This window comes from Myripristis murdjan, chromosome 2 (genome assembly GCF_902150065.1).
Source record: "Myripristis murdjan chromosome 2, fMyrMur1.1, whole genome shotgun sequence".
NCBI classification, from domain to species: Eukaryota; Metazoa; Chordata; class Actinopteri; order Holocentriformes; family Holocentridae; genus Myripristis; species Myripristis murdjan.
Window position 1 is genome coordinate 10,942,648 of NC_043981.1, and position 59,194 is coordinate 11,001,841.

Genomic DNA, 59,194 nt, shown 5'->3' on the forward strand with positions numbered 1-59,194 from the left:
CAAATCATTATTACAGCCTGGGGCTTTCTTTTCTGCTGCTGTTTTAAATAGCAAAGCTAACAAAATAGAAACGACATTCTTTTGAAAAACAGGGGAAAAAAAACACTCATTGCTCTGTTATAAAGTAGTTCCACCCTCTATTATTTCACAGCCCAGCACCTTGATGAAGGATTTCTGCAGTGTCTGTAGCTGTCTCCCTCGCCATCCCTCCCTCCCACCCCACCCCCCCCTCCTTAAATGGGAGTGAGTTTGAAAGAGGGCTGGTCCTTCCTTCATTTACTCTGCTCTAGGATGGCTTGAATTTGAGCTAAGTCAGGGAGTCTAATGTGAGCTGGAATACTGAATAAACTTCTGGAAACAAGCTGCTGCTCATATTGCCATTGCCATTGTCCTTGAATGATACCAACTTGGCCTGAAGACTCAACACTAGAACCCAGCACTGGAGGAGAACACAGTTTGATGCTCAGGACCTGGATACCTAATCTGAACCTTTATCAAGTCTGAAAAGAGAAACTCTCCCTTCTACATTTTTTTTCCCTGAATCTTATTACTGCACAAAGAGCTATCCAGACCTAAGCACATTGGAGACCTGAGTCAGCACTGCTGCATTGTAAGTTATGCATGTCTGACAGCCAAGTTTCAATCATGCATGCTTATTAAAGCTTGTGATATGAGAGTGTGAGTGTTTTAAGGTATTTTAATGCTGTAACCACTCTGTGACTCTTCCTCTTTTCCTTCTTTCCCCCTGTCTTAGGCCAGTGGTGGTGGTGATGTCCCCCTCACTGCAATGGTTGTTGCTCCTTTGTGGACTTCAGGGTCTCTGGGCACAGGACTATGATGATGACTATGAGGAAGAGGCGGTGAGCACCAGAAGGAAGAGCAAAGTGTATTCAGGAAATGCCATTCCAAACAATGGCAGATGTAAGTCTAAATACACTGCACTAAACTGATATTTCACAATACCGATTTATACTGTTCACATTCTCCAATGTGTGCACATCAGAGACTTGGTTTATTGGTGCTGTTGAAAATAATACATTTATCCTGATATTTTTTGTGAGGTAAAGCTGTGTGGAATCTGTGCATGTGATTAATACACTGGGGGGAAAAAAGGTGCAAAAATGCACCTTGATACTCAACAAGGACATTGCTTGAGGATGTAAACCACTTACACTGATCATATCTCGCCGGGTTTTCAGAGCCATCCATCTCCTGTGTGGCCGTTTTGCGCTCTGTTACCCACATGTTTCATTCGCTGAGAATTCTGTTTTTCCCGGGCACATTCTCTCTATGACATATTTCTGCGAAGATTAATGTGATTTATCCTCAGCGTATATTAGATCTGTGCCCTCCCTCTATTGCTGAAGGTTGATGCAGCAGGTCATGTTTCTTTTATTCCTGTGGCAAAATTAGATGTCAAGATATATGAAGTTATAACTCAGCTTAGGCTTCATGAAATGGTGTCAGTCCAACTTCCCCTGCCTGGTGGTTCAATCTGTATATTATTTTAATCTTTCTTGAACACTATAAACATTTACTTCCTCCAAAACCGTTTTCCTTATTTTTCACCCAAGATGCACCATGTACCTGATTGTTGGGAAAACCCTCTGAGCTTTAATCAGTTGTATAGCAAGTCTTCATATTTTGCTGCATGTGAAAACAATGAGTGATAATCAGTGCTTGGGAAAGGCCTTGACATCCTGGCAACAGCGAAGGGCAAATATATTGTATGTCGTTAATTTTTTGTAGTGTGTCATCTAGTGCAGTGAAACATCTGTATCTCAGCTTTGCTACTTGGCCACCACCTAGTAACAGCTAATATCTAGTGGTTAAATGCCAGCTGTTGTTGTATAGTTTTTATAGGAAGCAGTTGTTTATTCTTTTTGATCTGAGCAGTTATTGACGATGAATTTAGTAGTCTGAACCTGAGCCAGTCTGAGATGTGCACTTGTTTTCCAGTTTTTGGACCCTATAAACCTGACCATGACCCTTATTGACACCAGCTTGGCCATGGTTAACAGCTCATTTTAATGGCTAACCCCTCTTTCTCCTCAGCGCTCATCGATGAAGACTGCAGTCTGGAGTTAGCCTTTCTGATCGACAGCTCCGAGAGCGCCAAGGACAACCATGAACAGGAAAAGCGTTTCGCCTCAGATGTGATGGATCGTCTGCAGGGTCTCCGTCTGCAGACTGGCCGCGGCCTCAGCTCGCGTGCAGCCCTCCTCCAGTACAGCAGCCATGTTATCACTGAGCAGACGTTCAAACAGTGGAAGGGCACTGAAGACTTCAAGGCCCGAATTGCTCCCATCGTGTACATCGGTCACGGCACCTACGCCACCTATGCCATCACCAACCTGACCCGCATCTACCTGGAGGAGTCAGGTCCCAGCACTATTAAGGTGGCCATTCTGCTCTACGATGGCATATCCCATCCCAGGAACCCAGATATCTTTTCGGCTGTGGCGGATGCCAAGAACCAAGGTGTCCGTTTCTTCACTATCGGCATCACACCTGAAGCCAATGAGCCCTCCAACATAGCCCAGCTGCGGCTGATTGCTAGCTCACCAGCCTCTCGCTTCCTTCATAATCTGCAGGACAGAGGAATAGTGGACAAAGTCATCAAAGAGATTGTGAGTAAAAAATAAACTTTCTTGAATTTGCATCAGGTTCAATGCATGTAAAAAAAAAAAACTGCGATGGTGCCACGCGTGCCTTCAGAGATAGCTCTCTGGTTCCTCCAAGCTCTGTGTGATGAACAGCCTTCACATAGAAACTGAAATGGGAACGTGCCTGGTGTAGTGTATTTCAAATGGGATTAGACTCCTCCCTTTTCATGAAAGCTTTATTTATTTGACAAATCAGGTTGTTTTATACATTAATTAATTAATTTTTTGTCAGAGAGGCAATGCCGTCATCATCTGTGTCTCATTTGGAAAATCACTTTTAATCTGTGATCTGTGATTTTGGAAATCCTTGGAAATCATGTATAGACACTTAGACTGAAGAGTAATGATTATGCATTGTGCATGGTGGGGGCAAAATATATCTCCAGCTAACACTTGTATGATTTTTTTTTTTTTTTTTTTTTTTTTTTTTTTTTGCCTGTGCCTGTAACAATTTTTTGAAATTACTAGTTTGCTTAATAATTGCTATAATTGCTTATCACTGGCAGCCAATATTTATGATATGTGGAACCTTTAAAAATGCCCAAAAAAGCAGACATGGGCCAAAAGATTCAAATATTCATGACTTTGACTCCCATGCAACCCAAGAAGCACTTCCTTTGTGCTGTCGCTAACACCTCCCGCTGCTATGATGTCTTGGGTTATTGCATCCCTGATGTACACCTGCTACCTGCTGCCATAGTAACAAGCCTAGCCTCTTCTGTCACCATGCAAAAAATAACTTTCAAAATCAAGTCAATTTTCTCTGGCCTCTTTTGTCTCTTGTGCTGTTTTCAAGGGGTTACTGTTAACTACTTTTTTTCTGCAGAACTAATTTATCTTGCCTTGAATAATTGGGGTCATTTCCCTAAACCCTTGGTGCAAGTTAATTAGAACATGTGTTGCACAGCAACATCTTGGAGACACAACAAGGCATTTTAGATCTGCTGACTGAAACATCTGCTCCACATTAAAGCTCTTTGTGGAAAAATCGGGTGCAGTAGGAGAGGGAACCCGGCAAGATCATGCATGCACGCTACATAGTTCACCCAGCTCCATGCACACCACTGCAATCTGAGGCTGACTGTTGACACAGGTGGTGCACACCAACATATGATAAGGAAGATTTGCTGTGTAGATCTCACTCTAACACTCTAAAGCACTGACTGCTTTAGTCAGACTCCCATTGGATTTAACCTGACAACCTGCATTGTTCTGGCTTGCAAGTACCCAATTTCTACCAGTCTACAGTGAGACTTTCATCCCTCTCCGCCTTGGTATAGACAGCATCTGTATATGATAAGTGTGTACGTCTGTCCCAGCTGAGAGCCTTTAATCTCCGGTATGCCTCCGTCTCTGGGTTTGTATTATTCCCTACAACAAGAATGAACAGACTGTCTGTGGTGGCTTCAGACTGCCCCCCCAGCAATGTGCCTTGGACGCTCAGAGAGACTATTTCACTGACCAGTGCATGTGGTTTGTGTTTAATCTTGGTGGAATCTCGATCATTCTCCCATGTATAGAGAATGTGGCCGGCTTTCATGTTGAGAGAAAAGCAATCTGTTGGCTGAAAAACAGAGCTCTGGCAAGATGTGAGTGTCTGTTACATGAGGAAGTTCAGGATGTGAGTCCATCAAAGCCGCACTCACTGAAATCAGGTGGAGGAGGTTGAAGGCCGTCTGACAAATGGAGTCCTGGGCCCGCTAAGAGTGAGAGAGTTTAAATGGGTGTTTGAATAGAGGGTGTTTGTGGGTCCCGTGGGGTCTCTGACGGTAATGGTGCTGACTGAAAAGTATCTTCTCTGCATTGTACATTTCGATCCTTTAATACACCTCAACAGGCCCTTTTTGTGGCCAGTGAAAACAGATGAAATGTGATAGAATTGTGTTGCTTGTAGTTGCTTTTATCTCTTGGTGAAAAATAGCTGAGCTATGATGTATGGAAGTTTCAAATCTGCAAGACCTTCATCATGCAACACTTTGAGTAAGTTGTTAATCTTACATCATCTTGACTTTCTCATCTGTTTCTTGCTCCACAGACTGAGCTGGCAGATGAAGGGGTAAGTCTCGGCTCTGCAGCTTTTTCACACATCCTTTGATTTGTGTCTCTGAAAGGCCACTCTGATTCCGACTGTTACTTCCTTGTCTTTCAAGTGTCCCCTTGCCCTGAGCAAGTGCGCATGTGAGAAAGGCGAGAGGGGACCCAGCGGCCCGGCTGTAAGTATTCCTCCTCCCCAGTTTCAGGCCTCCTCAGCTGCACTCAATAACATTACGTCTCTTTTTTTAAAACCACATGTATTGCTCTGATGCAGTGACAGACAGTTACTCCCAAAAATGGCTAAATGGCTCTTTTGAACCACCATAGAGTACGGCACAACCAAACAAAAGCACCCTTGATGCTTACAGAGTAGATAATTGCAGGGTATTTCGGGGGGTTAGTAAATCGCACCGTTTGCGAAACTGTATTTCCCCGGAGCAGTGAGAGTACAACGGATGCTTCTCATTCCTCCTGCAGTTTATTGTGAACAGGCCTAAACAGATATTTACATGAGAAATCGGTAGAATCATGTTTCTAGAACAGAAGTCAGTTGTTTGGGATTGTCTGAGGACAAAAGCACGATGGTTGAGACGTTACATGCAGCATAGATCCCGTCTGCCAACACCACTTTATCACACGAACACTTCTTTTATTACATGGAAAAGGTCAGCCGCAATTGGCCACAGCGTTTTTGCTTTGATGTATTCGCGCAGGATGAAACGGAGTAATTATCCTCATAAACTTAATTCTCCAAACAAAAGCTGTTTCTCACATCAAGGCCAGCGGTAACACACCAACAATGATATGCGCAGACAGAGAGAGAGAGAGTTGAAAGAGGAAATACGTGCAAAGCCCAGAAAACACACGCACATGTAGAAAAATAGAGCACTTGCTAGAGTGAGCGCTCACACACACACACACACACACACACACACACACACACACAATTTGAAGACGCCTCTGATGTAATTGAAACATGTTGCTTCCATGATCTTCGCCGCAGGGCAAGAAGGGTCGTCCCGGAGAGGATGGAAGCCCCGGTTCAAAAGGACAGAAGGTAAATGCATATTCCTTGTAACCTTTACTTTTCTATGAAAAGTACATTACAAACCCACCACTGATGCTTGTTTTGGTGCTATCCTATGTTTTACAATTTTACTTTCTTCCCAGGGTGAGAGCGGGCTCAGTGGACTTCCAGGTCGAGAAGGGGCAGAGGTGAGAAAAGAGTCAATTGATTTTTTTTTTAGCCCTTGAAACCGCTAACGTCGACTGATGCTAATGGGCACAATTAGCAAGCCAAGGAATGTTTTCCAGTTTGTGTCAATTTGCGTGGGAGTCATGAATGAAAAGGGGAATAAAGCGAAGCCTTGTTCTCTGGTTTGTGTGTTAATGTTTTCATTGCGGTTGGTCTACTCCTGTCTTAACGAGACTTTGTTTTGCACACACAGGGAAAGCCGGGATACAAAGGAGAGAAGGTATTGTGTGGATCTATTTGTAGAGCCTGTCAATATTTCCCTGTGCTTTTCAAAGTACAGGTTTCTCACAGGCATGCTAAATGTGGAAAAGTATGAGAAATTTAGAGGATTATGCTTTCAGACCCCATAAAGAGCTGTTAAAGGATGCATATCCCAGAAAGACTGTGCAAATATCACGGCATTTTGTTCACTGTTTTCAGCTGGTAATGTGTTTAATGAGAAGCTTGTGTACAGCTATCTCTAGTTACCTGTGAGAGAGTATAACCCTTCTTGATTTCTTATTCATGGTGGTTGGATGCCAATGCAAAATGTAAATTACATTATTCAGTGTCAAATTATATTATATTTCAACATTTCTTGGAAAGTGCACCTTGGAAGTGGCTCTCTGTATTACGTAACAGTTCTTGAGAAAACATGGAATCTGATCAGTAAGATGTCCCTGAACACTAAACTATTATCTTGTTTTTTAACAGGGGGAGAGAGGGGAATGTGGCACACCTGGAATTAAGGGAGACAGAGTACGTTGCCCTTTCATGTTATAACTGAGTTCAGTTTCTATCTCCTGTTCCTGTAAAATTATCAAATTTCCAGTTGTTCTACTCATGGATTTAGTGCAGGAAAACTCAGTTTAGTGACATTTTTACTGGTGAAACAGAAGGTGCCCACCTTTACAGGCTTATACATTTGATTTCGCCTTTTGCTAATCTCCAGTTAGCAGTTAATATTCTTTGCTTTGTTTTATTAAACACACTGTCGCTAATTCAGCCACAGTAAGATGAAAGTGGTCAGTGTGGATGGCCAAGGACAGTCTTTGAAATTTAGGCCTTATTTGTGACCAAACCCTGTTCCTCTCCAGGGTCCTGAGGGTCCACTTGGGGGCAGAGGAAACCGAGGACCACAGGTGAATTTGATCAATACATTTGTCTGATTTTTTTTTTTTCTTTTTATCATCAATAAAACATTGCCATCCACTTTCCCAATCTTATCATGTTAAGAGTCTGTCTGATCTCTAACCTACAATAAATGACTTTATTGACATTTATTCACAATTCAGGGTTTGCCTGGTCCACCTGGTGATATCGGAACTGAAGGTCCTATGGGTAAAAAAGTAAGTATTCCTCAGTCTTGATCTTTTTGAAATAAATGCATACATAGTTCTTTTAAAAAAAATCAGAGACCTCTGCCAAGTGTTTAAGAACAAAAGGAAGCTAGAGAAGAAGTAAATTCAATTTTCTCTCCTGACTGCTCCCTCACTTATGTGCGAATGAATTCACAGTGCCATAGATTAGCCTTTCGCCTTCTCCAATCCAAATGCATTGATCAAAGGTGACCCTCGGTCCCAAATCCAGATGCATTACCGAGGGAAGCTGAGTTTTTGGTCAGATGCATCAAGTCCTTCTCCAGTGGATTGGGTCTGGTTCAAATTAAGTCTCTTTCATAGCTGTAGGAAAGGGCATCCATGTCCACGGATTTCTCGACACAAAGGAAAGGTATAACTTGTTTCCTGAGAAGTGGCAGAATTGAAAAATGAGATGGGTTTCTTTGGAAGGGTGGCGGTGTTAGAGCTCACATAACATATCCAAATGTTTTTATCCTTTTCAGAGGGAAAGGTCTTTTCTCTCAGACTGTGAAGCATTACCCTCACGAAGTTGACATTTGAAATGCATTTAGATTAAATCAATTTATCATGGGCATTAATAACTTCACAAATGTCAAGTAGCCCTGCAACTGACACATTGACCAACCATACGTTTGGGCCTTTACACATTAAATAAATACAGCATTTGTCCATACCGCCCTTGTGAAGTGCAGCGTCTGTTATTACCTTGTCAGCTTATTTGTCTATCCCCCTTTTCAAGCCCCCTCTCCCATGTTACAGGCTGCCAATTTTGCCATGAGCCCACACTCCCCGTCAAGTGTTCCCACCTTAATTATTTTGAAAGAATGTTCTTGTTGATTGTCTGACTGACTAACTATATCAACTGAATGGCAGACTAATGTCTGGCTTTAAACACTGTCCCAACTTGCCTGAGAGGGCAGAGAGGAAAAAAAAAAAAGAAAAAGTGCCGGTATGTACCTGCTCAAAAGTCCACGCCCTCTTCACACTTAACGTCCTCCTACTGCTCACCATGGCTATAAATTATGGCCTCTATGTGAATCAGTGCATTCTTTACCAATAAAACCTTCGAAAAGGGGACTTCTCATAAACTCCTCACCCCTCACCCAAGTGAACCGTAAAGTGTCAAAGAATAAAACAGAAACCAACAAAAACAAAGTGGCATAGGAGGAATCCTTATGAGGAAATCAAAAACAAGTTTTGGTCCTTGTCATCACAATGCCTGGGTGGCTCTAATGATGTCAGATCAGGTCCAAATGGGGCCTTGAACCCAGAATCCAACTAATGAAGGGTGTGTGTTTGTGTGTAACTGTGTGTCTATTTGTGCGTGTCTGTCCCTGCCTGTCTTTTATAGGGGGAACGGGGACTTCCTGGGCCACCTGGAATCCAAGGGGAAACAGGGATCGGCCTTCCGGGACCCAAGGTGCACTTTCCCACTCCACTGTTTTGGAAAATGAACTCATGAACACATTATTTTTCCACCTGTTGTGTCTCACCCTGTCTGCACATTCATCTCTCTCTCTCTCTCTCTGTAGGGAGATGTTGGTTTCCAGGGGCGACCAGGCCCACCGGGACCACCAGGCCTTGGGGAACCAGGATTACCAGTGAGTAGCTACTCAAGGGCTCCACCCACTCTGTTACTGTGACATAAAAAGTTACAGTACAGGTACAATTTTGTGGATCATTAACAGATTTTTATTTTACTTAGGGGCCTCAAGGGCCACAGGGGAGCCAAGGGGAGAAAGGGCCAATTGGCGAGGGTCTTCCAGGACCAAAGGTGAGCGTATTCTACGTCTCAGGGCTCACAGTTTTTCTGGGTAAGATCATACACCCCAGCCGGTTAAAAGCTTTGACCCTCTTGACCCCATTTCATGCATGCATTTTCAGTTTGCCTACCGACCCAGTGTCCTGCACAAAAGGCTCGGTCTGGGCTCCAGATTCCAGGATGTAATGACAGGAAATTGACAACATGTACCACTATAAGAGATGATAACACAACACAGAAGTTCCATAAATTCCCGTAGGGTAACGCGGCATGGCTCTGATTACCTCATCCCATGACCCGGTTCATTGATCGACTCCAGCTCAGAGCAGGAGAACATGCCGGCACAGAGTAGAGATAGAAAGCCTGATATAATAGAGGAAAATACCCAGGACACCCTGAGACATGACAGCGTGGGTCGCTCAGTGAAAGACGGCTAAGGAAAGAATGAGTCCATCCGTGCATCTGTGTCCTCTCAGGATGTATGCACACATTCCCTCTCTCTTACACACACACACACACACACACACACACGCACACACATGGTTACATACTCACACAGGTGCACACACACACACATGCAAATCTGTCTGCAGAGACTAGGCTTGTTCCCTGCTACAGCTTGTCCTCTTTAAGGTGCACTATGTAAAATTGCCTAGGGTTGATAGAAGTGGAAAAACATGGAATAAATGTGTAAGCTGATGGTTGAGTCTACATGGTTCTTTCTTATTCCATGTTTTTTTTTTTTTTTTGTCACTTTAGTTTCATTTAAATCAACCATAAGCAGTTTTGAATCGTGCATATTTAATATACTTATGAAGTGGTGATTGTTTTGGATAATCTAACATACATAATACATGACAGGATCATCAGTGTTACTTTAACTCTGAGTGTAAAAATCAGCGCCGTGCCAGAGTTTATTTAAGTCCACATCCATCAGAGTTAATTTAACACTTTTAATAGTTTTGAACAGCCACATCCACCAGAGTTCATTTAACACTTTTAGATATTTTTGAACAGCTGCCCCACAGCCATGTCAGCTCTATCAGTGGGCAAACGACTTTCTAATCAACACTTGTCAGGTCCAAATTGTCACCGAAAAATCAACCCTTACTAGCAGTGCTGGAAAATGTGCCGTGAAATACGGAATTGCTGCCTCTAAAAGTGAATCACATTGTTTTTATAAGCCCAGGTGAGCTCAGCGTTGCGACATCAACAGGGAAGCTTTACATGAGAGAGCTCGATAGCTGCAATTCGTTTGAAATTCTTTATTTTTCCACCTCATCCCATTTATCATTTGCTGCCTTTCCTCGGTAGAAGGTGCCAGCTAGTTTCCACCTCTGCACAGAAGGAGGTGTAACCCCGACCATTTAGGAATGGCCTCGAGGGCCGCTCGTTTTCCCTCCGCACAAGATTGACCTTGAACTCGCAGATGGCGTTCTCGTTCTAAGCAGCGTTCTTCGCGCGGCGTGTCCCGACAAGCTCCAGATTCACAGGAGCTCAGCCACAATATGATCTTTTTCCACATCATTAACACCTTGGCTTGTGGGCCAAAATTAGAGATCATGGTGTTATGATAAAGAATATATATATTTTTTGTGTACAGGTACAGTATTCTCTGCCAATGAGTCTACATCTGTATCTTCGAATCTATAGTGTTTTCTTATTGTCCTTGGATGACTTCTTGAATAGAGGAAATTTATTTTCTCAAGGGAAAGTTTACTTTTCTGCAAAATCACACCACAGGACATTGCGGCATACATCTCTCGTTGTACTTAGTGTCAACTTGGATTCCTGGTCTAATCCCTCACTGTTTTCTTTTCCCATTTTTGTGTTTCTTTAATGCTTCCAGTCAGATTTGAAGCCCCGCAATAGCATTATTGTGACTTTGAGAAACATTCTGGTGGTTTCTGTGGATTCTGAGCCTAACAATACTGATTTGCTCGGGCTCAGCGCCAAACCCACCCTGGAAAGCTGAATGAGTTGTTTCCCAGCATCTCAGCATCTGCCGGACCCATGTTGACCCTTTGATCTCACTTTGATCTCAGAGATACAAGTCTGAGACATATCAGAACCTCACAGCACTCATCACAGTTTGTTTTACATCCTTCCTGTTGTCCGTCACTGGTACCTGTCTCTGTAAACACGATTGTCTTTCGTCAACTCGAACATCTGCCTGGCAGCGTAAACAGAAATTAAAGCGGAATGTCTTGGAACGTCTACCCAAGCCACAATCAGAAATACCACAGTTTGTCTGCTTTCTGTCATGCTAGCTGGTTGATGGTCTGCCTGTTCTGCATTGTGCGTATTTCAGGCATATGATTTAGATATGAGATAATGTGATGGTAGTGAACAGAAAACATTTCCTATGGATGTGTCATGCCCTGAATAGGAATAGGCAGGTAGGGGAAAAAGGGGGTGAATGAATGGATGGATGTGTCACTGCCAAGAAAGTGAGATTGCATTCAATATGTAGGTGATTGTCAACTTGAATTTGTGAAATCGTGGTACTATAAAATCTTCCACAGACAATTAATGGGGCACTGACTTCTTGAGCCATAACATTTTTATGTGTATTCTTGCAACCAAATGAGGCTTGAATTTTGGTTCATACGCATTTGCAATGCTGCAAATCTAAACTTAGTTTTGGTGCAACAGCTCAATTTAGCATCTCCACAAAATCTGTGTCCCATTCACTGTCTGTGGAGCAGCCCATTTTACATCCCAGTGACATCACAAATTCAAGGATCCTCTCTTTGATTTCTAGCTTTAATCAAGGCTGGTTCAAGTTCACAAGTGTTGACTCAATCGTCACATGGAAACAACATAGCATGTGACTGATTTATAAAATATGGCCCTGTAAATTTATCCAAAATTGCAACTGAAGTGAGAATCAGTTTAACTGACAAATAACGTGGGATATGCATGTAATTTATCAGTGCTGTCCTTGTTTTTTGTCTGTTTAGTCTGAAGAGTTGCTTCACTTAACCCTCAGCAATTTTGCATAGTGCACCTTTAATGTTTCAAAGGGCGGTCACACTTGTCTTTCGCATTCTGTTGGTTTAAATTCAAACGCATGCAAAGGTGGGAAAATGTATTTGTCTCCATCTGCTGAGAAATTTCATCTCCTCGCTCCGAAATGAAGTTCAACCCTGGTGAACTCTGACTTAAGAATTTGCACGGCTGATCAATAGCAGTCAACTTCACAGTAACACCTGTGCTGGAGCAAGCTCTAATTTTAGCAATTTCCCACCATCCAGTTCTATACAACCATGCACATTTTTTTATTTTTTGGATGAATCAAACATAATGTAACCGCCCCCTCATGAGGCAAAGTTCACTAACTTCTCTGTGTGTCTTCTCAGGGAGAGCGAGGCTTGGAGGGGCCACGGGGGCCCAGAGGACAGCCAGGCGCTGGAATCAAAGGGGACAAGGTACAGTTCAGAGAGGCTGTAAATAAGGCGGCTGGCTGAATGGCCTTCACACAAGCATGCTGATGAACCCAGACTCCTGTTGAGAACAGGAGCAAAGAGTTGGCACAGTCACTGGTGACTGCATTCAGCGTGGTGTTATATAGGAGGCCTGTCTGCTCAGAGGTGATGAATCAGGCTGGGTTACTGCTTGCACAGAGAGTAGCAGCACTGAGACTCAAGGGTTTGTGTTTAGGACTGTGGGAAAGTTAGCTCTGCACTGGTGTCTGTTATTAGGCTCTTCTCCATTCTCTCTATCATCTGAAGATAAAAACTCATACAATGGCATACACAATGGCATACAGTTATTGATGTTGTTTTTTTTCTTCATAACAAGAGCTGACAGTGTTTTAGATCATGGACATTGACAGGAAGCTATAAGGAGACAAATACTATACCACCTGGACTTGAATTAAAATGCATCTTCAGTTGTGCACTTACGTTCTGTAGGAAAAACAGCATCTGCCATTTGTATGATATCACTGTAATGGGTGACGTTAACATTTTGGAATGAATGAAGTAATTTCCAAAGACAGCCTTAGTGCGCCTTTTAAAACGTAAAGCTAATCAGTAGTCCCAGCAGAAGAGAAATTAGCATTTTATAGAGGGGTTGTTGGCATGGATCGCTCTGGCACTTTTACTGTAGTCTTGTGGTGAAATCCATCCCAGAGATAATTACAGGGTTTCCTTGTGATAATGACAAATCAGTCAGCTGCAAGGCTCACTATGTGAAAAATTATTGCAAATTAAATCTTTCCCACAGTGTTTATGTACATTAATTTAATAAATTTGTTGATGTTATTGTTGCATATGGCAGATGAAAAGATAAGATAGTGAGTCAAATAAGAAAAAGTCACTGAGTGACAAATGTAAATAGAAGATTTTATTTCATGAAGGTACTCATGCAATGCACTCATGCATGCAAAGTATTTTATTTACAGTAAATGCACAGGAGCCTTGCAAAGAGTAATTTGCTGTTGGATGTGTTCCATATGATAAATCATGAAATGTGCTATTTGATATTTGAGTGTGATGTTCTTTAGCATTTAAATGGTTTCATCATCATTGGTTTGCGTTCTCATTTCCTTTAGGGGGAGTTTGGCCCTCCAGGCCTTCCAGGGCCTATTGGCCTACCTGGGGCAGGCATACAGGGGGAAAAGGTAAGTAAAAAAAATCACTGCAAAAAGTCTTCATCTCAACAAGTCATTTATTCTCATATTCAGTGTTAAAATGTTGTTTTTCTTTAAACAAGTGAAAACGTCCCACTTGTTTCCAGTGCAGTTTCATTTGTTTAAGGGTTTTTTTTCTAGGAACAATAAATATATTGAAACTAGGCAGAATAAGGCAGATCAGCCCACAAGGATCAAGAAACTGACACTTGATTCAAGAAAATTCTGGAAACAAGTTGATTAGGATTAGAAACAAGTGTCTTTAAGATCTTGTTTTAAGAAAAACAATCTTAGAATTGAATATGAGACTAACTGACTTAAGATGGATTTCTTTGCAGTGAATGAAACATTGTTTTTAATCACTGAGCATTGTGTGACAAATACAAAGCACTCCAGCATGGATCTCTTATTATCTCCATGTTTCCCTTTAGGGTATGGAGGGGCCAAGGGGGCCACCAGGAAGCAGAGGCCCTGTAGGAGAGGGTTTACCTGGACCCAAGGTTTGTATGCGTATGCTCATTATGCCATTTAGTTTGACATTGGTGCCAAATGCTGGTAAATGATTGGTTGTAACATGGTATAAGATCAAAAATAAATTCCTAAGAGGAAGGTCACTTTGTCTCACACAGGGAGACCAAGGGTTGCCGGGGGAGGTCGGCGCTACAGGAGAGAGGGGTGCTGGCGAACCTGGACCTAAGGTGGGTCAAAACCACATCAGCTGCTTCCATCCATACTTCTCAAATGCTATTACTGTTCAGTCCATACACTGACACAGAATCTGTTGCTAGGGTGAGCCAGGAGCATCAGGTTTGGGTGGGTTGCCAGGTCTGCCAGGAGAGGATGGAGCCCCAGGGCAGAAGGTAGATTAATTTATCACCTATCCATGCCCAGCTATCTACCTCCATATCAAAACCCTTAAAGTCCTCAGAGAGTATTCTAAGATTTATTGTGTGTGTATGCATGCATATGTGTGTTTGTGTGTATGTGTTTACATAGGGTGAACCAGGCGCCCCAGGTCTGAGGGGGCCAGAGGGTGCACCTGGAATTGGCAACCAGGGTGAGAAGGTAAGATTCCTCATCTTCAGCTCTTACCTCGTCTAATTTGTTTTTTATTCCCTGGTCCCCTTTTTACATATTGCCCACCAGGGTTCCCGTAATTGCTGTATCATTATAAATTCTATCACAGTCATGAGATTAGGAAATGTTTTCCTTATGATTTGAAAGGGCGACCAAGGCCAAAGGGGAATTAGAGGCTTGACTGGTCCACCTGGCATTGCTGGACCCTCGGGAGCAAAGGTTTGAAGCTTTTAAGCCATCGCTGACCATTAAATAATTCCAATGATGAAAAATGATGAGGACTGGTTAATTATGACGTACTGATTTTAACTCCTCTGACCTTAATCAGGGAGAACCAGGGTCTCCAGGCAGATTGGGTTTACCTGGTTTGCCAGGCCGCGGCATTATCGGACCCAAGGTAATTACACTCAGTTCTGATAACATTGTGACCACCTCCAGCTCTACATGAGTTTTATCCAGTCCAAGTGCTTTTCTCCTTTTCTTGATGCTTGTGAAGTGATCTGTCTATTTCCTCCCTCTTTCAAGAGTGACAACTTCCTTCTAATAAAAAAAAAAAGGAAGCAATTATCACATCCCGCTGGCATTAATTTTCACTTGCCAGACATTGTTGTCACTACAATGCTAGGAATATGAATATGAGATTATATGTAAATGTTGCAGCATTGTAGAAAATACATAAAATCATGCATGTGTCCTAGGGTGACCTCGGCCCACCTGGTCCTTCAGGTCCAATTGGGGAGACTGGCTATGGACTTCCTGGTCCAAAGGTATTACTCACTATAAACATTTATAAGAATAATACAAAAAGCCGATTACTCCTGACATAGCTTAATCCATGTTTGGGAAGCCTGCCTGCAGTATTGTAACACACACACTCTAAGTCAGATTTTCCCTGAAGCAATGCAAACATACGACATCTGTCTTGCAATGCACCCTGCTGTGTATGCACCCATTGCTGGCAAATCCATCATCAAACATATATATTTCACAGGCTATCTAGTGCTCCATGTGTACGCTTAGCTTTCTCATTTTAAGGACCTATTGCCAAACAATTTTACCAACATCATTGTCTACTCATTGTAAAAGATTTATTTGTGTAAATCAGGTTTTGTGCATTGCATTAGAAAGCAATTTGTTGGTGTCTAACAAGAGCAGAGACGGCGTAAAATGCAGAAAATCAACATCCTGTCAAAAAAAAAAAAAAATTAAACTTTTTACCTGATGGAATTGTATAGCATTCTTTGTGCGTTTGACGATCCTCTGTTTGGTTGTATGGCGTATCGCCAAGGGCACAGGAGCACATGAAACACATGTTTTCATTTCCATCCACATCCTACTTCCCCTTCCTTTGTAAACCTTTGTGTAAATCACTTTGTATTCTTTGTATGAGTGATTTATTGACATAAATGTATTTATGTGCTTTGTAGGGGGACCGTGGAGATCCAGGCCCTGCAGGTCCGTTTGGTCCCAAAGGAGATGGATACCCTGGGCCTGTGGTGAGGAAATGATTAAGATACTGCTATGCCCATCTGTCCATCCATCAACGTGCACATTCACTCTATTCATCTATGCATCTAGTATACATCTAGTCATCTGTCTTTTGTCTGCCCCGTTTAATCAATCAGCTCTTACCATCTATGTATCATTTTTACATTTATTACCAAAAGTTACAGTAGTTCACCAGCATTTATCTTAAAAGGCAGTGAGCAGTGCCTTTGAGCTTTTGTTTCTCTTATTTAGACCATGGGCAGTGTGAAAAGGAGACACAGTGGAGGGGATATTAGCAGATACTTAGGAAAACATGTTAATTTGTGTCTGGAGAGGTTTATTTGCTCTGAGTGTGTTTTACTGTGCCCTCATGTCCCGTGTTGTTTAGGGCCCTCCTGGTTTGCCCGGGCTTCCAGGAGAACCAGGGCTTGAAGGAGTGGGTATCCCCGGACCAAAGGTGAGCGCTTCTGTCAGACCAAGAAAAATATGTATAAAGTACATGCCTGTTAGTGGCAAATGAGAAAAAGAGAGAGCAAGTGTGTGTGCACATGTCAGATGCATAAATACATTATTATCTTGTACTCACCCTGCAAAAATATCCATCTAAACAAGTCATCTAGCCTGACAATCAATCCTAAAATGTGCCAGTGAAATAATTTCACTTGTTTCCAATTCAAATTTTACAGAATTTTCTTGAAATGTGTATCATAATCTTAATAGCAGTGTGGTGATCTACCTTATGTCAAGATGTTACGGATGTATGTGAATCTACATTCCTTTGTTGATTTGTTGACTTCTTTACGGACTTGTGTCCTTAAGGAATTTTAAGGATATTAAGAGTTAATAGTAAATTTGAATTGTTTGCGTGGTGCTATGTGAATGTATGCGTACACTCTTTCCATCTTTCCAGGGGGATATTGGTTTCCGTGGGTTGCCAGGTTTACCGGGACCTCCTGGAGAAGGCCTCCAAGGACCACCGGTACATCAAAACTTTTTGGAAGATTATTTCAGATTAAGTCCCCATTATCATGGCCTCTAATTTGTTTAAGATATCAAAGTTTTCATGAAACAAGTTTTTTTATCAATGCAATATTTAATTAATCACAGTTTAAACTGATGAAAGACTCATTTTTTGCACTCTGTTTTGCACATACCCGTCAAGGACAACATTATAATTTGTTTAGTTATGCAGGGAGACTTCTAATTTTATCTTGCATACAACCAGATGGTTGTGATTGAGTCATATCCTCAGAAGAATTGCATTTTAGCTCTTGTCAGACAGCCCCGGATTAAAAAATAGTGCTTCATCTTGTGTGTGAACATGCCCACCACAGAGGCCTTGTATTCAAAAGCTGCCAGTTATATGCATTTCATCTGTACAGGGCATTTATCACGATTTCCCCTCCAGTGCTTTGACACATCACTGCAGTGTGTGAATCTCCACAGACATATGTGTCTAATGAGAAGCACTGGCCCAGCACGCCCAACCAAAGCGACTCTCAGCACCCAGATGTCCTCAAATATCGCATCCCAATTCCCTGCAGGCCTCTGACTAGTGTTGCTACAGGTCTGAGGGCTTTCACAGTCATGCATCAGTGGGCATGATTTATTTAAGGACTCAACTAAAACAGTCCATGGGTAAAACTGAGAAAGCAGCTCACTGGCAGCATCGGATGGTTATTAGGTAGACTCAAGCCCTTATCTACTTTGAGAAAATGGTGACGCTAGGCTGTTGTGACTCAGTGTTTCAGAAATAAGGATAATCCTAACTTAGAAAATGATTCTTCCTAGACAAAACTCTCAAGATAGAAAATCAACGATGTTTCATATCATGTTCCACTTTCATATCCAGTCATTTCCATCTCTTATGCTTGACGTAGATGTAGCAGATCAATTACAGATTATTATACATGACTGCTCTGTTTTGATGATACTGAAACTAATATGCCTGGATTTTAGTCAATTTGATCTTATTCTTACAGTATTCATTTTGGACATACACCACACTATCTACTGCCATATGTATATATATATATATATATATATATATATATGGAGCTAAAGTGAGTCACCATGCTGTCTATGAGTTTGCGTGTGTCCATGCATGTATTATATATATACACATATATATATATATATAATGACTATTAAACATATTTAACACAGACTGAAGTTAGACATAACAGTTGGTAAAGGATAGATTCGGTATTTTCCACCCAGGCTGTAAATACATGATGCTGACACCTGTCATTTATAACCATACATAGCACAATGCCACCATTAGTTTAAGAGATGAGAAACTTGCCAGTTTGCTGCAGCCTTCAGCTCAATCCAACTGGGCACTCATTTGCAGGCTCACAAAACTTTATAAATATCCTTTTTGAGAGTGGGAAACTTGCCACACAGTCAAATACATCTTGTAATTGTCCACCCCAAAAAATAGTGGCACATGGTGCTTTTTAAGTTGTTTTATGTGTCATTTAAGATAATATATTCCCTTGTACACAGCTGCATTGTTCTGCGGCTGCTAACACTGCGTTCACGGGATCTCAGACCTCGGAATATCCGTCTTGCAAATTTCTGACACGGAAAACCTGGCGCTCACAGTCAGCTCAGGATAAATGAATGCTCACAACGAGAAGAAACTCTGAATTTTCCTCCACAAGGAACAACAAAGAAAAGAACATCCATTTTTACTGAGTTGACATTGTGAATGCCATGTTTCTTTTAAATTTACAAGACAGAAATTCCAATTTCTAAATTCAAGTGATGCAGCATTAGACTGTGGAGTTTAAAAAGTACCAAACATTTCAATTAAATTAGCCGCCGATCTCTATAACTACAGCAGTGGTTCCCAACCATGTCTTCGAGGACTTCCTGTCCTGCAGGTTTTTGCACCAGCTCTGCTCTTTCACACATGATCCAATTAAGGCCCAAGCACCGTCATGCATGTCCTGTTCAGGTAGATCTGTTTCAACCATTCAGCATGAAGCCCTTATTAGCCCATATATGAATTTAACAGGGAAGTTATTCCTGATGTTATTCCACATCTTGCCTTGAACAGTAGGACATAGCTGGGTTTATTGCAGTTCATGGCAGAGTTTCCAAAGTGTGATACAAGAGTAAAATAGTGATGGTGGAAATGAGCTCTATGCTAAGGCAATGCTTACTCAATCATCTGCAGGGCAATACTGGACGACCTGGCCCATCAGGGCCAACAGGGCCGCCAGGACAAGGCATTCAGGGGCCAAAGGTAGGTTTGATTCATTGTCCTCTATCTGTACTTTTAAAAGGAAACATCGTTAAATAAGTATAGAGATAACAATATAGAATTTATTCAAATTCTATTTAATTTAGTCAAGAGTATGTTTAGGGAGATAGTTCATACTGATTTACCCATCTGTTTCTCTGCATGCACTTAAGAGCCTTGATTGTGGTGCGGCACCCAGCTATCAATTGGGTCCTATTAACTGGAATCTGTGTTTGATGCAGGGTGAGCAGGGGGCCCAGGGCGTGACAGGGCCAAGGGGAGCACCTGGAGAGGGCTTTCCTGGAGCTAAAGTGAGTCACCATGCTGTCTCTGAGTTTGCGTGTGTCCATGCATGTATTATGCTGTCTTATGTCCTGATCAATGACCTTTTGCCATGCAATATGTGACAGGGTGACCGTGGATCCGTAGGGGAGAGGGGGTTGAAAGGAATCAAAGGAGATATGGGTGACCCTGGACTCCCTGGGCAAGCTGTGAGTCATGCTAATGACGCTTTTACGTGTCCATGAATTAAATACTGCTCTGTGGTGGCTTGAAAGCAAGGCTTCTAACTTCAGAGAAAACCTGGAAATGTGTTTCCGGGTCTATAAGGTTTATGGAAAATGGTCCATACTGTAACCAAACAATTATAGAAAATGTTGCAGAAAATGTCTTATAATCCTTCTCTGATTATGAGCTTATTTACAGGACATAAAAATCAGCTACTCAGCAGCAAAATTCAGCATTTCTGCCTAGACACTTGCACATCGGTCAGGGAAATGTGTGATGAAATAGTCATTCCACATGAAATGTAATTAGTAAAACCCTGTTGATGTGTAATATAATCCACTGTACCTGTGACTTCACACCTCATTAATCCCTTTTGACTCATTCATTTTCTCCTTTCAAATAAGATGAACATTTGGTATCAATTTCGCTATCTTTTGAAAAGACATCTCTGTCGATCGCATTATACACACGAATCAGCAGACACTTTGTTCTTGTTTAACACCTCAGGGTCAACCTGGGATCAAAGGTGAAGCAGGCCTTACTGTAAGTCCACACACTTTTACATTGACTCCCACCTCAATTACAGCACTTGTTCTTTTGTTTGTGCTCACACTTTGTGAATTTTTTTCATTTCAGAGAGAGGACATCATTCGCATGATCAAGGAGATTTGTGGTAAAACATCTTGATGTCCTTGAAATACTCAGTTAATTTCAATATACTTTAAACTTATATGCTCTTATACAACAGAAGATTTAGTGAAGCTTCTGAATGTAAGCCACTTTCTTATCCTCACATTATCTGTAAGTCATTAGGAGAAATTCCTGACACAGTAAAGCATGATCGCACATATTGATGTGATTTTATTCCAGGATGTGGTATCAAATGTAAGGAGAGGCCCATGGAGCTGGTGTTTGTCATCGACAGCTCAGAGAGCGTGGGCCCGGAGAACTTTGAAATCATCAAGGACTTTGTAATGGCTCTGGTGGACCGCGTCACCGTGGGCCGCAACGCCACTAGGATCGGCCTGGTGCTGTACAGCTTGGAGGTGAAGCTGGAGTTCAACCTGGCCCGCTACATGACCAAACAGGACGTCAAGCAGGCCATCAGGAACATCCCCTACATGGGAGAGGGCACTTACACCGGCACGGCCATCCGGAAAGCCACCCAGGAGGCTTTCTACAGCTCCCGCACAGGAGTCAGCAAAGTGGCCATCGTGATTACCGACGGACAGACAGACAAACGAGAGCCGGTGAAGCTGGACATAGCGGTGCGGGAAGCGCACGCGGCCAACATTGAGATGTTTGCTCTGGGGATCGTGAATACCTCCGACCCGACGCAGGCCGAGTTCCTGAGAGAGCTGAATCTGATCGCCTCTGACCCAGATAGCGAGCACATGTTCCTCATTGATGATTTCAACACCCTGCCAGGTTTGAGAGACGGGCCAACTTTATGTCTTCAATTGTGCTGAATGCTCTATTGTGTTACAGTGCATGCTGTTTTAGTTTGCCTCATTACATCTCCTGTAAATTCAGCTCATGTATGTTATTGGTTTCATACTTGTAGTTGTGGTAAATCTACAGAGCAGCAAAGCTTTATCAAGGCAATGTAAACTGTGAGGGTGTTCAGTATCTCATGTACACAATATCTCACCCAGGACAATAGAGCTTTTTCACAGCAGCCATTTGACATGAATACCAGGTAAACACAGGTGTTACTAATGGCATTAATTCATCTTTTGTTCCATTCAGGTGTAACAGAGCCAGGGTCTTAGTGTTTTTCATGCTGGTTCACTGGAAAGGCACTGCTACACTTAAAGGGAATGGAACCTTAATTAATACCTGCTATTTCATGTGAAAATGCTTTGCAAAAGGTCTTTTACCAGTTACCAGTTTATCTTTGCCCTCAGTTGGAAACTCTCCTCGGTCTATATCTATGGCTCAAACTTTCCCCTCTCTTCCTTTCTGCCTCAGCTCTCGAGTCCAAGCTGGTCAGTCAGTTCTGCGAGGACGAGAACGGAGCCCTGATTTACAACCGGGTCACCAACGGCTACAATGGCTATGGCAACAACGGCTACAACGGCAACAGGAATGCCATCAATGGGAACTACGCCATCGGTGGCTATGGTTACAGGCCTGCGACCAGTCGGGACACGCTGAACGGCCGTCAGACTGGCATCAGTGTTGGCACCAGCACTCACAGTCAGGGCCGAGGGGAAACCGCGCAGCACGGCAGCACAGGACAGGTATGCAACACATCTCATGCTCTTCTTCAGGCACCCGTACACAACACGAAATGCTGAGTAGCTGTAATGGACAGTATTGCTCTGGGCATTACACAGCAAGGCAATCACATAGGAACACCTTCCTGTCAAGAAAAAACAAATAGATATATTTTAAAATACATGTTGCGCTTGCAGACTGTTTGCAGTACTGCCCATCTGCATTGCCACAAAATACAGTGCCACCCATAAAGTATTAATAAGTAATATAAAGGATATGAATGTAATGTATGGCATTCATTTTAAAGTTTTTTTTTTTATTATTATATCATAGACCTTTTTCACAGCAGCCATTTTGACATCAAACAGCAGGTAAACACAGGTGTTACTAATGACATTAATTAGGCTTCTGTTCTGTTTATGTCTATGGAATAGAAGCCTAATTAATGTCACTGGTAACACCTGTGTGCTGTGAAAGAGGTCTGTTGTTATATTTTTATGCTGTGACATCATAAAATATCAAATGTCATAACATAGTGCCACAGATACATTCATATACACTTTAATAGTCAACAAAAGTAATGATTATCACTCTACTGAAAGCTACAATGATGCTGGATTCCTCTTTGAACACAAGTGCAAATGTACACAGAATTTAATTATGAAAAGAGCTTAGAGAGTTTCATTACAAAAAGAGAAGTTTCATAAAGGTATTATTTACTGTTTTTCATGTTTTTTTTATTCTGTTTAATTATAGTCATTTATTTGTTTTTGTGGAAGGATCACCGTCAGGGAGGAGGAGGGCAGAACGTCTATGTTGAGACGTCGTCAAATCAGGGAAGCGATCGTGGGGACACATTTAACCGCAACACGTCATCAATCAGACCCGTCCAACCTGGCAGGGAAAGTTCTACTTTCCACACAGGAGGCTCTTCTTCATCTTCATCTTCATCTTCATCATCTTCTACAAATATAACTACATCGTCTTCAGGTGGATCTGCACAAAGACCAGCTCTGCCCAAAGGTAGAGACAGTCCGCTATTCTATTCTATTCTAGTCTAGCCTAGTGTAGTCTATTCTAGTCTATTCTATTCTTCTATTCTTGCATGAGTCCAGTACATGAGGTAGGTAATTATATTTGACAAGGATAAATTCTTTTTCACAGCTAGCACAAATGCACTTCAGGCCAATCAATAACAATTTGTATAATCATTCCTAGCTTTTTCCATATCGGACCAGTGGGGTAATTATTACCTTTCAAATTATTTAAATTTTGACCTTTACTTATTTACTTATAGCAGCCCTCATCTGCATTTTTTTTTTTTTTTTTTTAAATGTCAGAGACAACAACAGACATCAACAGAAAATTAGCTGCTTGCCATAACTGGGGCAATACATTTATTGAGCATTGTGGCTGTCCAATAAATGGATCCAATCATTAAAATAAGTAAATAAAATGTTTAACATCCTCAGGAGGCAAGTGTGATTTGTATGTATAACTGAATACAGGTAGCAAGTTTTGTGTCAGTTCAGCTCACAGTGTGGATTTATGGCCTCGTTATGACTTTGGAGCTTCAATCATGGCGCCGCCGTCAAGCCTGTCAGAATTTTCTTTCTTCCAAATTTCGGCAAATACAACCAGTAGCATCTGAGATACCTCCTGAGATATCATATTTGGCAGTCCAGTGGACAGATGGAGGACAACAATGCCAGTATGGCAACAAGTTCCAGTCCACTTTGTTGAGAGTGCATATGGCAGAGGGAACAGAGCTTTTCTTGAACTTGGCCCTTCTATAAAAAACAGGACTGATGGGGATGGCATGGGCACTCTGGCTCATGGGTTATGATAAGTATGTGACTGAAGGCTTGGCTAATGAGGTAAGGTAGGTGAGGAGAAGGGGACCTGTTATATTTAATGGTGTGTGGATGATTTTGGGGAGTCATTGTTGGGTGGAAAGGTACTTGAAGTGTTTGGACAGATATGTTTTTCTTATCGTCTCCCCTCACAACAGCGTCTTTGTGTCTTCTTCCAGAGTTTGTACCCTTGGACCCTCGCTGTGCCTTGGTTCTGGACCAGGGCACATGTCGGGACTATAACATCCGCTGGTATTATGATAAGCAAGCCAACGCCTGTGCCCAGTTCTGGTATGGCGGCTGTAATGGAAACAAGAACCGCTTTGACACAGAGGAGGAGTGCAAGAGGACGTGTGTGCTTGCCAGATCAACCGGTACACTCTAATAAAAACATCACTCCTGTCATATTAATGCCACTCATGTCATTCGCACATAGTCTACCATCCAGCAACACGATTATTTTCTTTGATTTTTTTTTTCCAATCTCCTCAGCTGAAAAAAATGCCATAATAGTTTTATTGGTTGTGAATGTTGCTGGGTATTGACATTATCACATGTTTTCCCTTCTATAGGAGGCTGAGGGAAGGCATCTGCCGTGCATCTGCTGTAGATCTCATTTCAAGGAGGGGGCAGCTAATACTGGCAGTTTTTCATTGGGTTATGTAAAATTCTTTGCATAATTCCCAGGCATATACACTGATGCACCATGTCAGGATCTGCATTCAGAAGATAAACCACTGAATCTCAGTTCTATCTCAGGACACCACCCCAAAACGCACATACAGTACCCAACCGTCCCCTCCTATAGCACTTATTGTACTCATATATTGTCATTGTCCTGTTTTAATTGCAGTAACAGAAAATTTAGCTTTGAAAGATAGATACCTCTAATGTGTGTGTTACTTTTACACACTACAAACTAGATCAGCATCTAACCCAGAAGATATTCCACCACTCCCACTCAGGAATACAAATGAGCATTTGTACAACCTGTTTCCAGTTCCCCTGGGTTTTTCAAAAGCTGTGCGACATGGTAATCTGTGTGAAACTATTTTGGACTTACTTACTTACAAGTATGTAAGTGCTGCAAAGATTGTGAAAAAGGTGTGTTGCTCAACATGTTCAGTAATATCTTTGTTGCACTGGTATCAATCAGTCAAGCAATGTACCACAAAATCATATCAGTGGTTTAATCTGTTGAGGTCCTTTTTTTAAATATAATCACAAGAGCCAGTAACACACAGCAAAGATGATACCTTTCATCAAAGCTGTCACTTATATCAATAAAATATATTTTTGCTTATTTTTTGTTTAATCAAAATGACTGATGCTCTGTAACGTCAAGGAACAGTTTTGTGCGTATGAATGTGTTTTGTTTTTTTTTCTTCAGACTTCATGAATGAAAATGTGATGTTTTGTGTTTTATGACGCCTCATTTATTTTATTTTATTTTTTTAACCACTAACACTTGAAACTGTGTAAAGCTCAGCCTGTTTGTTCACACAATAATCTAATTATAATACAGAATATTGATGGACAGACTGTATACACACACACACACACACACACACACACACACACACACAGAGTTGTATACTGCCCTCTACTGGGAACATTAGTGCCATGATGATGGCATTTGACACCATGGGGAAACATTTCTTTAGATCACTATGTCATGTTACCCGCCTGTGCTGACTGTAAATCAGTGAGTCCTGTATGTTACATTGTCATTTGATGTCGAGCATTTTTAATAAATCTTCTCCAAACTGACAACTGTATCTGTGCAAAATTATCATTTGTGATAAAATATGCAAAAATGAATTAATTACTATAAATGAGTACTACTGCATTTGTAATCTATGACTTCAGAAAAAAAAAAACATGATTTAAAATTCAATTAATTATTTTACTGCGACATTAGGGAAGTGGCACTGCTTTCTTGTGCTGGATCCACTCTTGCCTTGTGCTTAAATTACATGTTAGACACTCCTTGACAAGTGGCATAGTCTGATCTATCTTTAGTGCTGCCCACAGGAGAGCTGTTACCTAACTCTACACACTCCTCCTCAACTTTATCAGGCCACAGAAATAAGTAGGATCCTACTGATGCAGACACATCAGCAATAGCCCCCTTTAATTGTCCTTTTATACATTTTATGTTAAAAACATTCACTTCTGTCAGCCTGTTAAGATCTTTTGTCTATGTATCTGAAAGGCATGGAGACATGTTTTGAGAGTTGAGACACCCTTATTTATTGAGAGTAGTGAAGTGTGTCTGAAGGCTTCATTTGAAACACATACACACACACACACATATAAGCAGCTGATCCTACTCTACTGACAATAAACCAAACTGAGAGCAAGACAGCCAGTGCTGATTGGTGCACCGAGCTGTCTGTCTCCCTGCCTTTCACCTGTTTTACACGCAGCTGCTGCCCCGACCCACCCAAACTTTTGTGATCCATTTTTAGCACACAGCTCCTTCACACTCCTCAATCTAACCAGTGCTGTGCCCACTGCCATGCACATTTAGTGACTTGTTTCATTATGAAGGGTGTTTACTAAAATTGGCTTAAATGGAAGACTTAAGAGAGGATAAGAGGAGAAAATAATATAAAACTTGATTAATCCGTGTGGGGAAACGTAACTTTCTTGTTGCAGCTGTAAAAATAATAAATTTCAGCACGGACAAATAAATCGAGTGTGAGTGCACAAATGGAATATAAAAAGCTATAAATAGAGCAGAATCAGTTTTGGGTTTATGTAAACAAGTCTTGCAGGCAAATGCAATTTCAAGCAATTGCAAGAGGACATTATGAGAAAGAAATGGACTATGGAATATTCATGGGTTTACTAAACAGTTGTTAATTACAGATGTTACCAATAGTCTCAACTGCTTGCCTCAATATGGATTCTTAATTTTGAAACATCTGACATATATTGAATGAATGAGTGAATGAATGAATGAATGAATGAATGAATGGATGGATGGATGAATGAATGAATGAATGAAGAGCACCAACACCAGCTGAAGGGATATTATGTCCAAAGCTGATGGGACAGACATTCTTTCAGATATGACACTGATTGCTCTAAATACACCCCCAGTAATGCGATTGGCTTGAGCCATGCTATTCAATAGCTTTGACAGCATTGTCTCCACTGCTAGCCAGCCACATGACACTCTGGGAGCTGAATCATGGTGGCATATCCCCAGCTTAAACAGCCAGTTGCCTCTTTCAGTCTGTGACAGCAGCTGTTTGAGCCAAGACTTGTGCTCTGATTTGGCCCGGCCAGATTCCACCATAACCGAAGCAGGCAGGGGGGGTAGAGGGAGCTAATTTTAGTGGGGGACAGGATTAAATTGCAGAGCCTTCAGACCGGGAACCTTTTCTCTGCTCTGCCTTTTCCAGCCAGGACTGACTGCCAAGAGGACCTGTGGCCACTGTCTCCTTCCTCTTTCCGCAAACCCCCTTGTTCGCCTTTTCCCCTCCTGACACACAATGGACCCTGATGCCATCAAGGAGGAGCTGCGCCTGTTCCAGAGCACCCTGCTCCAGGACGGGCTGAAAGAACTACTGAATGAAAACAAGTTTGTGGACTGTACCCTGAAGGTAGGCGACCGCAGCTTCCCCTGCCACCGGCTAATCATGGCTGCCTGCAGCCCTTACTTCAGGGAGATCTTCTTCACAGAGGACGGGAAGGAGGTGGAGGACACCAAGGAGGTGGTGCTGGACGATGTGAACCCCGCCATCCTGGATATGGTTGTCAAGTACCTGTACTCAGCCGAGATCGACCTGACTGATGACAACGTTCAGGACATATTTGCTGTGGCCAACCGATTCCAGATCCCCTCTGTCTTCACTGTGTGTGTCAACTACCTTCAGAAGAAGCTGTCCCTGGGAAACTGCCTGGCCATCTTCAGGATGGGCCTGGTGCTCAACTGCCCCAGGCTGGCTGTGGCTGCACGAAACTACATCGCCGACCGCTTTGAGTTCCTCTACAAGGGAGACGAGTTCCTCCAGCTTGCTCCCCATGAACTGTTTGCCATCATTGGAGGAGACGCACTGAATGTAGAGAGAGAGGAGCTGGTGTTTGAGGCCGTCATGGGTTGGGTCCGCCACGAGAAGGAGAAGCGTGTCAAGGTCCTGAAAGATGCCTTCAACTGCGTCCGCTTCCGCCTTCTGCCAGAGAAGTACTTCAATGAAAAAGTGGTGTCCGACGATCTCATCAAGGCTGACCCAGAGCTCCAGAAGAATATCCAGGTCATCAAAGATGCTTACAAGGGGAAACTTCCAGAGAAACCAAAGAAGAAGGAGGGGGAGGAGGGCGCAGACAACGAGGGAGAGGAACAAAGCCCTTTCCTCGGGTTCCTGAACGACAACCGCAGGCATGGCATGTACGTACGTGACCTCATCCTGATGATTAACGACACGGCGGCGGTGGCGTACGATGTCAATGAGAACGAGTGCTTCCTGGCGGCCATGTCCGAGCAGGTGCCGCGTAACCATGTGAGCCTGTCGTCGCAGAAGAACCAGCTCTACATCATCGGAGGACTGTTTGTGGATGAGGAAAACAAGGATGTGCCCCTGCAGTGTTACTTCTATACAGTAAGCCAGTTATCACACACGACCACAGCTTTTAACATAAAACTGGACAAAATTCCTTACTTTATAACTCTTTTGACACCAAATGCTTCTTAAAGCTGTTCCCAATTTTGAATTACTACCTTCAAACTGTGGACAGAGTGGTTCCCAATCATTAGACATGCACATTGTTGGTAAATATAATGGTGTTATCTCACTCTACTTTGCTTGCAAATTGTCCTTCATAGGAGGTATAATTCATTAAAGCTTCCTTTTTCGCCTTCATCCTAATGATTCGTGGCTTTAATGGAGATAAGGCCACACAGACATAGAATCATCTGAATTTTGATAATAGGTGTGGTTGGGTTCCTGAGAATATATTTTTCCTAATTCTCGCAAACAGCTGGCATGTTTCTCACATTGCTCATGTTGTCGAAACAGTGCTGATAAGCAACTCCAAGGAAAAAGGCCCTCAATAGTTAGATTTTACAGCATAATCAATATGTGAATGCTTTACAGTGCAATGGCTCATTCACGTCTTCACGGAAATAAAGACAGGGCGCTAATGGGTGCTAAGTGGGTGTTTCCTCTGCTCTCTGTTCTAATGTATTAGTCCGACATTTGTTTTTGTTTGTCCTCCTTGTAGTTGGATCCACTTACATCCAGCTGGGCAGCCCTGCCACCCATGCCTTCTCCAAGATGCCTCTTCAACATTGGGGAGAGCGAGAATTTGCTGTTCGCCGTCGCTGGAAAAGACCTCCAAACCAATGAGTCACTGGACAGTGTCATGTGCTACGATACTGAGTCAGTGTTACCACTTTCTTTCTTTTTATCCTGTCTCGGGCACTCTATTTCTCACACTTGCCAGGTTTTCAGCTGATAATCAGTTTGACAAATTTACAAATAACTGCCTTGAAAAGGAATATACCCGTTTAATATTTATTTCCTCATTTCCATGTGATCTCACCTAAGACGCTTAGATTGTTTTCTCACTCATTATGAAAGTGACTGTTTGATTACTTAGCTTCTTCAGATTCATCACAAATCTGATTTGGACCTCAGATGTGGGAAGTCACACATCTACCAATGGAACATATACACATATCAAGATCTCAGGCAAGACGGCTGCAGCTCATTTAGTGCCAAATAATAAACACATATAATTAGTAACAAGAAATCTAATAAATAAATAAATAAATACATATATAAAAATAGTGAGAGAAAGGATGAGAGAGAGAGGCACAGTCTTGTGGTCCTGTGGGATTCAAGGGGACAGAGATCATGGAGGTGTTACCAACTAATATTGAATTTTAGGTATCAGGAGATTTAAAGCTGACCAAAGTGTCACCCGTATCCCTTTCACAGGAGGATGAAGTGGACCGAGACCAAAAAACTTCCTCTGAAGATCCACGGTCATGCTGTGGTCTCCCACAAAGGACTGGTCTACTGCATCGGAGGAAAGACAGATGACAAGTGAGTGCATGTGTGTGTGTGTGTGTGTGTGTGTGTGTGTGTGTGTGTGTGTGTGTGTGTGTGTGTATGTGTGTGTGTGGCTGACCATATGCTGTGAGCTGCAGCTGTTTGTGGTCTATCACTCTGCTAGATTTCTGGGCTGTGCTGCACAGCTTAGCAGCAACTTTTGTGATCCAAGCCTGCCTAATATATCACAATAATGGGGAATTCGTATCTGCCAGCGTTCTCATCACTGCACGGGTGGTAATTGGTCTAAATTGCCACCTCAAATTACAGTGATTTGCATTGACTTGTCATGTTGCGTTTCCTGAATTTCACTTCCTTGATAATCTTGACAGACTGTTATTATCATCCCCCGCCCCACTGCAAAGTCTTTAACATGACATGCACTGTAATGACTGTAATAATATATTTGCATTGCATACAGTAATGATAGAATGTGCCGTAAAAACATGAGCACTTTTCTTATCAGTAAAACTTAAGCCTTATTTTGTCATAATAATAATGATTTATGGTGTCAACTAAGTGCAATTTTACATATAAAAAAATGTTTTCAGCTTTTTTTTTTTCTTCAGGGAAGCAGTTTATAAATCATATTTACAAAGCAAGATATTTCAAATGACCCAAACCACAAATGCTGGACTATCATCTGTGTCTAAATGCACTTTGTAATTTGTTCCATCAATATAATTTTTCATGTGGGGAAAAAGCAGCTGCTTTTATAGCATTTGGATGGGACTCCAAACACAAATGTTTATTATATCTAAAGCAAGATACTAATTGCCACCCAGACTCCGCTTAAAGCTGCAGGAAAAGCAGCTATTTTTTTGAGGCAAATGATCCACACATTGTGGCCCACATCAGACCCTCATCAGTCCTCCAATGTTAAATATATTTTGACATTAAAAACCCATGGATCGCATTCTTCTTCTCTTCTCCACAGCAAAGCCCTCAACAAGATGTTTGCGTACAACCACAAGCAGTCGGAGTGGAGGGAGCTGGCGGCCATGAAGACAGCCAGGGCCATGTTCGGGGCAGTCGTGCACAAAGGCAAGATTGTGGTGGCCGGCGGAGTCAACGAGGAGGGGCTCACCGCCACGTCTGAGGCCTACGACTTTGCAACAAACAAGTATGAACCCGATTTATCCTCGTTTTACCCTTCCGCTGGAGGATTTGTGTGTTGCGTAAGATTTCTAAAGGCTCGCGTTAAGTAAAATGATCCATCCTCCCTTAGGACTGGCTACATTTTGTGGCCAAACAGCCACAGCATTCAGCTTGTTTTTTTGATCTGAGCATCATTAGTGTGGGCAGAGGAGCTACTCAGCACCAAAACCAATTTGTTTATTTGTACAGAGGCTCAATCATTTTCACTGTTGGCTTGGAAACACTTAATGCTTTCAGGCTGACCCTCCAAAATTTGGCTGCACTGGAATACTAAAAGGACCGCATCCACCTGGTGTTTTGCTGTATCCCCTAATGCTGTGGTGGTGAATCTCCTCAGGTGGGAGCCCTTCACGGAGTTTCCCCAGGAGAGGAGCTCCGTGAACCTGGTGAGCAGCGGGGGCTTCCTGTACGCCGTGGGTGGTTTCGCGATCGTCCAGATGGAGAACAAAGAGGTGGCTCCGTCAGAGGTCACGGACGTCTGGCAGTAAGTCTTGTGAAGTTACTGGACTGAGAGACCGGAAACAACTTTTCTCAAGCTGCTGACATTTCCCTGTTTTCACACGTTCACATTTTGCTCATTCGGCTCGCTAAGATGTGAAAGAGCCACGCTGATTCTTGAAGAGTGTTGCATGTTTCCTTAAGAGGCTTACGTACGTCTTAAGAGGCTTATTTGTCATAAATTTATGTAATACACAAGATTCTTTTGGTTGTTGCTGTTGTTTTGTGACATCTTGGATGCTAAACGGTCATAGCTGCGGTGTGTTTTCACCACACACACACACACCACTCAGAGACTTCACTTCCCAAAAGAGTGTGTCCAGTGGTGTTTTTTTTTTTTTTTTTTTTTTTTTCTTAATTTCTAATTGATGAAGTTCCAATCAACAATATAAACTAGGGCTGGGTGAGATATGACTATTATATTGGCATTGTGATATGAAACTAGACATAATCTGGTATTTTGTATATTATGATATGACATCAGTGTTTTCCTGGTATTAAAGGCTGCTAAGGATGACATTTTCTTAACTTATTCTTTTTTTCTCTGTTTTCTCCCCTCTCTCCTCTTCCTCACATTAGGTACGAGGACGACAAAAAGCAGTGGAGCGGCATGCTGAGGGAGATGCGTTACGCCGCCGGCGCTTCCTGCGTGTCCATTCGCCTCAACGCTGCCAGGATGCCCAAGCTGTAGACAGAACCGCTTTCATAGTCTTTCTTAATTTCCCAGGACACCGTATGTCACGCCCTCCTCCCCTGAGATGTCCTCGAGTCATCTCAACCTTTGGACTCGATTTTATGTGTGTTGAGTTGATCGTTGACATTATCATTATTTTTTTTTTTTTTCTCAGGCAATTTTTATCTGTACTATAATATAAACACTTGGTTCTGCTGCCTCTGTAAGGATTGTACCCCCCACTACAGTATTAAAAAAATGCATTATTTCTAGCTCTTCTTTTGTAAAATAAACATTTGTAAACTTCCTCTTCTTTTGTTGTTTTCATTTTGTGTGATGCACAGGAACTTCTTATTGACATTAGTGTGGCAGACGGCTTTAAAACAGCAGGCTGCTCCTTTTCTGAGCAGAAGAGGGGGCGTGGCAGTGAGCTTGGGGCGTGGCTAAAGCTGAAATGCTCATTACTCACTGCTTACACCTGTGTGTGAAGAGGACAGATGTATACTTTAGGCTTTATGTTCTGCTACATTACGTTACATCAAGATGTTTAGGGTAAGTGAGAGAGCACAGCCTCAAGTGTCTGCAGCGTCTTTGTAGTCTCAGGTAGGAGAGAGAGAGAGCAAAGGAGGAAGTGGAAGTGGGTTAATAGCAGGTGCTGTCTCACACATTCAAACACCGACCTCAAAGCACTTCAGCACAGGTGCCAGGCATTCAAGTGTGTGTCGGTGTGGCTCTGGGTGCCTGTGGTTTTACCCCAGGTTGAGGAAATGCAAGGAGCAGGAAGACATGACTGGAAAACCTTTGGTGTTTCTTCGATAGCAATGCCAGGTTCACACTGCATGGATAATCATATTCACACTGAATCACATCACCGATTTTTACATGTATTTACACATATAACAACAGAACGCTGACAGGGGAACAGGAGGTGATTACACCAAACTAAAGTGAAAAATAATTCAGGTGGACGAGCAGAACGGCTTGCATCTGTGTTCTGGAAAGGTAAAGGAGATGGAAGATGAGAGTGTTGGTAACCAAAATATTCAGCTGTGAGAATCAAACTGCAGCGACAGACCGCTCGGCCTTCCTGTGATTAAACGTGCCCTATGCAAAACTGCCAAAAATCTCTTGAAGTGAGGATTGTTAACCCTCATCTGACAAAAACGTGGAATAAGCTTTACTATTAAATATGCTTACAGTGAAGTGCAATCCATGCTCAGGTTGAAATTTCCAGTATTGATTTTTTTTTTCTAAGACAATCGCGTGGTGTTTGCAAGTGTTGATTGGAGAGTTGTTTGTCGGCTCATGGAGCTGAAATGCCTCTGACTGTTCAAAACCCTTTAATTGGACGGTGCGGACTTTTAAAAAACAGGGGTGCTGCGTTGATTTTTATTCCATCAGATTTTAACTCGAGCTGACATTTTTGCCGTGTATTTTCGCTCAAATTGGTAGAATTGTACGTGTTTTGGGATCTTAAAGACATCAGTGATACCATCCTTGTTTTTAGTTTTTCAGCTTCCTCATTTGCTTAATCACCAACCAAGCTCCATGAGTTTAGCGCTATGATGTCACACTCTGGTTAATCTAAGCGCCCTCAGCGTTTGACGGAATAACAAAGGAACCTATAGAAATTCTACGTGATTTTTCTGCAGGAAAAAATAAATAAATAAATGCACTACTGTGTTTACCTGAGGATAAAGTGTTGAAGTATGTTTCTTGGAGTTCCCTCAACCAGAAATCTCATAAAGTGACCCTTGGTCTGTGGCAGCTCAAGCATGCTACCGGGAAGTTGGTGCATGTGAGTGAAGGCTAAGCACACAGAGACGGGCCTTGACTGAGAGACGGTGGAGTTTCCCGTGGGTGGGAAAAAAAAAAAAACTGGAAGGGGGGATAGGGAGGAGGGTAAGGGGAGTAACAGAGCCATGGCTGTGAGATGAGAGGAGATCAGAGTGAAATTTCAGAGTGGACACACGCGAGGAGGCTGTAAACTAAAAGTGAGTAGACAAATCTCTTAACGGCTGCTGTCTGTTTTCCAAAGCATGCATTTATGTCTGATTCGTGTTTTTTCTGCATCCAAACCCTCAGTGGATAATGACAAATGAGCTTTTACATTGTTTTTTTTTTGTTTGTTTTTTTTATTCCTCAACTCAAAATATACTTCTAATGAGTGCAAGTTCATTATCCTGGCTTATTAAATCTGACTCTATGCGCGATGTTGTGTAAATGACACCTCGCACATCTCCTCACATCCGTAATGAGAGCAGATTGTGCTGACAGCATTACAGGAAGCTGCCATCAAGCTTGGATGCTGTAGGCACTGTCATATCCTGAGAGCTTCTCACCAGCGTTAGGCTACTGACGAGGAAAGAGAACTGTTTTGTTTGTTTGCTTCCCACTGAGTGTGGCTGATTGTTTGTTTCTTAGTCGGTACGCCTTTAGGTTTATTTTCCATACTCTCGCTTTCCTTCTTAAAGCAATTTCCTCCTCTAAATGGAGGAAGAGACAAGGAAACGACAGCTTGCCGGTATAATAATTTGTCATGGTGTTTTTTTTTTTTCCCTCTCACCCAACAACAATTTTAGACATTTATTCACTTGAATCAGACACTGGAAAATAAACACTGATGGACAACTCATCCACCTCTAAATACAGATGGGGACCTGTCCAAACGTATGCATGTGGTGTAAACACTTGTAAACCCTTTACAGCCAACAATCCACCCAAAATATATATATTAAAAAAAGATATTTTTTCCCCACTTAGTGCAATCTATCCATCCAGATAGATTCTGTGTAATTTGCAGCACACTGTGTCTATCTGGCTCTAATTCGCACTCGTTGGGGGTGGACAGATAAATTTTGCCTGTGCTCTTCGGCAGGAAATAGTTCCTAATGAAACTCTTCACCCTGGAGGGCTGGATTATGTTAGTTGTTTTTGGAAAGAGATGTTGTTGCTGAGAAAGAAAGAAAGACATTCTGGAAACCCCACCAAATCACACAAACTATCTGGATGTATAGACTATATCGCACCAAGAGAGCTTTTTTTGGGTGAACTATTCCTTTAAAATAAGAGCGTATGTATTTGTTTGATTTGTCCTCGCTTTAACAAGTTTATGTGCCCCTTCTCTACATTTTCTGCCCACCAGAGCTCGACCATGGCCAGCACCCCCGACTACGGCGACGCCCACAGCTGCACCGACGTGGACCGGCTGATGAAGCGCTACTACCTGCCCGTCGCCTACAGCGTCATTTTCATCGTGGGGCTGGTGGGCAACGTCATCTCAATCGGCGTGTACGTGACCAAGCTGCGCCCGTGGAAGAGCAGCAGCGTCATCATGGTCAACCTGGCGCTGACCGACCTCCTTTACGTCCTCAGCATGCCCTTCCTGGTGAGTTACTACACCAACGGGGAGTCGTGGGTCCTCGGCGACTTCATGTGCCGCTTCGTCCGCTTTGGTTTCCATCTCAATCTGTACGGGAGTATTCTCTTCCTGACGTGCCTGGCGGTTTTCCGCTACATGGTGGTGGTCAAGCCGCTGATGATAGCGCAGGTGCAGCAGAGGGTCTGGGGCATCGTAGCGTGCGCGGCCGTCTGGGTCATCACCACCGCCGAAATCACACCCATGCTCACCATGATCAGCATAAAGGAGGTCAACAACAAGACATACTGCATGGACTTCGCCAGCACCAACGCCCTCAGTGTGGTGTGGTGGTACGGATGGCTGCTCACCACGCTGGGGTTTCTACTGCCCCTTGTGGTGGTGTCCATGTGTTACATCGGAATCGCTAAACAGCTGGCGAAGGGGCCGCACACGAGCAGTCCCTGCAGGATCCGGGCGCAGCGCATGACCGTGCTGATCCTCGTCGTGTTTGTCTTGTCTTTCCTGCCGTATCACGTCCTGCGGGGGTTGAGGATCGAGACGCTGATGAACGAGGAGACGCCGTGCATGCTGGAGCGCGGTGTCCATGCGGCGTATATCATCTCCAGGCCGCTTGCGGGGCTCAACACCTTTTTTAACCTGGCTCTGTACACGCTGTCGGGGGATAAGTTTCAGCAAGCCTTCCTCAGCATCTTCTACGCTGAATCCTGGCTGTCCAAGGCCAGGTCGCTCCTCAGCCTGGCCACTATAAGCAAAAGTGGAAGCGGCGCGGCCCCGAAATGACAGCCAGCTGCCCAAGGACACTTTCTCCTTTTCTCTTCGGCTCCCTCTTTCTCTCCTGCTCTCTCACACACCGGATTCTCTCTCATGATGCAAAGCTTAAGTCACTCGGACATGCGATTTCAAGGAGGCAGTTTGAAAGCCGGGGTTTCATTGTTTACATCCCAGAGACAGTAGATAGTCCCTTTCATCTTGGTTTGCCTTGGGCAGGACTGCTGTGTGTCAAGCCATTAACTGCGAATATAAATGACTTAAAGGTTAAACATAAAAGATTTTTCATGTGGAGTTAAGCCTTTCTTTTTCTGGTAAACTCCTTGTTTATTTAGCTGCTGAAGGTGATATGCCTCTGAAGTTGAAATCCATGTGAGTAAATGCCAACGTTCGCATGCACATTGCATTGATATTTTTGTTTGAAACCTCAAAAATAACTTGCAATTTACATATTTATAGATATGTACATACAAAGAATGGGGGGAAAAATCTTCAAACGTGTCGTTCATGCAGGCTTGCACAACCATCGCCTGACCTCTCATGACTTTGACTACAGTTAGTGCGGGATATAAGACAAAAATGGCAGAGCGGCTTTTTAGACGAGGAGAAATTCACTTTGAATTTGTTGCACGAAAGGCCAGGAACGTGGCGGTGAAGTGCAAACTGTGCCCAGGCCAGAAACAACTATCCACCGCTGCGAGCACAGCCTCAAATCTCTCACAGCACCTGCTAAGGCAACACACTAGCACAGAGCTGGTGGCGAAGCAGAGCCGGAGTGATGCTCAAGCTGAGTGCATGCCGACCCCGACCATGCGGCCAAAGCTTGAGTTTCACGTAACAACAGCAGAAATGAACAGGCTTGTAGCATCGTACACAGTAGAGGAAATATTCCAACAGCACAAAAGCATTACAGGTCATTAATCAGATCCAAAAAAGTAGGTCTCTCCATTTTTTATTTTTCATCTTTTTCTTTTCCTTAGTTATTTTTAATCTCCTTTATGTACTTGGTTGTTCGGTTTTCTTTATATTTTGTCATGACTGCATTTGTTGGCCATCAGTGTGACCGCCTCTTATCGCTGTATAAAATTTTCCGCACCGTGAGGGAGGCAGTTTGCCGTCACACGGAAGCGTTTTCATGCCTCAGCCCTTTTCCAATAAGGGCCTTTTTTCCTTTCCGCATACCGAGACGAGAGCCTGGCCCTGAATTTCCCGGACACGTTTCACTCCTCTGTGCCCGTAACTCTTCCTCCTCCCTTGCTTTTGTCGTCGATACCCAACAGCTCCTGTGGCTATACTGCGGATACCTGAGGTGCTGCTGCATGTGACTGCCATGTTCAATCATTGTAGCTGCTTCCAAAAGTTGATAACCGTTAACTCGAGCTGTGACTTATGCGGTTAATTAGTAGTTTTATATTTAACCCAATCTTACTGGTGGATTCCCAGTTATTCCTTGAGTGTTCAAAATGGCCATTATGGGAATAGTTTTCCACTTAGTGGTATCTCAAACCCACTGTGTGACTGAATTGTTGTGAATTGTATGAAAAATGTTGAATAAAATTATTACCCTTGATTAAAATTACATTTCAAGAGCTAATAATGAAACTCCCACCGTTTCACCCATACTAGGGCAATGCATTTGGACTGGCAGGGGTGTTTCTTTTTTTTACAATTATTATTATTCTCTACAGGGAGGAATAAATGCATTTTACTTTTTAATACTTTCCCAGGACTTATTATTTTACTTAAATTGTGTGGCAGTTCAAAGCGCTTTTCAAATGCACTGAAACACGAAAGGCGAAAATGGATGATTGTTTTCCAAAATGAAAAGGAATATCATGAAAGAGAGGCGGTATCAGCCATCGAGGTTCACTGCATTTTGTCTGTGTTGCGTCCCCCGGTACAGAGGGAAAATGATTTTACAGCCCAGCATCCAGTGTAGCTACTGATCTGTGAAAGACTCCGGGGTTGTATAAGCACTTAACTGAGCTCTCTTTGCAGATGCATTCACCTTCCCTCTGAGCCAACAAGGAGCTCAGCACATTCCTCATTTTCAAAGTCCACATGCTTTTCCATATTGCTGTGCGGCGAAAGGACCAAAGGCTTTGAATCGACCGCTAAGAGGGCATTAATACTACATAACACAGAATTTACTAAATTTTTCACTGTTGACATTCTCGGCAAGGAGGAGCAGAGGCCGTACATCAAACATCGGTTTATGTGCGTGTGACACAAACATCCCGGAACAAATTCTCCCTGTCAACAGAGAGGTATCTCCTGCAGATAAAAACGAAGCGATTACACTATTTGTCCGTCTCGGGAACATTGTTTGAAAACCGAGCGCTTCCTTCCTGGATTCCATATGTCGCTGTTTGCCTCCTCTTCACCTTTTGCGAGTTAATGTTTGACTTCCCATTTCAAAACAAGGATTAAGTGATCAAGTCAAGTCACACAGATCCAAACATCACCTCTGGGTTTCGATGTTTTTTTTTTTCCTCTCTCTCTCTCTCTCTCTCTCTCTCTCTCTCCTGAAAAAGCACCATGTACCACTTGCATTTACAGAACTGAATCCCAAACTCTGGATTTGCTGAGATGGCGTCGGTGCTGCGTTTAAGGTGTCATCTAAAGGTGTGTGCGGTCACCTCTCGGGTCTGCAGCACCGCTTTGCGATTTCACATGACACACAGGGAGCCGAAAAAAGCTAAATCCATTCTTTAGCGGCATGATTATCATAGGCTTATTATATAATTTTAATCTTTCTTACACGCTGTGCTAGTAGAATAAGGGCTCCAGCTGGGGATGGAAAGGCTATTTTAGTCTGAGGACATCGCTATTTCCTCTTCCGCCTCCGAACCCATCTCCTCATCCTCCTCCTCATTCTCCCTCTCACCCATGAACAAAGCCCTGTGTGGAGTGGCCGGGAACTGCATAATACAGCCACAATTTCCTGAAATAGGATATTAATATTAAGCAATCATTTAGGCACCTGACATTTCAAGGGGCTCTTGTCTGGGGGCAAATGTGGTGAAATAGAGTATTCTTCGAGGAAAACTTCAGTGGAGCGGGAGTGGTGTATGTTGCCAGATTATGGAGGAGAAAGCATTCAGCAAGCCGCTGGGTTCCTTTTATTTTCTGCTGCGCCAGAGTCATGGTCAATTGAACTTTAAATGATCAATTTAGAAGCGAAGTGCCCATAATCAACGCCTAATGGTGGAAATACCAATGTTCTCTGTGTCTGATGTAAGAGCACTGAAATTGGCTCTGACAGCCTGTCTTTCAGGCCTGCAGCACTCCGTTTTTCTTGAGAAAAGCCTCATCAATGTGTTGCTTTGTGTGTGTGTGTGTGCGTGTGCATGTGTGTATGTCTTTGCATGTGCGCGCATAGATATAGAAGAAGTTGGCACGCAGCATGTAGATTTCAGATTTTTATGGAGAGAACATGCTGTGAAAAAGGAGCGAGGCAGAACACATGCACATGTGTACCGAGGAGACGGTTCATTATGGAAAACTTCAAATCAATGGATGCTGCATATTTTTTATTGAACGGATTTCCTGCAAAGAAATTGCCTCAGATTTTTTTTTTTTTTTTATGTACACAGCAGCCTAACCAATCAGAAAAAAAACACATTGCACAATATTGCCATGTTTGTGCTTTGATATTCTTAGAAAGCCAAACATCACAGACTAACTACAATATCAACACTGATCAACACAGCGCTAGATCACAAACATGACAAAGAGGATCTTTCAAGTCATTCAACATTTTGAAAATATGCTAAAATTGGCCTTCAGCTTTCTCCAGAATGAAGCGCATCATTTTTTTTTTTTTTCAGAGTCCTGCTAATAATTAGCCAAAATTTAAGGGACACTGCCGCTGCTTTGAGAACAATCAAAGCAATTGCTGATGAATAAATAAATAAATACATACAAATTTCACATGGTCGCAGTGCCAAAAATGACCGTAACTATGAAAAAACATGAACATAAATACAAAACGGTGATGTTGCCATGACAAATACATCCATCATAAATATTAAGACACCATTCGGCAGTCCAACATAGCGCTATGAGGGCTGAGTCAAAGGCTTGGCAGATTCACAGCGGGAGAACAGCAGAGGCATGAGAGCAGGAGACAGAGGCAGATAAAGGAGGGAGGAGAGTAAAACACGATGAATCAAACGGTTATCAGTCAGTGCACTGGTGCTTTTAGTTCCTGTTACTGGGTCTGCGGCGCTTTTTCCTCCTCACCACCGCACCACCTGGCTGCTGTAGTCCTCTGTGGTGGCCACCTCCTCTGGCCCCTTGCCGTCCTCTCCCTCCTCCTCGTCCTCTTCGCCTCCTCCTTGTCTCCACAGCTCGGCCAGATGGGTCCTGTGCAGCCGCTGCCTCTGCTGCCTCTCCTGCCTCTCCTGTCGCCTCCTCAGCCGCTCCTCCTGGTGCTGCCGCTGCCGGCTGTACTGGTAGCGCCGCAGGAACAGCTCCTTGGCGTACTCGTACAGCTCCACGTCGAGCGCGTTCAGCCCCTCGATGCGCCACCGCACCTTCTCGCTGATGCCCACGCTGGCGGCGCGCGTGCTGTTGATCTGCGTGAAGGCCTGGATGAAGCGCAGGCCGAACGTCCGCTCGAACAGGTACTGCGTCTTGCGCTGGAACTCCGTCAGGCCGTAGAAGGCCATGTTGCGCAGGTTGGCCTTGGCGCTGGCGAGCAGCACGCGGCCGCGCTCCAGCTCGCTCATGAACGACATGTTGTAGCAGCCCACCAGGCTGAGGTCGGCCAGCATGCGGACCTGCCGGTTGTTGGCCAGGTTGGAGGGGCAGTTCATGAAGTCTGCCAGGGTCACTCCGGTCCAGTCTTCGCCGCTGTAGCAGGCGGGGAGCTCGTCCTGCGTGGGCAAGCGGCCGTCGCACATGTGGAGGGCGGTCTTCCATGTGGCGCCACGCTGCACGTGTTTCCACTCGCTGAGGTAGCGTGACACCGGGTCGCGTAGCATGGTGATGTAGTAGAAGTTCCTGCAGAGGGAGATGAAGAGATACATGAGCTGAGTGGCCTTGCACGCATGTAAGACCAAGATTTGAGCCAAATCACTGAATCAAGTGAATTCAGGCTGATGGCTGATTTTCTCTAACGTTCCATGCACTGCAAAAACGCAAAATCTTACCAAGATTATTTGTCTTATTTCAAATCAAAAATGTCTTATTTCTAGTCAAAATATCTCATTACACTTAAAATAAGGCATGATCACCTCGGAAGTAAATTGTTTTTAGACAATTTTCACTTGTTTCAAGGGAAAATTCACTTGAAACAAGTTAAAATTTGCTTGTTTCATTGGCAAAATTTGCCAGTGGAAAAAGTGAAAATTCACTTGAAACAAGTGAAAATTAGCTAGAAACAAGAAACAAATTTTGCCAATGAAACAAGCAAATTTTCACTTGAAACAAGAGACAATTGTCTAAAAACAAGTTACTTCTGAGGTGATCATGCCTTATTTTAAGTGTAATGAGATATTTTGACTAGGAATAAGACATTTTTGACTTGAAATAAGACAAATAATCTTGGTAAGATTTTGAGTTTTTGCAGTGTGTCTTGTACCTTCTGATAAACGCTGACATCCTACTTTTCCATCAACTTTTTAAGATTTCTATTGATTGCTAAGAGGAAACTTCAATCAAAATTCTTTTCAACTTGATGCTTAAATTAAATTATGACAATACCTATAAATGAAAAAAAAAAAAAAAACACTGGTCCTATTTTGACTTCTTGTAAACAGCTGTGATTGTATCTGTCCATCACAGTTGCATTAGTTTGCACAGAATATGCTTTCATAGCTTAGAAATAAAGACTAACCCGAATCATTCTAATTCCTCTTTAAAAATGTTGAAAAACTGTCCTGTGAAACATGAAATTCATTCACCATGATTGGCAGCTGCTTGACATTATTGTGTGCTGATGTATGCCAAATATATCACTGTTGTGTTATATATATATTTTTTTTCTTTTTTTTCCTGCATGTTTGTGGTCGCACGGTGCTGTGAAAAGGAATTTCCCCCCTGGGGACGATAAAGTCTTACTAACTAAAACACAATGAGCCACGTCCTCAGCACAGTGGGTGTTGATATTGCATGTCAGACTTGTCATGTCGTGTTGAAGTTTATTAATACAGCTGAGGTGGAAGAAACACCGCAGGACTAACACAGAGGACCCATCGTGAAAATGTGGTGTAGACTGAGATTTAATAAAAGATATGACTCAGTTTCTCAGAGACAAAAAAGAAACAATAGAATGAAAGACAGCAATGCATCACCTCACATTTAATTTCCAGCAGGTGTGAAATTGTTTATTCTTGCGTTTCGTGATACATCCCCTTTCCTTATGGTTACGTCACTTCATAATTTTTTAATCTGCAGCACCTTCCGTGTCTCTGTCATTGCGATTGTCCTTGAAGAAAACTTCAAAAATCACCTGTATGAGCCGTTCCCACAAAAAACCTTTCAACTAAAGCACGCAGCTTTTTCGCTCTTATCTTCTGAGTTCAGTGGTGACCAGTATAACAGCGAGGTGATTGAAGGAGTCAGTACACTGAGACTTTCAACCCTTTTCAAGTTTCTCTAAAGCGGAAAAAAAAGGACACAGATAAAAAGGCAAATTCAAAATGGCTTCCTACGTGCATAAATCACAGTGACCTTACTTTTAGTCTGACAGAGGAAGAATGAAACAGAAATAAGCAGAAAAAAAGACTGACATTTTATTCATTTCATTTCATAGAGTTTTAATTTATTTCCAGTGCCCATCCAATATTCAATGGTTAAATAAAGAATTCAGATTTAAGGACATTTGCAATGCAGGGGAAGGTACTTTTTTAAAACTTATTTCACGAATGGTCAATTTTCAGGACATTTATATTCTCAGTCCCTGGATACTACATTTTAACTTGTTGATGTTTATGTGTAGGACCAGCTGTAACCCTCTTAATGCACTCAGAGTCTCTCTCAAGCCGAGCAAATCCCTGAGGAGCGAATCTGGGCACAAAGAGCGTGGACTACTGCAGGGAGCTGGATGGGCTCCCAAATGCAGCTCCTTTATGGTTTCAGTGATTCTCTGTGGCACCGCACCTGCAGACCATGTGTGTGTGAGAGTGTGTGGGGAAGAATCTGAGAAGTAAAGGCAGTGCCTAAACACAACATCTATACACATGAAGTGCACAGCGGCCTAATAAAAGTCACATTTTCACAACAGCGGTGGCACGAAAGAAGTGATATATGACCATGCAAGAATCATCATCACCATCATCATCAAAATATTTTGTGACACCTTCCGCTTGCTTTTATCTCTGTCCTCCATTGTTGAACTGTTGAAAGTGCAGGTGGAAAGTGAATTTTGAAACAATAATCCAATGATTAGCAATCCAATATAACCAATACTGAGTCAAAATATCGATGCCTATCATCATCTTTGAGATGCGCTTTTATTTTGAAATTCCCATGGCATGTCTATATAATGATGAAACTTGTCATTTACACCCCATGTAATCACTGCATCACTGGTACTGATTAACAACCCTACAGACGCCCTACAAGCTGCATATAATGGGGTCATTTTGTGATATGGAACTTTGAAATTAAAAAAAAAAAATACTTGACTGCCCCTTTAAAACAACTTAAAAATCTGCCAAATAGGAGTGACACAACTTCAACTGAGCTCCGAGCAGCTTCACCTGTTTCCTGAATTTTCATGAGATCACACCATTTGCATGAGGACGCTCTTAGTGCTGCAGGTGGAGGTCACATGTCTGCTGGATTGGGGAGCGTGCACAGGTGTGCTAACGGAGCAGCTGGCCCAGGTGTGTGAGGCCTCCTCGCTGTTTGCACCTCAGTTGGAGGAGGCTGCCTCGGCTCCCTGTTCCTGGGTGCGTCGAGTATTTATTCCACTTTCTTGGATACTCCAGGTCACGTTTCGTTCTACATCTACAGCAGGTAAGCGCGCATTTTTTATTACCGATATTAAGGTTCTCTTCTTGTTCAAGTTTTGTAGTGGCTTTCCAATGAACCAGAGTGCACAACACTGCAGCACCGTGGCTCTGTTAGGCCTAAATGAAATGGCATTTAATGTCGTATGCAATGTTGAGCAGCAGGTGTGCTTTTTACAATTCTCGTCTCTTGCTAAAGCTGGTGTGAAGTGGTTTGAAATCGTTCTATAGCTTAGTTGATGTGATATTTTGTAATATTTCATACTGTTACGCCTATTCACAAACAAATAGGTTATAATCAACTGTATTTTAAAGGCATTCACTTGTGACTGTTAGCCACAATGAAAAAGAAAGGAAAAATGTAGTCAATCTGTTCTCAATCTATGCTATTTTCAGGTCTATACGTGGACTTTTAAGGGTTACTAAAAGTACAAATGTGATGTCAGTAAGCAATAGCCACAGTAATATGTTTCATTTTGCAAGGAGCTTTCCCCACACTGTGAGTTGTGCGCGCGCTGTGGAAAAGCTGTCATTCAACCCGTTTGCCATCTGCGTCTGTGAATAGCCTTTCCTTTTTGTTTAAATCACAGGTCGTGTTTTCTCTGTCGCGGCTAAGTAAAGTTGCACAGCTGACATGGCACTCCCACAGCCGGTGGACACAGAAATAGCCGTATAGAAAAATTCATGGCGCTGATTATGACTCTGCTCAACCGCATCCTGTGGACATGATGTGCATTATGGTTGCATACTCAAACTTGGATTGTGGACACTGGCCAGTAGAAATTAGGTCCACATGCTGCATGAAGTTTATGAATTTATCAGTTTATTGGAACAAACTGAGCCAATTCATCACTGCACAGAGCTAAAATTACAGGTAGACGACTAGTCAACACTGACACAGGGTCAACTATTGGTTTACTAGTGGATTACTGTGTGAAAACCCCACCATTAGAGCACAACAGGTGGTGACATCACCTGCCACCAAAGTCCAGGCACCCTACTTTTCCTTTTCACCACTAGGGGTCAGGCTGCAGAGATTTAGGGTTGGGGTTTAGCTGCTCTTTAAAGATTTCTTTTCTATTTCTGCTTTATTTAGTGACAGAATAGAGACACAGCAAAGGCAGGCTAAAGAGAGGGGATGACATGCAGCAAAGGGCCCAGGCCACATTTAAACCCAGGCTGCTGTAGTAAGGACTTAGCCTTGATGCATTGTACATGCTTTACCTAATGAGCCACTAGGGATTTTTATTATTCCAGTGCAGCGTGCAATATTTAAAAGTGGTTTGTAACTCTGTAATATTGATATGGCATATTAAAACAGCGATCACCTAGAATGTGCCCTGCGCCAGTGCTGCAGGAAAAACAAGGAGGCAAGCATGCAAATCGCAGCACTTGTATGATGACGACGTCTCTAAAGCCTGTAATTGTTTGGGACACAACTGCCAATAAGAGACGCTGAGGAAAGCGCTCTGACCTTTGAGTGTGAAGACTGAAACACAGCCGTAAAAGGTCAACAATTCAGCGATTATTGTCACATGGCGGACAACAATCAACTGCAATATCTAGTTAAGTGTGTGCTATGATGATATGATGGCGGAGCACACTTACAGACACACACATGCTCACACACACACACCCTCCGCGGATAATGGCCATCCACAGTGCAGGCTAAGTGAATTACCCTGCCATCTTCGCCTTGCTGAGTGAAAGCAGTGCTAGATGGCCGCACAAAGCTGCCTTTGTTATACGCCGTCTTTTCCTCCTCCACTCCCTATCATCTATCTGTACAGCTAACCACAAGACAACCAGATCGATAAATGTCCATGCAACCCTGCCTTTCTGTGTCTGCGCGCTCATCGTGACCTATTGACAAAGAACGGCAAATGTCAAAGCTCTCCTCTTACTCATGTCAGGGACAGAGGCAGGGTCAGACCATGAAGGTCAAGAATGATTGCTTGAAGGGTGAATGGTGAATGTTTTGTCATGCAGGAAACACTGAGTCAAATGGAGCAACTGTCATTTTGAACTAGCACTTTATGATGTTTATCACACTGGAAAACTACCCGGGCTTCGCCAGTAGGTGGTGCTCTGCAGGGACACTCTGACCCAAATGTCTAAAAGCAAGGAAAAACATCATTCCAAAAGGGAATTTCTGATGCGCTTTTTAAATTCTCTGGCGCTCTTTTAATCTTTTTTAAATTCTCTAGTGTTCTTTAGTGGAATCCACTCTGCATATCTAAATGAGGGAGAAAAAAAAAACAGCTGAAAGCATCCTCTACTTTTGTCTAATACAGCATGCCGGTTGATGAGGCTTCACTGAGCTAGAACAACCGTCTTTTTTTTTTTTCGCCATCCATTTTCTCTCAAAGCGTCGTCTGTCATCTGCCACGGTTCACTCAGTGCTGATGCTGGAGCTTGCAACTAATGCGCTAAATGGCTCTCAGTGTTTCCAGGCTTGGACGCGCGTGCAGAACAAAGTGGGAACAATTTCGGTGCCCTCCCTCTCCGGGATACACCTGATTAAAAAAAATCCCACTCTCTCAGAAATGTGAATGAATGCACAGTTGCAGGAGAAAAGACACAGTGTCGCGTCTCCACAGTACACATGCAGGTCAGTCGGTGTCAGCCTCTGAACTGTGCATGTGGCTGCGCATCTTCCAAGGCTAAGGCACCTCGTTGCATTTTGCTACCGATCAATCTCAACGCCTCATTCATGCCCTTCTCACTGCCTGGTCACCTTTCTCCACACTGGCAACCTGCAAACACACTCCCTATTGATCCCCCCCGCCCTCTCTCTGTCTTTCTCTCTCTGATTGTTTCCCCCTGTCTCTCTCTCTCTCTCTCTAAAACACTACCAAAAGCTCACAACAGCTAAAGAGGAAACTCGCAACAAAAGATCAATATCTGCCTTGTTAATTCGCTCAATCAGTACCATCAAGGACACCACCAGTCCCATGCTAAAAGCCTTGATGCAAAGTATTCACACGACCGAAGAGGCAGTGCATATTAAATGTATGCCGATCTAATGGTAGGCAGTGTTATGTTTTATTTAATTTTTTTAAGTTCAAATTGCAGCATGCTGCCTGTGACTTCAAGTGCCCTTGAAGAGCATTTCACTGTGCCACCTCGGCATCCCACCATTACATCATGCCTCGTCAATAAACTATCACTTTCAAAGCTATTTCTATCAGCCATGTTTGGCAGGAAGAGCGGTTTTGAACAAGCAAAGGACTGCACATTGATTTCACGCTTAAGTCAGGGTGTTGATAACTTGCACAGCTTGAGCAAATCCATTTTAAAGGTGTTTCTGTGCCCACGAGGGATCCCTTAACCGTTGACTCCATGGGGGAATTACTCTGCAAAAAACATCACTTCAGCTGTCGCGTCCTCCAGCCACATGTTGTCTGTGACAGTCCTACTTCCCACCCCAAAAACACTTTCAAACACGCCTATGGTTGAGATGCCGAAGGCGCTGCTAAAAAATTTTTTGGGGGGTGTTAGTCGCACTTTATTTCTCACAACTAACAGAACAGAATCAACTCCTGATCCCTTGGAGGAATGAGCGTATTTTAAGGAGGCTTATTTCCTTGGCTCCACCTGGGGAGAAAACCGCAAAAAAAAAAACATTTTTACCTCTTTACTGAGAGAGGTAAAATATACAAATGTTGAGAGGTAATTACAGTTTTCCAATGCAAATCATCTTTGGTCTTTTCTCGGTTTAACGAGTTGTATGTAAATGCACTCTCGCAATCTGGTGCTGGGTTTCTGTGTTTTGCATGGCCCGCTGATTGGCTTGTTACCTGCACGTAGAAACCTATTAGCCCACCGGTGCTCGCGCATCTATCCGGGTGTGAGCATGTTCTGTTTCTATATGTGTGCCTGATCAAGGTGTTTCAGCTGAGACACGTTGGATTTTTAACTGTTCCAGCGGCACAACTTTTTACTATTCAAAATAAGACTTTAAAGATGCTTTGTGCAAAACAGGCCGAGGGGCAGCTACAGCTGACACAAAGCAAAGCAGTTTTTTTTCTAAGTGCAGCTTTAAGACTGATTATGAGAAAAATACTCTTGTGTTATGATGGGCATTATGATGGAACCTCTTAAATGGGCAAACACGCTGCCCTTGAACCAAGATGGATTGTGCACCTAACGCTGCATTTGACAAAGCCCTGATAAATATTAGCCTGGCTGGAGTGATTTAAGCTCAGCCTGCTTGACTGCGGGAGAGCGAACGGCCATGAGGGAGCGAGTATAACAAGCGGAAAGTACTGTAAAACACAAGAGGGGGGACGCATACAAAAACAGCCACGCTGAATGAAAAGGTAAATGAGACTAATGAGCAACACTGGTGATTAGACAGGTGAAAGAGATGTCTGCGCCAGTGATGGGGGGCCCACAGGTTAGAGAACATTTCGGCGCGGTAATTGGGTTTAGCTGCTCAGTTGCGGAGGGACCAACAAAGTCTTATCACGTCGCTCTCTAGACGGGGAGGTCAAGCGGGATCCATTTTCGCTCATCTCTCCCGGACTAATTTAATCTTTGTGTGCCAATTACAGGCAAAATGATCCCCGTCCCCATCTGTGCGCAAGGCATTCAGCGAGTTCACTCCCGAGCACGCGTGCACACGTGAAAACACCCACTGAAACCCGATCCACTGTCCCTCGGCCCGCACCACGAATGCCAAGCAACTGCGTGGTCCATCAATAGTGCACTTTGCCCTCGATTACATGACCCAGATCCAGGGGGAAAGACAGGTAACATTATATGGTGCATCACGCTGAGGGAGAGAGGGGGACAGTTTGAGAAAGAGAGGACAGGGGGGAGGTGGAGAGAGAACACAAAGGGAAGAGAGCGATGATGAACAAGGAGACTAGCGCTGCACTGCGATCTTCACTGGTCTCAGATATGAGATGCTATTTTGGGCGATAAAGGAAAAGCCCCAGGGATGCTGGAGTGGAGATGAGGGAAATGAGAATGCTTCCAGAAAGATGTGCCGTCCAGGCCATATGCAAGCGAGGGTGTTAGGATGTGGTTCCTGCCGAGACGAGGTGATAGATTGGGAGGAAAAATAAATACTCGAGATTTATGGGTACAGCAGTCGGTTTTCAAAACACACCCACAATAAGCGTAGCATTAAGGACAAACCTGCACACTCACACACACACACACACGACAACCTGGCGTGTGCAGCTTAGTAGATTTAGAGTCTTAGCGTTAACCTTTGCTTGACATCTTAATCTTTGCAGCTTTGTGAAGTGTCAGCCGGTCCTCAAGGTCCATGTAGATATGGAACGGCGAAATGGAAATGGGAGACTCCACTCTGCAAAGGTCACAGCTACCCACACAAACTATTGAACAATTTCTGAAAGGCAATCCACTCCTTTAGCAACGTGTGAATATCAGGCGGCTTCAAATACAATGTTTTCTTGCAGAATTCAGAGATTATTTTGGAAGTCTTTGAAAACTTGGTGAGTCATTCACAACCCAAAAAAAAAACAAATTCCCCTCTAAAATTGTATTACAAAAAAGCAGCTTTAAATTGTACCTCTTGAAGCTGTGGTGGACCACATAATAAATCACAAATGTGTTGTCGCAAAGTCAATCATAACACAAGAAAGCAATGCAAAAGGACTTTGTTGGGAGTGTACAATTGAAGCGTTTTGTTCCATATTACAAATCCATCATTCGGAAAAACTGGCAACTAATCTTACAGGATGACTGACAGCATAAAATAAAAACTACTTATGGGCCATTTGAAAGGGGAGCAGATAAGTCGTTGCTTGACAAATCATTACTTGCCATAATGATTTTTTTTTTTTTTTTACAAAACGGACTGTATTTTGGAAAAAGAACTCTTCAAGGCAGTTGACTGGTTTCTGTATAAATCTGGACCTCCAGATTAATCCCCCCTTCCTCCTCCCTGGATAATAAAACCTGTCTTCGACTGCCCCTAATCCCCCTAAGGAGTGTGGAGATTACCAAGATCCTCTGAATATCTCACATTTCTCACAAGAATACAAGACGTTTCTCGCTGCCCTGAGGGGACTGCGCAGAGGAGTTTTATTTAAGAGAGAACAATAGGCCTCGTTTAAGAAAATATTCCTCAACTTAATCTTAGATTCCGCCACACAATCACTCATTCCAACATCTGAGGGAGATCTAAGGCAGAAAACACGACCATTTTTATCCGTTCATGAGTTCTTAATGACAGGATTCATTTTTATTTCATGTCATTGAGTTCTCAGCCGGGACAGAGTGCTGAGATCGCGAGCGTTCCCCTCTGAGGCTTTTGATGAAGCCTATGTGTGCTGATGATCTTGACACATGGGATTGTGGCATAACGGACCATATGCCAAGGCTTCCATGCGGAGATATTTTTAAGCTCAGGTTAGACATCCGCAGCAGGCTGGTGGGGGGCACGCGGCCTCGACTCATGAAGTGTGAAGAAGGAAACGTAGCTCGTTCCTCCGAGCGAGAGACCTCAACATCTGCTATTCATGAAGAAACATATGACCTCGTTCCCTTGGCCTCCTCGTCTTCCTCATCAGTGAAAGAGTGAAAGAGCATGAACTGCATGAAGGTTCAGTGTACAGTGCAAGATTTTATTTGAAAATGCAGGGAAGAGCATTCCATCCCATGATTGAAACCATGTCGATTCACTCTGTTTACCCAGATGAAATTTGGGAAACTCTTCTCCAGCCGCAGGAAGTGATGAATAGTGATTGAAGCTTCAGAGTGAAAAACAAACTGTCTCCTAAATAGCAGTGAGTAAGCGCTCCATCCCAAGAAGGCTGGACTCACCAACGTCAGATCTTTTCCTCTTTCGTCCCTTTGGTCTCCTTTGGTATAAAGTGATCACAGAGCGGCCGGGTTGGTAAACACGAGCGCACTGTGTGTGCTGTTTACTGATGTCGACTCAGAGGATTTCTAAGGTTCTGAAGTTCACATTTTTCAGCTAGCTCTTGCTGCCAACAGGAGCCTCCATTGTGCAGCGTTGCCTGTTGCAAGGGTTAAACTGAAACCAGTCAGTGGTTAAAAATATCATCTCTCTGTCATTTTCACCATTTAAAATTATAGGACAATCATATTCTCTTTTGTTTAATTACAAAAAAAAAAAGGAATAGCTCAGCTTTCTTTCCAGTTGTCAGCAACTGGGTTAGAGCACAAAAACTTTATGGGTAAGCTTAGAGACTGGCTTTAAAATCAAAAGCAATGCTGACTAGCAAAGGACAGCATTAGTGCTAAAGCAATAAGAAAATACCCTCTCCTCCTAACTGGACAAATTTCCCCCGTAATATACATCCCTCTCCGCCGTCTTGTCATATGGCCATCTTGAGCTGCGGATTTAAATTGACTTACTGTGGCTGCAAGGAAAGATTAATGTCAGAAACTTGCAGCCAGATGTTTTTCGCCCTCACGGTCTGCTATAGATCTCAGTAAAACATGGTTCTGCAGGGGAAGCAGACGGAATCACATATCTAAAAAAAATGATGTCTGGACATCTCAAATAAAACATGGATCGTTACCAGCGCTGCAAAACCTCGCTCACTGCCATTTCGCCATAATTCCATCAGAACTCATTTAACACAAGAGGCTTGACTACCGAACCTTGTCAACTGTCTGCATAATTAATGTGTGTATTTAAAGCTTTTAGTGCCCTTATAGTCATCAGTATTACGGGTGCCATTGCCAAATTAACAGCTTAAACCAGTGTTTCTCCACTGTGTCCAGAGTGAACTGGGCTAATTAGACTCAGACTGATCTCTGCTTTGGCCAGCCTACATTCTTTGCTCTGATCTGAAATAATGAGGTCAGTAATAAGGTTATACTCTCCGACTGCTCAGTGTGAGACTGGCCGCCGAGGACGAACGGGGCGACTTGGCAATTGAAGCAGGTCTGACGTCTGGCCTACAGCAATTTACAACCTGCTGTGATGTGAATGCTGTGGCCCCCCCGCTGCGAGCAAAGCCCCGTAGGAGCCAGCTGACCAGTGGTGTGCTTATCAGAAACTACTTTAATTGGTCACATAATATGACTCAGCGAGAGGTTTGAATGTTAGAGGGGACAGGGAGAGAAACTGCAGGAAATAGTATCGTTGGACAAATGGGTGTTATTACTAGATGCTGCTAATCATATGTTAAGTGAGGAGGGAAGGAAAGAATTATAGCACCGTGTCTCCAGGTAGGAAGCATGCAGGAGGCGAATAGTGACTCAGTGACAAACGTGCCGCGCTGTGTCACAATTCATCACAACCACTTTGGCTGGCACGGCCTGCTTTAAACACGGGCGAGTTTTGGCCAAATGCTCTGATTTATAGAAATATGCATTCAAACCACGCTGCTAATTCCCATAAAGCACAAATAGCCACAATTTATCAAAAATGGAATCGGTTGCTATGCCAACTCTCCAGGTAACCACGGAGCTAATTAGTGATCATTCTCCATTTCCCCCTGGTTTTATTCACATCCAGGTACTCCGCTCTGAAGAAACTTCTCTTCACACATACCATTATACCCAGGAGGATAAAAATAGTGCCGGTGCAGCTCTGGACATAATTTGGTGAGAAACATCATATTCTCACACCGCTCTGGTTCATGTCTGACATACAGCAGCCACCTCAGGTAGAAGTTTTCATATTGCCGTGTTGGTGCTCGAGAGAGGTGACCTCAAGGTGACCATGAAGAGACCAAGAGCTCACAAGCAGACAGATGGTGCTTCTGTATTCAGAGGAGACGAGCAAGGCAACATAAACTGAATGTACAAAAAATACTAAGGGACACTTATGCTTTTGCTGAAGAACACTAATGAGGTGAATCTGGGTGAAAGACAGTATTTCTGCTATCTATCTCTAAAGATTCCCAGTATTAAATCTATACTAATCACAAAAGAGGAGATGAAGATGAAGACATGACTTATTTATTGAAGGATTTTTTTTTTTTAGATTTTACACAACTGAGATGTGGACTGTGCCAAAGGAGCTGGGACTCGACATCAGGAATAGGCTATGTTTTTAATATTTTGTAGGTTCTGTGCAGATGCCAGCTTAGGGTCACACTGCAAAAAAAATCCATCTTCACAAGTCATTTAGTCTCATATTAAGTGTGTGTAAATCTTATTTTTCTTAAAGAATGAAAAAATCTGCCAGTGGGTTTATGTAATCCCACTTTTCACAGATTTTTTTCTGGGAACAGGTACAAATATGTTGAAACACTGCAGAATAAGGCAGATCAGCTCATCGGGATCAAGGAAATGATGCTTGATTCAAGAAAATTCTGGAAACAAGTTGATCAGCGTTGGAAAGAGGTGAAATTATCTCATCCAACTGGCATTTTTTTCATCTTGTTTGAAGAAAAACAAGATTTGAGGACTGAAAGACTGGGTGGGTATTTTATTTTGCAGTGCATTGAGATTCTTGAGGAAATTTTAATTGTACTTCAACTCAATTCCCACCTTTAGAGACCCAGATCTCGCCAAGGGGACCAGATGTGGGGGCAGGGATGCAACTCTGTGTGCTGATATAAAGGTAATATGCATGGACACAAAAACTGCTTCTGGAAATCTTCTAAGTCAAGATCATTTAACAAGTGCATGGTTTGAAGGCTGAGTAAAGACTTTCTCCTCTGCAAATTACATCAACCACATCCCAGGATCTCGCCTTAAGATAAGTGTGGGCGAGATCCACTCCCGTGATGTTTGATCCCTGACTGACTGCAATCCCATCGCTCCATATGACTTACATAAGAAGAGAGTCATCTTACAATATGCACAAGCTATTACCGAGTTGGATCATTTTTTGTCGAGACTTGCAGAAATGGGGTTTTTAAGCGCTTTATGGATCAATAAAGGGGATGACAGAAATTAGGTTGGACCTGTGCGGCGCTTTTTGTAATCAATGGTTATCTCTGACTTTTGGATAACTATAAAACGATGGGGATTTTACACTGCAAAAACAACTAGAACTCACTTTCACCTTTCTTATCCCTACATGGTGCATCAAAAGGCTTAAAAAAAAAAAGAGGAGGCAGCACCAAAATACAAATAAATCCTCCACGGCAGAAATATCTCACAGAGTAGAACAGAATAACATTAAGTACTGAAAAATTAGGCAGCAGCATCTCTTGATCACACGAATACACGCACACACACAGCTGCAAGCACACACACACACTTGCTTACAATCCCTCCGCTGCCATCGCCATGTGCATCACAGTACATCATGGAAGGGCTACATCGCCCGAAGTGACAGCAGAAGAGCCTTTCAGGTCTGATAAAACTGCAGCAGGAATCCTCATGGCAACAGATCACTGTGCGCGGAATAAGCACCGAATCGTCTTTATTTAGCATTTAATTTAAAATGACAGGGAGGCTGTACTTAATTGTTCTTCTATTTCCAGGCCAATCAGTCCTGCTTAGTGCCCTTTTTTTTTTATTTTAACTCCGTGGCCAGAAAATCAACCGAGTATTACCCTGGTGAAATGAGAGGCTTCATGTGACAGCTTCATGAGTATTGGATGGTGATGGGTTATGAGTCGTGGTGCATTTGGTTCAAATTTGATACCTAGAGCCCCTCCCTCCCCTGCTATTTTACCGCTAATGGATGTAGGCACGTGACTTCAGCGCTACTTAAGTGTCATTACACCAATTGCTCCAAAGTGTTAGGAATCACATCACCAAATCTATTATGTGGTGCTGTGATATTTCACGTGACATAATAGAGGAAGGTAGAGGTATGCTGCCATGATTGCCCACTGCAACGTTGTCTGTGCTTCTACTGAGTCCACACCCAACACACGTCAGCTCTGTCAGTGTATAAATAACGCTCAAATCAGCTCTTGTCATCTCCAAATAATTTACCCTGAAAACATCAATTAACACTTAAATTTGCTATATGGCATAAAGGAGAAAATCATCCCTGAAAATCATCCATGAAACCACACTGAAATGTGCACAGCATATTCATGTGTTTCTTTTTCAGTGGCAGTAATATGGAGTTGCCACATGTTGTTTGGGGTGTTGTTTGTCCAATCACAGAGGGGTAGTTATTCAAAATGATCCACGAGTGTTAAATGAACTCTGATGGGCGGACATCCACAAAACGGCGCTTCCATTTCACGTTTCCAGATTAGAAGGTTCTTGAAGGCCCTCGCTGCCTTCCTCGACCCTGTTTAACACTCTCTGCAACATATGGAGATTTGCTCTCTGGACCAACTAAAAGGCAAATTGGCCTCAACATGCCAGCAGCACACCTCGGAGGACCCTGCCCTGCTTAAGTGATTTACTCCCCTAAGCTTAATTGCATTGCTTCTGTAATTACAGGAAATTGAAACAGGCCCTCAGCTGAGTAGAACAGCGAGCCTGCTGGCTCTGTTTTCTCAGCTTGGTGGAGGTGGACGCTGGGGATTATACCACGGTGATAACATATGCCATTTAGTGGACACTTTTACAGTACTGCAGCTTTAGCACTACAGCATCATGCATTATACTCCAATTAATAAGAGCATGACTTCTTGGCAAGGGCAGCCCTGATGGAAATTGAGCACCTAGATGTAGGGAGGGTTCATGTCATTTATCTTTAACCTATCGGATCGTCCCTCTTGATGATGGCACATGAGATACATTATAGTTTAGGATGGCTGCTGTATCACTGAAGTCAGTCAAGCATAAAATTATGTGGCACTAACTGTGTCAGCTATTGATAACTTGTTTAGTTAGGGGCATTAGGCTAGAGGATGCACCCGGGTTATCTCTGCAATGCGCTAAATACGGATTAAGAACAAGTGTTGGACCAGACAGGTTGGAGTGCACAGTAAAAGCCCTGGAGCAGGTTCAAGCAGAGCGAGCGCTGCTGGGGGACTGACTGACTGACTGACTGTGACTGAGTGAGGAAATTAATAAGTGAGTGGGCAAGTGAGTGAGTGAAGCAGCAAACAGATAGTAGCACGTAATAAGTGAGTGAGTGAGTGAGCGAGAGAGCAAATGAGAGAACATGTGAGTGACTGAGTGAACGAGTGACTGAGAAAATGAGTGAGTGAGCACGTGAACAAGTGAGTGACTAGGTGAATGAGTTCGTGGGCAAGTGAATGAATAAGTGAGCGAGTGAGTAATTGAATGAGTGAGTGAGCTAGAAAGCAAATGAACACGTGAACCAGTGAGCAAATCAAAGTTAATGAATGAGTGTGCAAATAGAGCACGAGTGAGTGAGTGAGTGAATGAATGAGTGAAAGGGGGCATGAGCAAATGAATGAAAACAAATGAGTGAGCAAGTGAATTTGTGAGCGAGTGAAATTAGAGTGGCATACTGAGGAGGCTGGTGAGTTTGTGAGAGAGTGAGTAACAGAGGTTAAAAATAAACTGAGGAGTCAGACAGTTAATTAGTGAATGAATGAGTGAAATTAGAATATCAGAGTGAGGAGAGACACACTGAGAAAGCCAGTGAGCGAATGAGTGAGGGAGTGAATATTTAGTCGCTGACTGAATGAATGAGTGAATCTTGAGAAAGAGAAGCAGGAGACTGAATATTTGGTGAATGAATGAATGAATGAATGAATGAATGAATGAATGAATGAGAGGACACTTGACCCACACCTCGGCCCTCACCGTTTGCTCATCTGCGCATTCTTCTTGTCCCTCTTGTTCATCACCATGGGTACACAGTTGGTGAGCTCGGTCCAATCGGCGTGCAGCCCGCAGCTCCAGCCCGTGGAGAACCGGGAGAAGAGCCACGACTCGGCTTTCCCGGGCCGGTGACACGTGCACTTCCTCTGGCCGGGCATGCAGTCGCACGGCTGCTCCAGCTGGATGTTTTTGACCAGGTGCCGCCCGAACGTGGTCCCGCCTGTCTTCTGTATGTGCAGAAACACGATCACATCGTCCCCTCGGATGTCGAAGTCGACGTGCCTGTCGAGGTCCCGCTCCGTGAAGTTGAATTTGGAGGTGATTTTGGAGGGAAGGTCCTCGTCCGCCTCCGGCTCCGCGTAAACTAAGTCATACCTGGATGAATAGCGCTGGAATAATCCCTTCTCGTCACTTTTGAAGTAGCATGTGTTGCTGTCCGCCGGGCACACATATTGGTAGCCGATCATTAAAAAGAGCACCGCCGCAACCGGGATGATGATGAGTCTGTTGAACTTCTCCTCCATGGTGGACTCGGGATAATTCACGCCGTGGGCACAAGCGGTAACGTGGTGTCCGACTTCTTCCTCTCCTCTTCGCCGCGTCTCATCGTGCACTTTCACTTTGCTTCTCGAACACTTCTGCTCTCACACTTTAAGTCCGACCAGGAATTTTCGCAGGGCGCCCTTACCTGTCAAATGCGCAAATAACGCGTCGTCTCTGGAGCGGGTCTACTCACTAAACTTGACAAGCGACGTCCGTGCGCGTCCACACCACACATTTACAGATTCTCTTATTTGCCGAATCATCTTTCCTTAGAAATAAAACCTAATGTCGGCAAACTGGTGGGAAGTCTCCCTTGGTGTGCCTTTCGATAGCACTGTCCCATCCTGTAAACTGGTCAGCCCGAAACAACACATCCCCGCCTGCCTGAGGAGCGCTCGGCTCGGCTGCCCTGCCAACTGCTGATCAGTATCTGCGCCAGTAGCGCCGCTGTCAAGCAAGTGAGAATTAACATGAGGACTTCCGGTCGCAATTATCAAAATAATACCCTTATCCTTGAACATAACACAACTTTAAAGTGATAAAAAAAAAAAAAAATACTATAAAGGGTAGATTTAAGATGGCATCAGTCAAAGTTGGAAATACACTTTTCTGTCACAATGCTCTTCTTACTGAAAAACAAAAGATGTAAATGGGGAATAGTTTAATTTCACTGTAATTACATTCACAATACCTTATTCTTGTACAAAAAACACTTTTACTATACGTGCCAGTGTTCAAGTAGTATCTGCACCATTTTATACTTAGACCAAATTATCTTTTTATGTCAAGGTACTGACAGGAAAATCATAAATGGAGGTTCACGGTTTAAAGTCAGCTTGGGGGTCCAGAATATTAAAAAGTCTGCAAATCCTTGTTTTACCCCGTAGTTGGGGCAGGATTATTCTTAACGGGCTATAGATTGGGGTTGGAAGCACACCCTGTTTCAACTTAGCCAGAAGAAACCAATTAAAATACCATGTGCTTTACGTTTTGTTAAGATCTGGAATGCATAAAGATTTAAATGCAGAATGTGCTACATGACATGGAAAAGATGTCTGCTTTAAAAATGAGGAAATAAAAAGTTATTTTCCATCAATAGCAAGACCACAGATTTTCTCTCTACAGGTGCAGCACACCTGACATTTGGCGTCTTGCACTGCCTTGGGGCAATGAAAGATGACAAAAAAAATACTGGGCTGCCAAAAATATTCAAAGAAAGACTCAGTTATGATGAAATATATCAGATAACAAAACGAAACAGATATTGTACGAGGAAAGACTTAAGCAGTCGGGGCGACTCTTCCTCAATGTTACGGAAAATGTATTCCAGTACCTCGAGCCAAATGAACTACAATAAACCCATCACCCATCAGCTGGCACCCATCCCATGCATGTTATTTCTCCCCACACCATTTTTGGAAACCCCACCTATTCTGCTTTAAA

The 59,194-nt window shown here is 43.1% G+C and overlaps 4 protein-coding genes and 1 long non-coding RNA gene across 7 annotated transcripts; 4 read left to right on the forward strand and 1 right to left on the reverse strand.

The window, feature by feature from the left end:
- The first annotated feature begins 340 nt into the window (after positions 1–340).
- LOC115374772 (collagen alpha-1(XXVIII) chain-like) lies at positions 341–25,858 on the forward strand. Its single transcript, XM_030073889.1, has 36 exons — positions 341–610; positions 755–921; positions 2,056–2,630; positions 4,702–4,722; positions 4,817–4,879; positions 5,704–5,757; positions 5,871–5,915; positions 6,149–6,175; positions 6,649–6,693; positions 7,032–7,076; positions 7,230–7,283; positions 8,647–8,715; positions 8,828–8,896; positions 9,001–9,069; positions 12,420–12,488; positions 13,616–13,684; positions 14,125–14,193; positions 14,323–14,391; positions 14,482–14,553; positions 14,690–14,758; positions 14,918–14,989; positions 15,099–15,167; positions 15,469–15,537; positions 16,198–16,266; positions 16,647–16,715; positions 17,169–17,237; positions 19,443–19,511; positions 19,751–19,819; positions 19,919–19,999; positions 20,523–20,558; positions 20,652–20,688; positions 20,886–21,443; positions 21,987–22,258; positions 23,015–23,258; positions 24,268–24,462; positions 24,661–25,858. Exons 2-36 carry the CDS (start codon positions 771–773, stop codon positions 24,666–24,668), a joined length of 3,690 nt encoding a protein of 1,229 aa, XP_029929749.1. The 5' UTR covers positions 341–610; positions 755–770; the 3' UTR covers positions 24,669–25,858.
- A 1,671-nt stretch (positions 25,859–27,529) lies between these two features.
- Positions 27,530–32,630, forward strand: LOC115374803 (kelch-like protein 41b). Its single transcript, XM_030073935.1, has 6 exons — positions 27,530–28,698; positions 29,321–29,478; positions 30,040–30,147; positions 31,091–31,276; positions 31,649–31,795; positions 32,389–32,630. The coding sequence occupies exons 1-6, from the start codon at positions 27,592–27,594 to the stop codon at positions 32,498–32,500; spliced, it is 1,818 nt and encodes a 605-aa protein (XP_029929795.1). The 5' UTR covers positions 27,530–27,591; the 3' UTR covers positions 32,501–32,630.
- Positions 32,631–32,897: 267 nt separating this feature from the next.
- LOC115374822 (2-oxoglutarate receptor 1-like) lies at positions 32,898–38,202 on the forward strand. Of its 3 annotated transcripts, none has more exons than XM_030073957.1 (2): positions 32,898–33,034; positions 35,628–38,202. In XM_030073957.1, exons 1-2 carry the CDS (start codon positions 33,026–33,028, stop codon positions 36,642–36,644), a joined length of 1,026 nt encoding a protein of 341 aa, XP_029929817.1. In that variant the 5' UTR covers positions 32,898–33,025; the 3' UTR covers positions 36,645–38,202. The 3 variants fall into 3 exon arrangements, with proteins under 3 accessions (XP_029929817.1, XP_029929826.1, XP_029929835.1); XM_030073966.1 differs by having other exon boundaries at positions 32,988–33,085; XM_030073975.1 differs by lacking the exon at positions 32,898–33,034 and adding an exon at positions 34,369–34,476.
- A 2,574-nt stretch (positions 38,203–40,776) lies between these two features.
- Positions 40,777–57,922, reverse strand: LOC115374813 (heparan-sulfate 6-O-sulfotransferase 3-B-like). The gene is made up of 2 exons (XM_030073945.1): positions 57,191–57,922; positions 40,777–41,639 (listed from the first exon to the last, which is right to left on the reverse strand). Exons 1-2 carry the CDS (start codon positions 57,730–57,732, stop codon positions 40,874–40,876), a joined length of 1,308 nt encoding a protein of 435 aa, XP_029929805.1. The 5' UTR covers positions 57,733–57,922; the 3' UTR covers positions 40,777–40,873.
- LOC115374895 (uncharacterized) lies at positions 44,479–53,658 on the forward strand. Its single transcript, XR_003929673.1, has 3 exons — positions 44,479–44,600; positions 53,064–53,152; positions 53,535–53,658. It is a non-coding gene; the product is annotated as an uncharacterized LOC115374895 (long non-coding RNA).
- Positions 57,923–59,194: the final 1,272 nt, after the last annotated feature.

What these genes read in the sequence shown, in the direction of transcription:
- LOC115374772 (XM_030073889.1), top strand. Translation starts at nt 771, where the DNA reads ATGTCCCCCTCACTGCAATGGTTGTTGCTCCTTTGTGGACTTCAGGGT. An exon ending in CCGGTTCAAAAGGACAGAAG is followed by an intron (nt 5,758 to 5,870) that starts GTAAATGCATAT and finishes CTTTCTTCCCAG; the next exon opens with GGTGAGAGCGGGCTCAGTGG. An exon ending in AAGGTCCTATGGGTAAAAAA is followed by an intron (nt 7,284 to 8,646) that starts GTAAGTATTCCT and finishes TGTCTTTTATAG; the next exon opens with GGGGAACGGGGACTTCCTGG.
- LOC115374803 (XM_030073935.1), top strand. Translation starts at nt 27,592, where the DNA reads ATGGACCCTGATGCCATCAAGGAGGAGCTGCGCCTGTTCCAGAGCACC. An exon ending in GTCATGTGCTACGATACTGA is followed by an intron (nt 29,479 to 30,039) that starts GTCAGTGTTACC and finishes TCCCTTTCACAG; the next exon opens with GAGGATGAAGTGGACCGAGA. An exon ending in TACGACTTTGCAACAAACAA is followed by an intron (nt 31,277 to 31,648) that starts GTATGAACCCGA and finishes GAATCTCCTCAG; the next exon opens with GTGGGAGCCCTTCACGGAGT.
- LOC115374813 (XM_030073945.1), bottom strand. Translation starts at nt 57,732, where the DNA reads ATGGAGGAGAAGTTCAACAGACTCATCATCATCCCGGTTGCGGCGGTG. An exon ending in AATGCGCAGATGAGCAAACG is followed by an intron (nt 41,640 to 57,190) that starts GTGAGGGCCGAG and finishes CTCCCTCTGCAG; the next exon opens with GAACTTCTACTACATCACCA.